General features: G+C 39.1%; 7 protein-coding genes and 2 pseudogenes across 19 annotated transcripts; 4 read left to right on the top strand and 5 right to left on the bottom strand.

The window, feature by feature from the left end:
- Nucleotides 1-1,075: 1,075 nt before the first annotated feature.
- LOC103701373 (protein NODULATION SIGNALING PATHWAY 2-like) lies at nt 1,076-2,422 on the bottom strand. Its single transcript, XM_008783412.4, has one exon. It carries the CDS (start codon nt 2,420-2,422, stop codon nt 1,076-1,078), a length of 1,347 nt encoding a protein of 448 aa, XP_008781634.4.
- A 582-nt stretch (nt 2,423-3,004) lies between these two features.
- Nucleotides 3,005-10,978, bottom strand: LOC103701374 (pentatricopeptide repeat-containing protein At5g66520 pseudogene; annotated as a pseudogene). 4 transcript variants are annotated; one of them, XR_016400375.1, is made up of 3 exons: nt 9,294-10,978; nt 4,336-5,676; nt 3,005-3,566 (listed from the first exon to the last, which is right to left on the bottom strand). The product of XR_016400375.1 is annotated as a pentatricopeptide repeat-containing protein At5g66520 pseudogene, transcript variant X2 (transcript). The 4 variants fall into 4 exon arrangements; XR_015977421.2 differs by having other exon boundaries at nt 4,419-5,676; XR_015977422.2 differs by having other exon boundaries at nt 5,547-5,676.
- A 4,229-nt stretch (nt 10,979-15,207) lies between these two features.
- EMB1075 (Pyridoxal phosphate (PLP)-dependent transferases superfamily protein) lies at nt 15,208-19,549 on the top strand. Of its 2 annotated transcripts, XM_008783170.6 has the most exons (6): nt 15,208-15,329; nt 15,507-15,881; nt 17,692-17,923; nt 18,236-18,429; nt 18,508-18,641; nt 18,836-19,549. In XM_008783170.6, the coding sequence occupies exons 2-6, from the start codon at nt 15,584-15,586 to the stop codon at nt 19,403-19,405; spliced, it is 1,428 nt and encodes a 475-aa protein (XP_008781392.3). In that variant the 5' UTR covers nt 15,208-15,329; nt 15,507-15,583; the 3' UTR covers nt 19,406-19,549. The 2 variants fall into 2 exon arrangements, with proteins under 2 accessions (XP_008781392.3, XP_089786409.1); XM_089930283.1 differs by lacking the exon at nt 15,208-15,329 and having other exon boundaries at nt 15,431-15,881.
- A 2,097-nt stretch (nt 19,550-21,646) lies between these two features.
- Nucleotides 21,647-27,128, bottom strand: LOC103701196 (transcription factor VIP1). The gene is made up of 4 exons (XM_008783171.6): nt 26,487-27,128; nt 25,568-25,700; nt 22,957-23,041; nt 21,647-22,067 (listed from the first exon to the last, which is right to left on the bottom strand). Exons 1-4 carry the CDS (start codon nt 27,029-27,031, stop codon nt 21,844-21,846), a joined length of 987 nt encoding a protein of 328 aa, XP_008781393.1. The 5' UTR covers nt 27,032-27,128; the 3' UTR covers nt 21,647-21,843.
- An 8,798-nt stretch (nt 27,129-35,926) lies between these two features.
- Nucleotides 35,927-36,933, top strand: LOC103701197 (vacuolar iron transporter homolog 4-like). Its single transcript, XM_008783172.6, has one exon. It carries the CDS (start codon nt 36,162-36,164, stop codon nt 36,777-36,779), a length of 618 nt encoding a protein of 205 aa, XP_008781394.1. The 5' UTR covers nt 35,927-36,161; the 3' UTR covers nt 36,780-36,933.
- A 1,598-nt stretch (nt 36,934-38,531) lies between these two features.
- Nucleotides 38,532-48,989, bottom strand: LOC103701198 (Autophagy-related protein 13). 6 transcript variants are annotated; one of them, XM_039133255.3, is made up of 4 exons: nt 48,672-48,972; nt 46,706-48,437; nt 46,402-46,574; nt 38,532-39,224 (listed from the first exon to the last, which is right to left on the bottom strand). In XM_039133255.3, the coding sequence occupies exons 2-4, from the start codon at nt 48,185-48,187 to the stop codon at nt 38,807-38,809; spliced, it is 2,073 nt and encodes a 690-aa protein (XP_038989183.3). In that variant the 5' UTR covers nt 48,188-48,437; nt 48,672-48,972; the 3' UTR covers nt 38,532-38,806. The 6 variants fall into 6 exon arrangements, 5 of the variants coding, with proteins under 5 accessions (XP_038989183.3, XP_026658071.4, XP_088576673.2 ...); XM_026802270.4 differs by having other exon boundaries at nt 46,706-48,252; XM_088720547.2 differs by having other exon boundaries at nt 46,706-48,219.
- Nucleotides 48,990-55,300: 6,311 nt separating this feature from the next.
- On the top strand, nt 55,301-56,366 carry LOC113462345 (RING-H2 finger protein ATL78 pseudogene; annotated as a pseudogene).
- Nucleotides 56,367-58,745: 2,379 nt separating this feature from the next.
- LOC103701200 (cytochrome b-c1 complex subunit 6-1, mitochondrial-like) lies at nt 58,746-62,690 on the bottom strand. 2 transcript variants are annotated; one of them, XM_008783176.5, is made up of 5 exons: nt 62,567-62,690; nt 62,332-62,376; nt 61,506-61,590; nt 59,242-59,331; nt 58,746-59,068 (listed from the first exon to the last, which is right to left on the bottom strand). In XM_008783176.5, coding segments are annotated over exons 2-5 (210 nt in total). In that variant the 5' UTR covers nt 62,334-62,376; nt 62,567-62,690; the 3' UTR covers nt 58,746-59,035. The 2 variants fall into 2 exon arrangements, with proteins under 2 accessions (XP_008781398.1, XP_038989182.1); XM_039133254.3 differs by lacking the exon at nt 62,567-62,690 and adding an exon at nt 62,466-62,537.
- Nucleotides 62,691-66,144: 3,454 nt separating this feature from the next.
- On the top strand, nt 66,145-69,175 carry LOC103701202 (actin-101-like). 2 transcript variants are annotated; one of them, XM_008783178.5, is made up of 5 exons: nt 66,145-66,386; nt 67,278-67,348; nt 67,439-67,832; nt 67,919-68,532; nt 68,714-69,175. In XM_008783178.5, the coding sequence occupies exons 2-5, from the start codon at nt 67,289-67,291 to the stop codon at nt 68,777-68,779; spliced, it is 1,134 nt and encodes a 377-aa protein (XP_008781400.1). In that variant the 5' UTR covers nt 66,145-66,386; nt 67,278-67,288; the 3' UTR covers nt 68,780-69,175. The 2 variants fall into 2 exon arrangements, with proteins under 2 accessions (XP_008781400.1, XP_008781401.1); XM_008783179.6 differs by having other exon boundaries at nt 66,228-66,386; nt 67,275-67,348.
- The last annotated feature ends 889 nt before the right edge of the window (nt 69,176-70,064 follow it).

Raw genomic sequence — 70,064 nt, 5'->3', positions numbered from 1 at the left:
TATCGAGTATCTATTGATCTATATGATTAATTATATCTTATATCATAGCATCTAACATCTTTTCCAATTTAAACTAATTTCTTTCAATCATCTTTTTTCACTTAAATATTTTTAAAATATTTTAGAAGTAATATTTTCTTAAAAATATTATTGTGGCAGAGATTAGATATCTTAGTTCCTTATGATCCCTGGCCAATATGATGTAGGCCAGGATTTCTTGGCACCAGCAACAGGACCTAAAAGGGCCCTTCCGTTGAATTAGACACAATTCCATGCACGTGCATGCGTGTGCGCGCGTGTGTGAGAGAGAAAGAGACTGCTTCAATTTAAATGATTGCATATACGAAGGATAAATCACAATCCATAACCAGAAAAAGTTTGAGTGGGATAGGATTTTCCATCCACTATGATGGCTATAGTTGGTTTCATAGATACTAAGTTCCCTTAGATTACATTCTCATTCACTGCAAAAAAGCTTTGAAATTATAAAACATGCAAAAATATATTGCCATTTTATTTTGAAAAAAAAATCAAAGAAATTAGAATAGCAGCCCTTTTTTGTCCTCCCTGCAACCTGGGTGATGCTGTTGAAAAATGACACCTTCTTTTATCTTTCTATGTAGAATTTGAACTCATGCTGGTCTTTATATCTATTAAAAAATATGAACACTGATGAGGGTGAAACCAAAGGCAGTCCAAGTCTACAGAGGGCTTGAATCATCCTTTGAACACAAAGCGACGTAGTTGGGCCATGTAACAGAACTAGGCTGAGTTCCATCTAGTCCATGCCTTCAAATTTTAGCCTGAGTTGACTCGTAAGAAACAAGAGCTTGAGCGCTGGCTGATCTCCAGATTGATATATATCCAACCTCTGGAAGCGATCTTGGATTGCACACCATCAACAAATTATAGCTAGGGAGCAAGAATCTTAGAAAATATTTTACAAATCGAAAGAAGAATTTGGCTCACCCTAACAAAAACAGACTAAAATCCAGGACCTAACACTTTCATCAAAATCCATGTCGAGGGTTGGGAACTGTTGTATCCCTACAACTTCAACCACCAAAGAAAGCCTTCATGCAGGGACCAAGATGGACACTGTGGTTAAAGGCCTTGACTTCCAAGAAAGAGCCAGCCTACCTTTCTCATGCTGCACCCCATACCCTCTACCAAAGAGCCCCACCAAAAACTTCGCCTGAGAAACATTACAAGAGCTCAGTGGAATGGTCCTGAAACCCTCCAACCCACTAAACCCTCCTCCCCACCCCTCCATCTCTTTTAAAAACTTCCCCACAGAGTCCACTATCCTAGGTCCCAACATCTCCCTCTCAACCAGCCTCAGCCCCATCCTATAGTCACCCACAAAACTACAATTTAATGAATCAAAGATAGCAGAGAAGTGGTGCAAAGCCTCACAAAAGAACTCCACGAAGGACTTAAAAGGACCCTTACCGAAGCTAAAGAGATCTTCCTCCACCAAAACCACCAGCTTTGGTCTTAGCTTCCTCGCACCACCAAGCAAGAAGTTCAGTGATTTAAAGCTCCTACTTGGCCTTTGTAGCTGATTGACCATGCAGTTTATTACGAGCGATCCTTCGCCGGCTTCGACTCGTTCCAAGTCCCCTTCCTTGTTGACCTGCAGACAGTCAAACCGAAGAGGGAGCCCGATGGAGTCCGCAAACTCCACCAACCTCCGCCCGGTCCGGTGGACCGCCTCCACATTGCCGGCCTCAACGAGTGCAGTGATCCAAAGCGACGTGCCGATTCTGCTTGCAAGGTCCACCATTAATGGAGGCCATTGAATCCCCTCCATCACGTCCAGGTCCACGATGCGGACCTCCCGGTCCCCCTCTGTTGCCTCGAGGATGGCCTGGTTGGCCGCGAAGTGCCCGAACTTCACGTATGGCGATAATTCCTGCAACATCTGGTACGCCGACATGCCGTCGGACGCCATGGAATGGACCGGGAAGACGTCGTTTGCACCGAGATCATTAGTCCTTGCCCGGAGCCCCTGCGCCAAGTAGTAGGCCAATTGATTAAGTGGATTGGCGTCCATCTCTCGGCCAAGAAGCAGCTGGTCGACCCTCGCAAGTGCTACGGAGGCCAGATGCCAGTTCTCAGTCTCGACAGCTTCGGCACTGGCCAGGAGTAGATCAGCCAAGCTGTTCTCCTCCATTAGCTCCCCTTGGATCGCAACCAAGATCTCCTGTTGAGATGAATATTCATGAGTCGAGCCTGAAGGAAGGGACTTTTGCAGGCCCATGAAGGTGTCATGAACCAATGGCTCCTCTCCACAGCTCATCCCAGGAAAGCCAGTATCCATGTGACCATCATCAGGAAAAACATCATGCATGATTAAAGGGAAGATGATGTCTTCATTGGCTTGTAGAGTACATTGGCCATAACTTGGCTCATACTCCATTGGTATTGAGAGGAGAGGAGCGTGGAGACTAGCCTCCATTAATGGCTTGTTTGTGGAGCTATGAATTCGAGATTATATACTACGACCAGTGTGGAATGAGAGAGAAATGGGCCCTAAAACCAAATGCTTTGCTGGCTTCCTTCACACTTTGGTTTCTTGCAAGATCTGACCTAGATTATTTCTTTGTTAATATCCAAACACGACTCAGATGATTCATTTGTCGACACCTGTCAGCAATAATTTTAAACAAATTATTCATTAGGGCCCAATAAAATATTTGTTTCTATTGTCCTCGCACTGATTAATGAGGGATACTTATGGTCATAGGTGATGTGTACTAAGGAAGGTATGTACGGCAGTTGGTAGCGGATTAGCTGCTCAACTGGAGTACAGAATAGAGAAAACTTGGGCTCCTGGTGTCGCAATTTAGAGCCAAATCACTCCATCAAGCCAACTTTTAGGTTGTGGTTTGATGATTTTGCTGTTCTGTACTTTGGGAAGAGCAGCTGATGTAGAACTGGCATATCCTCCTCATTTGTGTCACTGCTTACATTAGCCATCAAGTCATCAGGACAAAGCAAATACTGTACAAACTTCAAGTCAATTCTTATAACCTTGGTGCAGGCCTAACCCAACAATAATGAAAGAGTTGGCAGTGTGAATCACATAGGAACCTAAAAACATTTCCTACCAAAAAAAAGAGAAACCCCTCAAAAATCTGAATTATAAAATACACCCTCAAAGTGTGATATTAATACATAATAAAAATAAACCTTGGCATGGGAATATCAAAAATTGTCAAATAGCAATCAAATTTTTTATTTGATGATGACTCTCCCTGATGCATAATGGAAATAATATGCAAATTTTAAGATAAAGAATTTTACATACAAGTAATAGAACCTCTCAGCAATATAGATGGAGACATTCACAACGGATGCTCAAATTATTTTACCATCAAGTGGTAATAAGATATGTGACACGTCAGGTTGGGCACTTGCAGTAAGATGCACGAATTATATAAGTATCCATCATCGATCTCTTTCCAGCTAATAGATTCTCGGCTTTCGACTCTCTCTGGTCTTGCTTGCCAACTTGATCTTGAAGAGACCCCAACAAAGTAGTTATTATTATTTTTACTGGGCTGGAAAAGAGCAGAAGGACCTCATTAAGGATCAATTGGTAGTTATTTCGAAAAATTGTGAAGTACCTATTTATGAAGCTAAAATTTTCCAGGGTGCTATTAGTAGACAATTTTACTCTGCCTGTAGTGAGAGGAATGGCCTAATTCTACAGACACAAGTAGGAGGAGAAGCAAGTATTGAGCAGTTATGAATGATGCAATCGAGTTAGGATGAGCACATCAAAGTGGACAATGTTTTCTGTCGCCTACAATGAGGGTGGAGAAGAAAGTCCTAAAAAACTACAGTGGACCAAAGGGATCTTCTTCGTTTCCCAGCTCTTCTTGTTTTATTTTGAAACTTATTTGTTCGATTCTCCTAATAATGATGCCATTGGACAACGTGGATGGGTTGTTTGTCATAATAGAGATGGGAGCATCGGCAACTAATGGGTTGTAATTTGTAAATAACAACAATGACGTTACCAATCTTCTCAAAAACAATGACAGGAGCAAATATTTCTCCTATTACAAAGTATGGCTAATGACAGTAACAATCTTCTCAAAAACAATGCAGTAACAAGTATTTCTACTACTCAGAGTATGTCTAATGATAGTAACAATCGTCTCGAAAACAATGACAGCAACGAAATTTCTATTACTTCAAACAATATTTTGCTGGTATTTTAAGAATCTTATGCATAAACATTTTACTTTTTTCATAGAGAAAATTACAGAAGATTCTTAATTTACCAGAAGTTGTTCAGGTTAGCTATTGATGTGACACTAGTACCTCAGCCAAATAGAAGAATCTTGGTACCAAGGATAATTTCATGTAATAGGAGCCAAATGACAAAAGTGAGGCCAACATCATACTCTTTCGATCGTCCCCTTTGCACAATCGCCCAGTTTCTCGCATTGTGCACTCCGTCAATGAATATTAGTTGCAGAGCATAGATGAACCATACTCTAGTGAATTGTACCACCACTAGAGACACCAAAGGAGCTGAAGCCGGCAAAGATGAACCCTTGTTGTAAGGCTCTGCAAAAATTTATCAGCACGGACAGAGGCATGCAGCAGGAGCTATATGAGAACATACACAAGGTTTCTTTCTTCTCATTCCCTTAGTTCATATCCTAACACACCAACTCTCCCATTAAGGGACCAGATGAACCATCAACAAGTGCTTGATTTCCTTGAACCTAACCTAATTTGATTGACAAATGCAAATAAGATGGAATCATTTGGTGGCTGAGATACACCATTGTTACTGTGCCCTCAAAATAGTGGTATTGTGGATGGCCATCCATCACCAGGCAAGAAATGTGAATAGGACACAAGGTGGTTGTGGCTGGGGGAAAGCTACAGGCAGTGACCATGGTATCAGGCCCCCTCCCATAAGACAAGGTCTTTAGGCAGTTGGTCGCTCTCAGGGATGACCAGCTGTGGCCTGTGGGAACCTCTCTCAGCAGCCAACCAAAAGAGGTTGCTTTCAGTGCTACACCATCAAACCAATCCTGTCTCCTTATGTCTCAACTCCACCTACTCTCAAGAGAAGTGTGTCAGTGTTTGATATTAAATTGATGGTTTCAAGAGTTTTCTTCTATTGTAAGAGAGGAGCAGAAGACTTTAGGCTGATGATCTCCTTACTAGAAAGAGAAGTACCAGAGTACAAGTAGAGGATAAGGTAGAGAGTAAAAGGTTGAGACAGCATTGCCAAAACTTTTGCATAACCTGGTCTAACCGCACAAATTGCAAAATTCCATGGATAATTCTTGTCATTAGGCATTGTCATGATTACAGAACAGCTTCTCCCCTTGGAACAACATCTATATTCTCCTTGTGGAGCATGGAATATTATTATTACCTTCATCTTAAAGTTCTTCATTTTAGCAGTGATCCCTACTTCCACTCTAATCTAGATTCCTGAACTTGTTTAGCTATCCATTATTGAAAGATCATGATGCTGATAAAGAACGGTGGGTGGAGAAAAAACAACTTACTGCATACCGCCAACGGAGCAGTGGGCAACAGTAACTTAATTCAGACCCACAAGGAGTAGACCAGCTGATTTTAACTGCTGTTATTGCTGCCCCCAGCATGGTATACAAAGTGCTTGCTTGCATAGTGACCCTATTATGAAATAGATAAACACCATTAGAACATAATTAATAAATCAGCAATGAATATGAATATCCTAATAAGTTTCAAGTGGTGATATAATGCAGATTCTTTGTGCGCAGACTGGGTCTGTTAACCAAATCACTGGATCAGCATCCTTCCATCCCACATAACCTGACAAGCCTGGCTGTCAATTATAATTGACCAGCTATCCAGTTTCAAACAATCGTAAATGGCACGTAATGACATAAACAATCTGAGCTGGTCAAAAGGCAAGTTGACAATGACATGGACGGCCTAATCACAATACAACTTTAGTGTAAGTTCTGGTTAACTTGCTGCCATAGTCAAAATTCAGCATTCAAGAATATATCTACCATGGAGAATGATTCGAAAATGGAACCTACCAAAAGTTAAAATAATAATTCAGAAAACTGGGAGGTTGAAAAATTGAAATTATGAAATCATTGATACATCTGCACACTGCTTGATGCAAAAACTAATGTTAGATGAAATGATGATAAACAGTAACAGTAATATACCCCATCATTTCTCTTTCGCTTGTAAGTTTTTTTCTTGAACAAGTACAACAAACTTTTCTAGAATTTGTAACTGTGAATAGGTGGATTGCGTATAGGTTAGAGAATCATTTTTCCAACAAAAATGTTGTGAACAAACCAAGATTTTTCCAATATTTCAAATAAAATTGTCAGCATGCTTGCTATCCCAAAGTGTCAATTAAGATGCTCAATCATTCCATATATAATGTTCCAGTGCAGAAAGTTAAAAATTTAACTAACAATATCAGATGCCGGCTAACATGCATGTCTGTATCCACCAAACAAGAAGCATATGAGTTATTAGTTGATAAATAAATATATTTCAGTTGTTTTCATGATTTCATCAGAGACAACAAAGAATCAGGACTAAAATGATCAAAATTTAACCAGGCTTTGACTAACCTTAGTAACAAAAAACTCCAACAATAAAATGAGGAAAAGAGAAGCTTCAACAGCATGTAGACTCAAGCAGGGACAGTATGTAAAAGAGTCCTAGAGAACATGTTTCAAACTCTAAAGTCAACTATGCTAACTTGCAATATGATTGTCTCCTAACAGTTCTATTCTGCTCCGAGGCTTGTCCATAACCAATGTTGAATCTCAGCTAGACAGCTGTAGAGAGTTCCACACATCCAAAATTACTGGCAGTGGAAATGATAATTGAAAAGCTAAGCGCATATCTTGTCAAAAAAGGCATTGTTCCTTGCCGATGCAGAGTAGACCAAACAGCCAAGTACTTATCTCCCAAAAAAAATAGACAAGAATTTCATTACCATGAAAGGTTTAACCTGCATTAAAGTATGAGTGGAGAAACAAAAAGTATGATGTGATGCACTTTTATTAGCCAATAGTTGTTTCCTTACCCCCCCCCCCCCCCCCCCGAAAAAAAAAACCCCCACAAAAAAAAAAAAGACAGAAAAAAAAACTTGTTTGCATGAGAACACCATTTAATGGCTTGGAAAACGGATATAATTGGAAAATCTCCTTCTTGCAAGCACTATAAATTGTCAAAGGCATATTGGTTTAAAAAAAAAACACTTTCAAGTGACTTTTTCTTTTGCTGAAAAACATACACCACCAGTGCAGGAAGACAACTGATTGTAAAAATGATAGCCTACTGGCAAAAGGAAGATCTAGATGGATCTGAATTTTAGAAGGAAAATTAAAACTTGAGATATCACTACAAACAGCACAAACCAAGCTGCACTGCCAATTGCTAGCAGATATGTCATTGTTTAAAGGATCAGATATATTTGTACACACTCAAAGAGAATTATGCTCATGAAATGACTGGCAGATAGATAAATGTCCAACCACAACAATTTACATGAAATTTTAATCTCTTCTCTAGTGGCATGCAGATCTTTTTTTTTTACCCAATTAGAGGTAGTCTGATCTTGATTCTTTTGCAAAGCACTGTGCACTCAATAATCTTTAAAACTAAGTGACAGAATGCAGCTTTGATTACTCATTGAAACAATGCAGCTTCATGTAATCCTTTCACAATGGTACTCAAACTAGGTCTGCTGGTGTTGCACTCAGATATCAACGATAAGCTTTGAGCAGCTTATAAGAGCATCTTGAGGGTCTCATGTTGTTGCTATTGTTCCACCTGTGTGGCAGTGATGGCATCTTATCCAATACACTCTGAAAAACAAATACTACCAAAATTCCAATTATCTTGCAACAATTACACATTCTATGCAATTTTGATATGCACAAGAACTTCCCCTGTCTTCAGCCATGCCGTGTGGATATCTTAAGTAGTAACTAAAAGGATGTTAATGGGACAGGTTGGGCCTAGGCCTGGTGCAAGCCTGGAATCCCAGGCCCAACAAAGACCAGCCCACCCTGAAGCAGGCCAAAGCCAGAAACAAACAGGGCTATTTTTTCAGGTTGGGCCAGACTCCAACTCAATTTACATTCTAGTCTAAGCCTGGACCCTGCCCAACATTTTTCAGGTTCAGTCAGCTGTAGGGACTAAAATCCAAGACTGGAATTGATTTTTTCGGTTTGGCTTCTTTCGGCCTCTTAGGCTGGCCCAGCTCATTGACAAACCTAAGTACTGACAGAGAACAAACCTTACCTTATACATGTTCCTAAGGTCTATAACCTTTTCTGTAATTGGCACTACTATAAAATCTAGAGGAAGAACAGAAACAAAGGGAATTTTTAAACCACTACTTGCAAAGTTTAGGCTCATACAGTAGGAGAGCAACCCTCAAAAACTGCCCTAGCCTTTGAAAGAGTCTAAACAATAAGAGGGCCTTTTTCTTTAGATAATCTGAAGGGTCGGAAAATGTGAAGATCACAGAACATAACAGAATAATATCAGCATTTAGCACAAGAAACTAAATTCTGTTTGGACTCATCCTAACCAGGAAACAAGTTCTTTGACATGACAATTAGTTTGGATCATAAATCCTTTAGTCACAAACTACAAGCAGAGATTCAAAATCTAATGCAGTGCATGTGCAATGTCATCTTACAACAATACCACACTTGAAAATGATTACCACTTATTGTAGCTTACAACTAAGATCTAATTGAAATAACATGAAAGTGATTTATTAATCAGCAGGTATAAAACCAGATTTTTAAACTGGCCACATGAACTCGATGCCATATCTTAGATCACTCCAACCAATAAACCATGTGAACTAAAAATCCCATTCCAATTGCCAAGGACATATAATATACTCAATCTAACACACCAACCAACCCACAAAAGAGGAAAAAAAGAATCAAATCTTGCAACAGACCCATCAAATCTTTGAAAAAACATAAATAAAGATATCATTATATAATTAACGGGTATCTTATCAGAAAAAAAGTAAAAAGGGTAGGAATTGGCTTAGAATAAAGAGATGAGCTTCCAGTATGAGCAACGACCACAAGATAAACAGGTGCTGAAATTTAAGATAGGGTTTTTGGATAGATTGATTGATTCCATTTTATTTTTTTATTTTTTTTTTTTTGGGGGGGGGGGGGGGGATCATTTGTTTCAATTTTACATCCAACAAGAAAAATGTGGGATCTATACTTTCAATCACAACATAATTTCCTCACCTCCATTTTACTGTAAATTCTGAGATACCATTCTACTATACAATTTTTCCAACTTCTTGTACATTTCTTGAAGCATTAGGATGGGACTGAAGACCGGAATTAAACTCATGAACCACACTATCCACCTCAATAGAGCTACAACCTCGGGTTTTCTCCACTCCATGATCTCTCATCATGACTCTCACCTTCTCAACATCTTCCCACCTACCAAGCTCAGCATACATGTTAGAAAGTAGCACATAGTTCCCACCATTCCTCGGGTCAAGCTCCACAAGCCTCTTGAGTGCTTGTTCTGCCAGTTCAAGATTTTTGTGAACCTTACAAGCTCCTAACAGTGCTCCCCAGGCTATCTCATTGGGCTCCATTGGCATCGAGCAAATCAATTCATAAGCCTCATGCACGAGCCCTGCTCGCCCCAGTAAATCAACCATACATCCATAGTGATCCAAATTCAGCAAAATCCCATACTCCTTACTCAAGTACTCAAAATAGTACTGCCCCTTCTCCACAAGTCCTCCATGTCTACAAGCAGATAGAATGCAAGACAGAGTAACGGAATTGGGTTCGATTCCCATTCCTATCATTTCTTCAAAGACCAATAGGGCTTCCTCAACACATCCATTCGCAGAAAGTCCACCAATCAAAGCATTCCAAGAGGCCACACTCTTTTCAGTCATCGAGCGAAACATCTGACGAGCATTATCCAAGTCCCCACACTTGCCATACATGTCAACAAGCGCTGTGCCCACAAAGACGCTCATCTCGAGACCATGCCTAACCATAAGAGCATGGAGCCAGAGCCCCAAACTTCTCAACCCCAAGCTCGCACATGAAGAAATACTACTAACAATCGCAACTTCGCTCAGGGGAACCCCAGATAACTGCATCTCCCGGAAGAGAGACAAAGCTTCTTCAGGGCAACCATTCTGAATGAACCCCGAAATAATCGCTCCCCATGACACGAAATCTCTCTCAGGCATTGCCTCAAAGAGCAGCATTGCAAGCTCCATGTCCTCAACCTTAGCATACCCTGAAATCATCGAAGTATATGAAACCAAATCTCTCTCGTCCATGTCATCAAACACCTTCTGAGCCAGCTCGACAGCAAAACATTTGCAGTAAAAAGCAATCAATGAATTCCGAACATGAAGATTGGACTCAACACCAAGCTTTACGACCGAGCTATGGATAGCACATCCAGTGGAGAGGACTTCACAGGCTTTGAGGACAAAGGGGAAGGTATAGAAGTCAGGGGTGACTCCACTGCGAAGCATTTGTTTGTAGAGAGAGAGGGCTTCAAAGAAGAGGCCATCGTGGGCATAGGCCTTGAGGAGGGTATTCCACAGGAGGGCGTTGGGCCGGTCGGCGTGGTCGAGGAGGTGGCGGGCGTCGGTGAGGCGGCGGAAGCGGAGGAGGAGGGAGAGGAGCTTGGAGAGGTAGAAATTATTGCGGGCGGCGCCGGTCTTGACGAGGTGGGCGTGGATCTGGGGGAGGTGGGAGGGGTGGGTGGCCTTGGCGAGCAAGGAGATGGTGGGAGAGTTCGCGGGGTTTGGCGGGAGGGATTTGAATTGGCGCGAAGGAAGAGGAGAGGGAGGGAGAGAGAGATGAGGGAAGGGGTATGGTGCTCCGCTAGTCTCCATGGGCGGAGAATCAGACACATGCCTAGCCATTGGAGATCTTTTATATTTGTAGTTTTCAATATCTCTTCTCCGTACCTATCAAATGGCAGAAAGAAAGCTCTCTTTTTTCTTTTTTTTTTTTTTCCTAAACAAAAGGGGTAGGGGGAGGAAGGGACAAGCCCACCCCCGCATAGCAGCCCCCACTAGGCCCCCGCCCCGCCAGAAAAATGTTCGATGCGGGCAGAAATGGCCGTGTATTGGGCACCCCGACCGGTTTTACTCATACCCTCCCCACCCGTGGGCCCGGCTCAGCTACTCCTCTGAGCTCTGGCTCGAGTCCCACGTGTGAGTACGTCACACCCGGCACCACCCCGGCTACTAGCGGTTCAAGAGCGGTCCTACACCACAAGTCCAAGCAGTGGCCAAAGTAGTGAGCTCCGGTCCACAATTTAATCGTCGCCGCAGCGAAAAGAAAGCTCTATTCGGAAAAAAAAAAAAAAGTTATAAAAAATATGTCATATATAAAATTCCCCTTCTAATGTAAAATACTTCTAACACACGTTAACAATACTTTCCTAGTTAGGGTTTGGGACACATGGAACCTTCCATCTCATATCTTACCTCTTTCTTTTTTTTTGGGTGAAAAAATAGGAGAGGGGGAGAGGAGAATCTTACCCGTGTTAGCATCCCCTACTAGGCCCCCTTTCCACCAAGAAATGTTCGATACAAGCCGCAAATTTCCGCATACCTTCTCCAACCCATTTCCGTGCGTTTCGAACCTGGGCCATCTCGATGGAAGCTAACGCCCCGTTCCACCTATACTACCACTTTAGAAATAAACAAACCTCTTGAAATAGATAAGAAGAGAGGAGATAGATCGAAGGCAAAAGTGAAGGCCGCCTAGGTATGAATTCTCTCTCTTATGTTACTTCCATTCATCTGTATGACTGTATGTTTCTCTATTTTAATATTCAACAGAAAATATGACTATAACATCTATGACAACTTTGTCTCTGGTCTCTTGAGCCGAGTTGAGCACGACTTCGCCATGCAAAGTTTTACTTATGACTAGATCTCGTTGACCTAGCTACAATTATTGAATAGATACGTAGGTAGGCCACAGCTCTGGACAAATACCTCTTGCTCTAAGACATCTAGCAATGTGCGAGAGATTGTATTACTTGTTAAACGAGTTATGTATATTGCAAAACTAATGATTGGGTTGTATCTTTTATTACCGAGCACTCCAATGAAACATTGTGGACTAGTAGTGCAACCTTGTCACCCTCCTTTCAAAATATTTTATTTTTTTGACATCTTTGGATATATTCAACTAGATTTCTGTAATTCGTATGTTCTATCAAAAAAAAAAAAAACCGACTATTTGTACCCTTTTATATTTAATATCTCATATAATATATACAATTTTTTGTCTATGCCAAGGCTTTAGAGCCAAATGCAAGGTTACGAGAAATGTTTGAAAAAAGGTAGCTTCAATCCAAGAGCGTGAGCATGCATAGCGATGGTTGAAGGCAGCACGATTCTATTGTCGAAGTTTAGCTTTGGTATCAAGTGAAGAAGAAGAAGAAAGCAATATTGGCGAGCCTCCATGTGTCTATTGCTTCAAGGAAACAAGAAGAAGGAGATGGATCAAAGGTAAAAACAAAGAGAACAAGGCCTAGGCATTCTATGATCTCCTTCTTTCTCTATTTTAACTTTTTATTGCAGTCCCGCTATTTGATCCTTTATATCTCCTAATAGTCAATGGGCAATAAAACTGTCTGTATCCTTTTTTAAAAATATCTACCATGTCCTATATGATTCTAGTTTCCTGTACAATGATATCTTTAAGCTTTTCATTAAGGGCATGTTTGGACATAAAAGAGTTAATTATGCTTTTGGTCCTTCAAATTTAGATCAATGTTTTAATAAATTTCTAAATTTTAAAAAGCTCAAATTTAGTCTCTATTATTTCACAACTGTTTTGACATCATCTTTTCCTTCAACAACTACTACTTTTTTTTACTAGAAATTCATGCTAGCATTAGTCAATGATTACATGGCAAAAATCATTTAGATTAGTGATTATGTGGCCGATTGGCGATGATGTAATATATGGATGATGATATATTGAAAATTATATTTTGATGATGTGACATATAGGTTATGATGTGATATATGTCTAATGACATGGTGCGTGTTGCGAAATTCTCTAGCCAATAATGTTTAATTACTGAGTGCCGCATCATCATCCATGTGCTACAAATTATGTTTTTGGTCCTCTAAGTTTCACAAATATTTTTACATATTTCTTACAGTTTAAAAATTCATAACTAGATCCCTTGATTTTCAAGTGTGATTTAATGTAACCCTTCTGGTCTCGTGGTGAGGCAAGTGACGATTCTAAAATGGGGTGAGTTGCTGAATGCATTTAAAAAGTCAAAGATGGCCATGGTGTTCGGAATAGGAGGTTGGGGCTGGATCTAAAGATGGTCTTGAAGCAAATGAGATTCGAGGATCTGAAGATCGCCACCATGGTCGCGACGCTGACAATGGAGAAGTATGCGGGCTCAACGTTCTCAATCTCACTGTCATCAAGCTTATTATCGTTACCAAATTTCTTCTTGAGGAAGGTTGGGTCAGTGATCATGCACCATACAACTAGGGATCTCAAGCATTTGCTCTAACTAGAGTAAAATGGGAAAGCCAAGAGAGCAAATAAATTAAAAATATATATATATTTTTTTGTAATCCTCTTTTGCATTCGGTTCTCCTTTGGATCTCATCAGGCTATCTCCATTTGTATTTTAGAAAAATCAGAATCAAGGGATGGAATGAAAGGTTGAATGCACAACGTGTGATGGCATGTTATATATGAGTCATTGCATAGATTCTTTTTTCCTTGTATATATTTATACCTGTTCCGATGAAAGGTAGGAGAAAAAGGAGGAGAAGGCTAAGGATATATATATATATATATATATATATATATATATATATATATATATATATATATATATTATTTACCTCTTCATATTAGTTTTACATTAAATCACACTAGAGAATCAAACAGCCTAATTAGAGATTTTTAAGTTATAGGGACTATGTAAAACTATTTGTTTAAATTTAGAGGATCAAAAACATAATTTATAATATATAAGTGATGATGTAGCATATGGATGATGATATAGCGTATGGGATCTATGGGTGATGATGTAGCGTATGGATAATAATGTGACATTTAACGACTGGACACTTTTGGACAGAAATTTTATAGTATATACCATGTCATCACCTATATGCCACGTCATTGTCTATATATCATGTCATCACCAATTGGCTATATAATTATCTATTTAAATGATTTCTGTTGTTTAATCGGCCACGTAATCACTGATTAATGCAAGTAGAAATTTTCGATGGAAGAAGGTAGTCGGTCTTGAAAAAAAAAAAAAGACACTAAAATAGTCGCAAAATAATGAAACCAAATTTGAGATTTTTCAAGATTTATTAAAAAACTTACTTAAATTCGGAGGACCAAAAGCGTAATTAAATTTTAAAAAAATCAGTTCTGCAACGTGGCAGGAGGTGGTTGGCTTTGCATCGTCTCTGCAGTATTTGTGGAGTGAAGCGCGACTCCAGGTTGGTAAAAAACTCAGTTCTGAAACGTGGCCGGAGATTATTGGCCTTGCGTCGTGGTGAGATGGGATCACAAGAGTGCTGACCTGGGGCAGGGATTTTAGAGGCGGAGAGCGAATCGCGAAATACGGAATCCCCGACACTTGTAACCCGTGGGGCCCATGGGCTCACGATTGCCCTACCCTACACCTTTTCGCGAGAAAAACGAGCATGCCTTTCCTTTTCATACGAGACGTTCTTTAGACGAGTTCAATTTTAGTTCTTAACTCAGAAAAATCGACACGTGTAATGGGTTTGTGGCTTTTGCTCATACAACGTCTGAAAGATATTTTTTCACACAAAGAAATATGTCAATACTTCAATTAATGATACGAGCATTTAAGCATTCACACTCTTCAAATATCGCATGCGCTACAAATTGTTAACTTTTAATAAATATCTAAATGATATAATTAGAAACAACTCAAATACAAATACATCTATCATTTACGATAAATTTAAAATATTAAATTTTAATATAATATTTATATCTTGTATGCATTGTATGTACATGCTAAGTATTGATTTAATAATAAAAAATACAAACATATCTATTAAAAAACTTTTTAAAACAAAACAATTATTTTATAAAAGGCATTAAAATTTTTTTGATTTCCAAGATATTTTTCACTCAGGCGCTACCTTCTCTATATATTCCAAGCCCTCCTCCCTTTTTTCCCTCTCTTCTTGCCGCCTTCGCTCCCTCTCCGCTTCTCCGGGAAAGAGAGGAGATCCGTGGGTAACGTGACTTCCCCCTCTCTTCTCGCCCTCTTTTGTGCTCTCGTGGCCAAATTCTCCTCATATTCTCCATAGATTTATCATTGTTTGATGGATTTGCTCGATTTTTTCGGGGAATTTTAGTGCTGTCTTGTCGATTTTCTCTTTGTTCTTGACTGTTTCCACCTCCATGCCCTAGCGTTGGATTACGTCCGCCCGAGAAATCCGAGCGGAATCAGGGCATCTGCGTTCCATTTTTGACGGATCGAAGCAGTCATGGTGGGGAGCGTGGGGAAGGTATCCATGGATCTGCGGGAGAAGGCGGACCTGCTGCCGGAGGAGTTCGATCCGAAGGACATCTCGGCCCCCGTGGATTCTCAGCCGAATGGAGTCTTGGAGGGCATGGACGGGAAGAGCCGGGAGATCGTACTCGGGAGGAACGTGCACAAATTGTGCTTCGCCATTAACGAGCCCGAGGCGGACGACGAGGTCACCGGGGAGAGGGAGGCTTATATGGCCAGCGTCCTGGCGAGGTACAGGAAATCCCTCATTGAGAGGACCAAGCACCATTTAGGTATGATTAGCTTTTCTTTCTATCACATGCATTGCATTGTTCTATCCGTTTGAATTCTTTGTTGTTACTTTTGTTGTTTGCATGGTGGAGTGGGTTTTAATGGTCTTTTGAAGGTAGAACAAAAGATTTAGAGTTTTAAGCTCGTCTATTAAGGACCGACATAGTTCGTGACGCCCTGCTGAGAGAAGCCAGTCTATTGGTGCTGGTGTAGCACTTCATTGTTCGACGGACCTTGATCTAGAGCCGGCCCACAATTTTTGTGTGTGGTTGCCTCGGAATACAGGGCGCAACGGAACCAAGGTTCTTTGTTGGCATCTTGCGTAACAAGGGCAAGAGGAGTTTACGGCGTTCGCCTACTTTGATAGGCAGCGCATTGCAAGCAAATAGAGCAGCTAAAGGCTAATCCTGATATATGTGCTACCGATATTAGTTCTGCTTTCATCTTTAAAGCTGTTATCAAATTTGGCATGTCAGGTTTGCAAAATATGTTAAATTGGAAGATTTTGTGTTCCTATAAGCCATAAATTTTGTAGAATCTCCACCAAAGATTGCATTTTAGCTGCATCTTGTTTTCTCTGCTGACTGTTAAGCTACTTCCGCACGAATATGTTTTTGCATGGCGTATCTGTCTGTTTAATACAGGTTCATTTTCCTTCAAGCATCCAAAATTATGTTGCAAGTAATGCCAGATGTGGGTTTTCTCGTTCCAATTCCAAGGTCTTCTTCTCTACAGGGATTTGAGACAGTTTTCCATGTCGGTAGACAAAGCTTTCTTTTATTGTTTGCCCACCTCCAGGAAAAAAGATTTTTTTTTTTTTTGAAATTTTTTCACCTTATTTACCTCCGCAAAAGACATCCTGGTTTGGGATGTATGGTGCTGGATTAAGACTGTTGACTTCATAATTATGGTACTCTAGCCCCATTCATAGGAATCTTTTCCTCCTAGATGCCAAAATCTTCTCCGAATCTTTCAACCACTGTCTCTGTTGGGTTGGATACGGGGTCCTCCCAAATAAAACTCAGAAAGTATAAGAAGCAGTTCAACCACGCATTTGATTAGTCTAACCAAGTAACAAGTTCCATTATTATTCATTAGTGCCTTTTGGCATCATTCACTTTGTACCCCAGTAGCATGCTGAAGCATTGGTAGATTAGAACATGTTTACTTGACAAAATATCTTCTTTTCCTTGGATCAAACTTGCCACTATACTGAATGTGCTAATACACTCCACCTTCTTGTATTCTTTACATCACTGGCCTAGAGGTTCCATGCTTTGGGTCTTCTTCGATCAGTCGAGTGAATGATGATGGAAAAGAAGATACTCAAGCATCCTGCACTTCAATTATGCACAAAATACTGTAATAATAAGCTTCAAATTCTAGGGGATCGTCTTACTTTTTTACATATCTATCAATGCTTAGATCTTATCGCTACCCTTTTTTCTTTCGGACTCTAAAAAAGAATCTTTAAGTCATTGCATCATAACAATCACAATTTCAATATATGGTACCAGGCAATTATCAGTACATGTTATTTAGCTCATTCTCCACATCTATCATTTTGTTGGAAGGGCACTTTATATTTCTGCAATTGGCTGAACAGCATCTGGTATCAATTTCTTGCAATCCCAACTTGAGCTATTATCTTCTTTGATGAAACCAATCTTCTTGAACGCTATATTTGAAAATATATTTCATAAGGTTGATATCAATTCTCTTTCTAAAACATGTCAGTAGTGGAATGTAGAGATTGTTAATGTACACTTACCAACTTCTTTCACTTTATGGCTGATCATGGTTCTATTTTAGGTTACCCCTACAATTTGGACTTTGATTATGGTGCTCTGAGCCAGCTGCAACATTTTTCCATCAACAATCTTGGTGATCCTTTCATTGAAAGCAACTACGGCGTCCATTCCAGGCAGTTCGAAGTGGGAGTATTAGATTGGTTTGCTCGTCTGTGGGAGTTAGAAAGGAATGAATACTGGGGTTACATCACAAATTGTGGTACCGAAGGGAATCTACATGGTTTTCTTGTCGGGTTGGTAATCTTACATGGGTTTGATATTTAGGAAATGATTTAGTAACACAAATTACATGTGCACACCCTCCCACCCCTACTGGAAGGTGAAGCTTTCCAATAGCTGCAGCCTTTATGGTGTCGATACAGGAATGAGCAATTGGTAGGAAACACATAAGTTGTGTGACCTATCTGTGAGATTCCTGTATTACACTCACACAGTTCTTTATGTTTTTATAAAGGAATTATAGTTCTCTTCAGAAAGATGAAATTTAAAATAACCTGGCTATTTGGATTTTAACACTGCTATGCTTTTTGCAATTGGCTGTGCAGGCGGGAAGTTTTTCCAGATGGAATCTTGTATGCCTCAAGGGAGTCCCATTACTCAGTTTTTAAAGCAGCAAGGATGTATCGAATGGAATGCGTAAGGGTTGACACTCTGGTCTCTGGCGAGATTGATTGCAAGGATTTCAGAAACAAACTAATCCAAAACAAGGGAAAACCAGCCATTGTCAATGTCAACATTGGTAAAATACTATCTATATTTTCTTTTTCTAGTCTCCATGTCAGTTTTTTCTTGCCTTTCTAATTTGTATCATCTGCAGGAACAACGGTGAAGGGAGCAGTTGATGATCTTGATATGGTTATACAAACTCTTGAAGAAAGTGGGTTTAGAGATAGATTCTATATTCACTGTGATGGTGCTCTCTTTGGGCTTATGATGCCATTCGTTAAACGTGTATGTTTAACTTTTAACTCATGCCCATTTACTGATACCTAGACACTGCCAACCTTTGCATCATGGAAGATTTGCTATTTCTACCATTTTCTTCTTTTGGAATCATGTATTGCAACCATCCCTTAAATTTTAAAATACATGGTTGTCCTAATACTACAATTCCTGATATGGGTTATGTTTGTGATATTGGACAGGCGCCTAAAGTAACATTCAAAAAGCCTATAGGAAGCGTGAGCGTGTCTGGCCACAAATTTGTTGGATGTCCTATGCCTTGCGGTGTTCAGATAACCAGATTGGAGCACATCAAAGTCCTTTCAAGCAACGTCGAGTATCTTGCTTCCAGGGATGCCACCATCATGGGCAGCCGCAATGGTCATGCCCCAATCTTCCTCTGGTATACCCTGAACAGGAAAGGTTACAGGGGATTTCAGAAAGAAGTCCAGAAGTGCTTGAGGAATGCTCACTATCTCAAAGATCGTCTTAAAGCAGCAGGAGTCAGTGCAATGCTTAATGAGCTCAGCAGCACCGTGGTATTTGAGAGGCCGAAAGATGGTGAGTTTGTCCGCCGCTGGCAACTTGCTTGTGAGGGAAATATTGCTCATGTTGTGGTGATGCCCAACGTCACAGTTGAGAAGCTTGACACTTTCTTGAACGAACTGATTCAGAATCGTTCTAGCTGCTATGAGGATGGAAATATTCCTTTTCCCTGTATTGCAGCAGATATAGGTGATGAGAACTGTCTCTGTTCTCTGCATCAGAAATGATGCTTTGTTGTGTTAGAGGCTTCTTGTTTTGCCGTTTGATGCGGCTTCTTGTTTTGTTGTTTGATGCGGCGAACTCGTATGGCTTGTGGACCGTTGTAGCAGGAAATAACTTTTGGTAATCATAGAGGAACTATTCTTACTCTATTCCAGTATCAGTCTTTTGGTAAATTAGCATTAACAGGAGCTGGTAGAGGAATTCTCAATTTTTATTTCTCTAATTTATTTCTCTATGAATTGAGCAACATCATGCTGGCTATGGCTTCTGATATATGATAGCTCCAATTGTTTCCACGAATCACCTTGCATGCCATGAAAAGCATCAACTATGAAGTAATGCAACTATGAATCTCATGGAGAGTTCGATCCTGGCTCAGGAAATCGTGGTTGGGGAAAGTCATAGTAGCAAAAGCCTCGGATCGTGGGGATCGCCGGAATACTTCGTATCAACAGATAAGATACTCGGTATATCAATATTGATTAGATCCGAAATCTGACAGGGATTTTGTACAATGACACTGTACAAGAACTTTAAAAAGGGATGTAGCGCAGCTTGGTAGCGCGTTTGTTTTGGGTACAAAATGTCTGTGATATTTCTGCTTGGGACGCATTTTATTTGGCAGTTTTCTGGATGTTAAATACCATTGGATGGGTTACTTTTTATTGGCATTGGAAACACATCACATTATGGCAGGGTAACATTTTTTTTTTTCATTTTTGTACTTTTTCTTTCATAACATAAATATCAGAAAGAGAATTCTGGTGTGGAAAAGAATGGTTTGTGACGCTGAAATGTACCCCCGACACATAAGATCAAATCTGAAAAGGAGCATTAACTAACTTGAAGAAGCTCAAGTATCTCTTAGCAATAATTTCTCTTCGTCTTGGACAAATGCCATGAAAAGCATTAACTATGAGGAGCATTAACTAACTTGAAGAAGCTCAAGTATCTCTGAGCAATAATTTCTCCTCCTCTTCTTCTTCTTCTTTTTTGTACATCGGCGGCTTACGCACGATGAGTATAGATGCGACCAGCAAAATTAGAAAAAAAGAAGACTGCATAAAGGCTCTGGCGCAGACCCTAGGTCTGCCCAGGTGAAATCTTCATAGTGGTGAGCCGCGAAAGAAGCAACCCATTCTGCAGCATTGTTCGCCTTCCAGTAGACGTGCGTGGTCTGGTGGAAGTTGCACTTCTCCAGTAATCCGCAAATGTCGTAGAACAACGGTTAATCCTCTACTAAGCATCTCCGACCTCGGATCCACTCAATCACTGTGGCCGAGTCTTTTTCGAGAAAAAGGCGACCCGTAGCCAGTATCTGCCTAACATAAGAGATATCCTTCCATGTAGCTCTAAGCTCGGCACACACTACTGATGAGTCAAAGATCTGCCGACCCCCGCCGCCGCTAGTCTAATGGTGTAGTCCCTGATGGCGAATTCTACATCTTCCATTCTCAGCTACGACAATTCTAGACGCGTGAGCAAAATGAAAGCTCTTGATGTCCGTTCCTTGCCTCAAATGTCTAAATTGTGCGCAAGAGCAAAATGAAAGCTCTTGATGTCCGTTCCTTGCTTCAAATAAATTGTGTGCGTACACGACGACGTCTGGTATCAGGATTAAGGACATCTTCATTAAAGACGGGGATAGTTGTTGAACCAAGACCCTCATGAGAGTAGCAAGACGTCTGGTATCAGGACATCTTCATTAAAGACGGGGATAGTTGTTGAACCAAGACCGTCATGAGAGTAGCAAGGCATGCTTTCAGGACAACACTCAACTCAAAGGAACAGACCATAAGTGAACAGTGACGCTTAGAAGTTAGAACATACAACTAGCGTTTTTTTCCTCTGGAAAAAGCCTTCCCTGTGTCTCAGTGAATCTTATACCTTCAACCCTCCCTACTTTAAGCTTCTGCTGGCTCCCCGAAATTATTAACCATCCTAAAACACCTAAAGATAGGCAGCGAATACTTCACTAACGAAAACAACAGCAATACCAACTCTCCAGATCAAGGAGGCATCAATGTCTTCCACAAATAATGCTTCCCCTAAAATTAAGAGGGTCTTGGGAAGGAACATCGACATTCAAAATCAACAAATCAAGCCGCACAAAATGTGTTTCAAAGAAGAAAAAGATAAGAAAAATGCTTGCTATCTCTAATAGCAAGCACGACGATATTCCCCGTACCCACCCTTCATCTTGAGAAGGTAGGTATCTCCATATCCACCAATGTACAAAGTTACAGTAAGCACCGAAATATCAAACTGATTTTTTTAAAATATACTTCCAGTCAAGGATCTTGGATACAAATATTGTTATAATTAACATACAAAGAACAACAATTCCCTAGAAGACATGCATTAATATACAAGAACTATGCTTCACCTTAGCTGAATTTCATCCGGAGATAGCAGCAACTGTAGCTGGTGATCGATTATGCCCTCACATGAAGTCCATTTGGTCATTGAGAGATGGACTGCTCATTGATTGGCCATTTGAAGAACTCTGAGATGAAGATCGACGATGCTGAGCCTGATGTCCGCTTTGGTGATAGGGGGGCACATTCTGCTGAAGTCCCCAATTGAAGCGATTTCCGTTGATATTTGGAAGCTGTCCAGTTGCTATCTTAAGCCTTTGCACTTCCTCCCTCAGAGCCTCGTTCAGAGCTGTACAAGAACCAAAAAGCCATTCACAGTCAGTAACATAATTGTAACATGAACTCTCCATAATTCAATGTTGGTATCTTCAAGTAGCAGACAGTAAGTTGTTTTTCCATTAAGAGCACTTGGCCAAGAAACTGGACAACCCGTGAATCTGAGAACATTTTAAACAACATTACATTGTGAAAATATAACAATCTTCTGATTCTTTCACTTAAATTGTCAGCTCTAGAATATAATGATGCTAGGCAAGAAGAGTTAATACATGCCTTTTGCTAATAACTTGCACCACTAAAGCTTTTACCGATATGAGAAAGAAGTCATTTTTTTAAAAAAGAAAAGCAAGCAGAACTACTGCATTCAAGGTATTAAATACCAGCACCGAATTCCATAACTGTTTTCCACCAGAATGGTATGACGTTGGTTAGGTACCAATATGGTCGGCATCAAGATTGACAAAATCAAGATCAATGAAAAGCAGCTGGTACCAACTGGAGTGGTTAGTAGTATCGGTCCAACCGGTTTCAGCATCCCTAGGCCCATACTGGTGCCGGTTTTCCATCGGAAGTCAAAACGTTACTGTAGTGGTGGTGCTACCCCATTCCAATGGTGTTGAAACCTTGACTGCAAACTGTTAATATTGTCTGATTGGTTGATGAAACTAAAGATAATAGACAAGTTTGCGTGAAATGTAGCCTATCACCTAATTCCCCAGAATAATGAGTTTATAGGAAGAGTTAGTGTCACATTAAACTAAAGCTCTAATTATTTATCACAATAAGATGCTTGGTATTGTTTACCAACATTTTAAACCATGAAATTGAAGGAAACACAAACACCAAAAATTTAAGCTTAAATCAGAACAGAGGACTTTGTAAATGCATCAGAAACATACCATCACGAAGATGAGCCTGTTGCTCCATAGCCTGCAATCGCAACTTGAGTTCTCTGTTCTCTGTTGTCAAACCAGTAGTGTCTCTCTGGGATACAATAGAAAATGAAAATTAAGTCATTATACTAATGATGAGTTAAGAAGTAGTGCATATGTTAAGATATTAAGGTAAGCTTGGAGGTTAGTAAGAACCATAAGTGAAAAAGAAGATCCTACAGAAATTGGTCATCCATGAGGTAAAGTAAATTTTTTAGTTTTACCGTAATAGGAAAGTGGTCCTAATAATAAGTACCATGAATTAGCATAACCTTTTTTTTTTTTACCATTCTGCAGTACATCCTATTATATTTGGAAAAATATATAAGTGCAAGATTAGCCAAAAGTTGTCTGAATCAAAATGCCAATGACCTTGAAACTAAATAAAGTTAAAACTTTGAATTCTCTTTTTAAGTCAAGGCAAAACTTCTTCCCTAGATAGTATGTGGCATTATTGATAAATCACATTTAAACATAGGCATGATGATGAACCAGAAACTATCAACAGAATTCAGAAATTGGATTCATGACTCTTCAATGATAACCTATTCTCCCGTATTTCACTTTCGGTCATTACACATCATTACATTCTCAACTTACTATATTCAATTATCTTGGAGAAGCCTTCAAGAAGTGTTAAAATATATTTTACAATGAACCTGACACTGAGTACTTTATACCATTCAATCCACTTTCACTACATTCTTAAGTTACTATATAAATTATCTTGGGAAAATGATGCATATGCTCACATGCCATGTGAATGCCACATTCAAATTGTAAATTAAAAAGATAATTTGCTGTACCACTGGTGCATATTGCATACCATATTTCTGTCCTGATCTAAGACAAAACTAGGCATATCATATTAGTATCATATCAAAGATCCAATATACATCAATTTTAGCAACAAGCATACCATAACACATAGTATTAGCGTTTATTATACATGAACTACTTATGCAACTAAACCCTAATCTAAATATTTTATTAAGTAGTCCTGACATCATTTGGATATTACTTAGGTCATCCCAGCAGTTGACATTATGAAAATAGATGCTCCCTCATCCCAACAAACAAATATGATCACTAATTAAAATCTAAAAAAACAAATTTAAGGGCAAGAATGAAAACCTGTGAAAAGAAGATATACAAATATAATAAAAAGATTATAATAGATAAATTGATTCTGTGTGTTTTCTCTTCTTCATGTGAGCCCCACACTTTGGACTTGTTTAGCTGAACGTTTCAGTTTCAATCAGCTTAAAAATTCAGATTAGATTTCCTTATAATTTCTCAAGCAAAAAGCAGAATGATACAAGTCAATCAATTATTAAATTTCTCCAATTATCAAACCTTTCTAGAGAGAAATTGCGATAGTTCAGCTTCACTCTTGCTCTTTGGATCTATCAATAAAGGCACAATATAGAACTGGAAGTTGTCAAGGCATATATACCTATAACCGATACAATGATTTCTGGAAAAAAAAAATCTCTTGATCTGCTAATATCAAACTACTGATAAATGCCAGGGTGACCAACAATATAAGACCTTAGAGAAGGCATGTGGAGCACTACATAGAAAAGATAACCAACTCAAGCTTCAAAACTGGATCATGCAGAAACCCCCAGGAATAGCCTCAATTGTAATACCCAAAACCCCATATGATATCAACCCCACTACTAACCAATCCCAAAATTAATATTTGCAGTCCAGCAACAATTTTTGTAGAGACTAATAACACCATACAGTTACAACCAACATCTATCCATTAAAAAGAAGGGGAAAAGAGGATAGAAAGACTATTTGATGGTCCTGTATTTGTGTTTGCTTTTGAAATCATTTAAGGGTATGCTTTAAAAACCTTCATTACAATCTCATTAAACATAAAATAGAAAGAAACAAAGAACATTACAAGTGATGATTAAGTTGACACTTGACACTATGCAAATAGAAAACTTAAAAGTTTAGAGTAGGTGCTTCTACAAGAATGCAATTAAGCAGACCCCTAACACTAACACAAATAAAGGAACCAGATGTATGATAAAATATGCACTCTGGAAATTTCCACCAACGTATTGCAAAAAGGAGATCAAATGGCTAGCAAAACAAATTGGTGCTAGAAACCACAATCAAAAAGTACCAATAATTCCATACTAAACCAGGAATCAATGAAGAACCAGTTTCCATACAATTTACTTGAGCAATTATAGTACTACGTAATTTTAATGAATGCAATGATGACATTCACCTCTTAGCTAATAAATTTTTTTAAGGAAGGAAAAAAAAGGCACGGAGTTCAATAACCAATTCTTGAAGCCGTCTTGGCAAGGCCTGACATAGATACACTTGGCACTTGCAGTAGATACCAACATGATGAACTATGAATAAACAATTCAAAGCATAGAAAAATAATATCAGGTGCGGATATTGTAGCTGGCACCAACAATCCTTGATCAAATGTAGATTGAGGGGCAAACACATCATACAGGAAGGCAGCCTGATACTACTAAGTCAATCAAGGATTTGTTCAATGTTGAAATTAACAATAAACTGCTGCAGCCAATTTGACTCCTACCTGCAAAAGAGTAAGCTGTGCTGAGAGAGTGGTTGCCTCTGTCTGAAGTGTCTGAACCTTCCGCTCAAGTTCGCTGGTGTACCGAATCTTCCTCTCCTTTGACCTGGCAGCAGATTGCCTATTTGCAAGAATCCTGTAGACGATAATCTCTATCTCAGAAATATAGAATCAAAACACTCGTAGGAATGAGTGTATATAAAAATTGCATACGAGACTACAAATGTTTACATAAAGAAAGAACTTGAGTATTCTTTTTTCTTTTTTTTCTCTCGGTACACAACATACAAACAGCATTCTTTTCAACCTCAAAATTTTTTGTTCAAGGAACAGAAAGGAAGATTGAATCATCGATTGTGAGAATTAAACAAAACACATTAATCCAAATGAACAAAGATAGCGTATCTAAATTTAACAACACTCAGAAATCTCATGTCAAAGGAGAGAATATCGAAAAAAAATCACCGAAAAAATAGGACTTTTGGGAGGACGTATCGACAAAATTCACATAAAAAGGGGGATTCTGGCAATGCGAAAGGCCGTTGAATTTATGTACAAGTACCAGAACACCCGAAAACCCTTGCAAACGTTAGTGGAGGAAATTAATTATATATAAAAACATCTACAAAAATTAGTAAACAAAACCCCTCAAATACTCCATCAAGTAAAGCACACCAGGTAGAGCTTGATCTTACAGAAGCCCAAACGCAAACTTAATCCACAAAGTCTCCCAAATTAGATCTAAAATACAAGGACAGAGAGTATTAATTCGAAGTTAATCGAGAACTTCCGACTAATGAAACCCCAAACAATTCGAATTAGTCTAAATCCAATAATACGAATTCCCGAAAATTCCAATTTGACGAAATCTTATGGAACTCAAAGGGGGAAGAAAAGAAGGCAGAGGAAAAAAAATTCAAGCCTTTTTGCTCTTTTGGGGTCGATCAGGGCCAGATCAGCGAGCTTGTCTGTCGCCACTGCTTTCTTCGCGTGATCCGACGACGCCGGCGCCGAGTCCCTCTCGAACAGCGACGTAGCCCCGTCCATCGATCCGCTCCGCCGGTGGAGGCCTCTCCTGTCCTGCACCCCGCCGCCACTGCTGCTAGGAGGCGGCCCCTGTAACGCCAGCCCCTCGAAGAACGCGGCATCAACAGAGAGGCTCCTGAGGTGATTACCCCCTGCGGGCCTTCCCACCCTCCCCTGCTCCACCGCCGGCGGATCCGACCTCCCTGAGTCGACCGGCGGTGGGCCGCCACCTGCGGAGAGGCTGTCATCTGAAAGGGAGGGGAACTCGATGTCGGAGATGCCGAAGTCGGGGTCAGAGTCGAAGAGGAGGTCGTCGGGGAGGGGAAGGAACGTCTCGGAGTAGGCTCGCCGGTGGCCGGCGGCGGCACCGACGACGCCGCGAGGGTTGGGGGGGATCGAGCCGAAGCGGGGGTTGTGCGGAGGGTGGCCGGTCGGGTCCATCGTAAGGGTGCACGGAACGAGCGGCAGATTGGGGAGGAGGCGCTCTAGATGATGGAGCAGTGATGGTCCTTACGGGGGACTTATTTGGGGACGGCCGCATCGATACGAGTAAAAAAAGATTAAAGTGAGATCGAATCCACCGTTGGATCATCCACTGGTTGCTTTGAGAGATGTGCAGAGGATGAACGATGGAGTTTGCATCGCTTTGCGATCTGTGCAGTGGGTGATCTAAAACGATGGATTCCCTCTTCGCGCAATGGAGACAACCCCGATCCGAGGGAGAGAGGCGACGCGGAATGGTGAGAAGAATTAGTTTCTTTTTTTTTGTGGGGGGTGCTACAAGTGAACGAGACACTCGGTGTATCAGCACTAGATCAGGGAATCTGTCTCGTGCTGCTGACCGTCAGATTCGGGGTCAACCTTTTGATTGGAAATGGATGGCAGTGGATGAGGTATTGGAAAGGGGTACAGGGAAGGGGTGGGGGCCCCAGTTCTGGGAAAAAGTCGACGGTGAGAGAGGACACGTTTTAGTGGGACCGCCACTGGTCCCAAGAGTCTAAACAGAGTTCCACCCAACCCAAGTGTCGGCACGACAACCATCAAAAAAGAGAGGTGCGGAGGGCCACCAAGTTGCAGCGAAGTGCCACGTGTTTTGAGTGATTACGGCTCCATGATATTTATTATTTTTTAAATAAATTTTTTTATCACACTATACAAAGGGACAAATAATATTACAGGCTTGGGTGATATTCGATGCGGTTCATTACTTCAATAATTTTATTTAAAAAATATAAATTTATTTTTTAACTATTTTTTTGATTTTATGGGATGCATCCACGTTTATTATGTGTAAGTCACTGTTGTAAAAAAAATAGTTCCAACCAAGTGTCGGCATGATGCCCATGAAGGAAGCAAGATGTGGAGGCCCACCGAGTTGCAGCGAAGTGCCACGTGTTTTGAGAGGTTGTACTACTCCATAATATATGTAGTTTTTTAAATGAGTCCATTTTTTATTATACTACATATGTTTATAGAGAAAGAGACGCTGAGTCTGCATTCTATATAACTTATCGCTATAATAATTTTATTTAAAAAAATTATATATTTGTTTTATTTTTTTTTATTTTATGGACCGCACTTATGTCAAGTCATCGTTGTAGTAAAAAAAAAAAAAAGAAAAAAAGTGGCAGTGTTCTTAACATGACCATCATAGCGTATTACGGCCGTTAATCATCATGATATGTATGATTTAAATTTTTTTAATATCAAATAGCCACCGATAGTAAAAAAGAACGGCGTTAATTAGCCGTTATAATGAGATGCCTTGGAGGAAACAATGGGTGCTGCGTGACTTCGAATCTTTATATTCTAATGCTGAGAGACTGGGAGAAGAAACTATCGCCTTCACAGTGAGAACCATCGTGGCCGCCAATCACGATCGCTGGTTTTTTTATGATGATTGAATTAAGATACGTACTCGATTAATCAATGGAGCTAGCTGGCAACCGACGGTCATTACGGGCGCCATAATTTCGGCTACGAGAGTGGACCGGGACAAGTCACTGACGTAAGACTTGGACACATTTGATCCTCCGTACGATCTCGATCCGACGGGAGTTGGAACATGGCGTATCAACCTCGAAATTGACGGTCCCCGTCCTGGTACTTTAGTTTCGTCCGCACGCAAGGCTGTCTTCCGGGTAAGTTTTCTTACATGTTTCTATGCCCGATCCAAATCCGTTCGTCCGATTCGGTGATCTTTAGATGATCGTACGCAACAGATAGCTTGCAGCGTAACACGGGCTTTTGGATCAATCACATAAATTGCCATGAAGACGCGGTATTCTAACTATGTCATTAAATAAATTCTTCTCTATCCGTTGCGGGTCAAAAGCTTCTTCCTCTTCTTCAAACCTCAACTTATAATTTTTATATAGAAATCTCTCATCAACCAGTAAGGACCATTCACTTGCGACCTCTAGGTTGACGCATGCGCCACCGACGTCCAAATAACTCCGTCTACGTAAGAAAATATTGTCTTACTTCATACTTGGGTTGGATATATCTTCAATTCACAGTTGTTTACGTATTGCACAATAAAAAATAAATATCTTTATGAATATAATTTATTATTTTTTAGTTTTGTGTATGTATGTGTGTGTATATATATATATGTGAAATCATTTTATTTTTGCACGAATATTTTTTATTTGATTTTTTTCCTGATGATGTTAAACCCATTTTTTAAAATATATGCATAAAACTCTGCAAATATATCTCATGTATTACATGAATTTTGCTACACGAGAGAATAATCTGCAAGATATAAATGAATGCTATTGCAAGAGATAAGTTAGAAAAAAAATTCCGGCAATTAAGAGATAAAAGAGAGAAAATACGTACATTGGTAAAAGAACAACGATATTTTTATTTGTTTTTAAATTTAAAAAAGAGTTTGGGTTGTTAGGAATGTTGATTAGAGATAAGTAGAGATTTTTGTAAATATAATCTAATGTGCACCACATCTTCTACCATACTTACCATCATGCAAGTCTACTCCTCTTTCTCTAACCTTTTATTGTGGAGTAAATTACAGAAACTTTGATATTAGAATATCAGTAAATTATATTTATTTTTTAAAATTTATATTGTTGAACATTTTAATTTATAATTTAATAAATTATCAATCAAATTATTAATTTTAAATAGAATACAAATATAATATCAGAAGAAAATTTAAAAATAATCAGAAAAAAATGTGTACGTTCTTCTCTCGAAAGTAACCTCGACTTTTCACATCAGATCCATTAACATCATTAGTTTAATAGGATGTAAGTCTAAATTTTACTAATTATTAAATATAATTATAATAAACATAAACCTCAATTATGTAATAATTTGTTTCTTTTATTGTCCCTTTCCTCGCGTCTACTCGCTCCGTGTTTACCTGTCCGGCTGCGGAGTGCTCGGATAGATCCGAACCGTTGGATAAATGAAAACAGGTGGCTGGGCCCCGGTTGGGTCTCGTGGATATCATATTTCAATTCTGGGCCTTTTGGATTACGACTTTAATTGCACATAGACATTGACCAGAAAACGACACGAAAAGGACGCGAAGCAACGTGGAGCAAGATTTCAGTGACTAAAACAGCTAATCCACCGTCATTATTATTTGGGATTAGAAAATTATTCAGGATTAGAATAACAATGATGTGATGGTTGTCATTTCCATTTATTCAGTATAAAACAATAACTGTTGTAACGGTATTGTCCAAATTACAGTTCATTCATTTTTTTTTTTGGAAAAGAAAACGCAAGTAGAGGAGAAAGGAGTGTTTTAAAAATTGAATTAAAAAAAAAGACCATACAAATACAAATAATAGTCATCATTTTGAAACAGATCTTTGTATAATAAGATATCAGGCTAATAATGGTTGTTATTTAAATAGTCATTTGATATCACCGAGCGATTCGATTGGTAAAATCATTAGGACTGATGCCAATGACCCTGGGTTAAATCCCATCTTCACCATCATTCATGATCATGGTATATTTTTGTAAATGTTATAACCTTCACACATTAATTAATACTTATGCATATTCCATACTTTCGTGTGTGAGATTTCTGAGCAATGGTAGTCTCTAAAATACTTAAAGGTAAAATTGGCTCTTCTAGCTGTCAGAGCTGCTGCTAATAAAAATAATCCTCGAAAACATAGTGTGAATTTATGGACAATTATGTTATGAGCCCAAAGAATTTGACAGATCTAATTATGATTTAAGAAATTGATTCTAGTTGTTAAATAGCCTTTTCTCTTTATTAGGTTGGGACACCGACAGCTTGAGCATAATATTAGATTTAGCATAAGTTAGAGTCAGACTTCTCTTTTGACATGGGCTATATCCAAATGCACCATGAATTATTAATGGGTCCCAATTGTTGAATCATTAACTACAACCGCATTGGACATAACTCCCCAACCTCTACTTGCCAACCCTACATTTTTTCTTGCATGAAGCCTAATCTTGCACCCTTAGTAGGAGGGGAGGTGGCATGGTTTATAATATTATTGCAACCTTCCTTGTTGAAATAGGGCCAAACAATGGTTTTGGTTATCTTAAGCCAGCCTTAGGGTAGTTCATAGCTTGCAGACCAGTGCAAAATTTTATTTGGTGGATTCGGCCTGAGCTTACCTATCAAGTGCTCTCAAATAGCTTAGTTGTTAGAATTGGCATGTAGCTTTCTATCATCTAATTTCTGATTTTTATATATTTTAGTATATTACCTAATTTATTTATTTATTTTTGCTCTAGAGAAGTTAGTCAGCTAGCCCAGTAGAAACTACTCTCGTCATAATAAATAAAAGAGCCATGCATCCAATAACATAAATTAAATATTTATCTGGAAAAAAAAGAAATAAATTGAAATATTTTTTCCTAATTACATTAAGATGCGTACCCTCCTGATCATTGATTAGATAATTGGCTCAGTTATGGGCTTATTTAAGGCCTGCGGGCTGGAACCCGATTTAGGCCTCTTCCTCCATGGCTCCATATGCCCACATGACATGAATCTTTTGCAAATATATACGCCTTTACAGCCAACAAATTTTATTTATTCCTTCTGGTCCAAAAAATGCAAGCAAGCTTGGCATGTTAGTGTTAGAGAGAGAGAGAGAGAGAGAGAGAGAGAGAGATTGGATCAACTGAGAGTACATGTATCAATTAACATGACAAATGCTGTGGCATTAAAAGATAGTAGATCTTGAAAATTTTGCTAGTCCCATGTTTAAGCACTGCAATTTTTGTTAAGGATGCACATCAACCAATTTGAGCAGGGTCTAAGACCGTCTTGAGCTCAACCCATGCTCTCGAGGCAATCGTTCAAACTCGCGTTAACTCGACTTGGCCCAAGCTTGTTCAGCCTGGCCATCATAAGCTTTCGAAAAAAAATTTTATCAAGGATGAGCCATATATAGCCCACGACTGTGCTACGTTTGGGCCTTTCGATCAATGGCCTCAGCAAACATCAGCCTGCCCAAATTGATTTGGATTAGACTTTGTGCTCGCCTCCTCCTCCTCCTTCTTCTTTCTTTTTTGGTAAAATGGTAGCTCACACCGAACAGATGTAGAAGCAGCTTATAAAATAATAAAAAAAAATAGTGCATGGAAGAAAGGACCGTTATTCTTTCAAATAAAACATCCGGAGTGCAGCCTTCACTTTCATGGTTCTCATCAAAGGGGAGAGAAGGGTGAGCTAAGGAGAGCAAAGATAAAGGGGAGAGAAGGGTGAGCTAAGGAGAGTAAAGATAATTAATTAACTTAAACGCTGCCGGTTGCTATGGCTGTGCTATGTTGTCATTTTCAGACCGGCAGGTAGTCCGTTTCAATCAAATCATGGTAGGAGTCCGGATTAGACGTTGGCCATTGCATTTTGTCTGTATGGCCTTTAAGAGTTGTTTAAGATAGGGTTGAATCATATGCTTCTGCTCCTGATAAGTTTTAAGTTATTTTGATTTCAATGTACTTCTCGCAGCAAGCTAACTTTCATGTATCCAAAATCATTCAAATGATTTTCTTATCAAGAGAGGGTCTATTTGTCTCTTTCATGTAATGATATTTGTCTCTTGATGAAATTGAGTTTGTTGGGGGTGGAAGCATCCCTGGTAACACCTTACTTGCTTAGGGTTGAATGCTGCGTTCCTAATCCATCTTTTACAGTTTTAGTTAATGGTTCATCTTGTCCTTGCATCTAAACCTGAATCTTGATCATGCACTATCGGATTCCTTGTTCGACTATTTTCCTGATGCACGGTTAAGGATCTCCATTTGTGCCAAATGTCCCAAATCAAGCTTAGGATTCCTATATATAAAAATGTCTCATTAGAGCAGCGTATATGACAAAAGACCACATTAGTTGTACCGAAAGATATGCTCAAAAAAGATCAAATGCCAATTTCTTAAAATTCATACCACAATCTACGTTGATAAAATGAGATAGATTCATTTATATATTTTATATTTTTTTACAATTAATAATCACTTCTATAGGGACGAATACAAGATGACACTTAACTCAAGTATTTAGTATAAATTTTGAAGAATCTATACGACCGCATTAAGAAAAGTAATCCAATGCACGTTAATCCAAAAGGAATCTTCTTCAATATCATCACAATCAATATTTTCATGAGGGACTACTTTCATGACATTCTACATCAAGTTAACTTTTCAATACATCCAAAAGCACTCACAATGAAGGCCACATGAGAAAGCATTAATAAAGTTCCTCTTGAAATTCTTCTTAACTTCTTGAGTGGTGAGAGGCTAGGGTTCATATACTAAGGTCTAGGGATGACCGAAGGTATGATGTTGAAGGTACAGCAGGAAGAGGAGGTGCCGCAAGGCCTTTTGGTTACCTTTACTTAGTTTAAGTTTCTGCTGTACTACTTTGATCTCATACAGGATAGCAAATCTTATATAGGGTCCTTTGCATCATTTTCTGTCTCTATTGACCCACTATTTGAAGAATCCATCCGATTACTTTTCTATGGAGCTTGAGCTTCTTCTAGGAGTAATGCGGTTTTCCCTAGCTTTGGGTGTTGTATCGCACCCATCCTTTATTGACGCGGTTTGCATCTTCAACTTCTACCATGCTAATTAAGTTGGTCTCATTAGATCTTGGAATTTCAAAATTGCTTGAACAACTACTATTGTGAACAATCTATTAATTTCTGTGTCTTAGCTCCAATCTTTGATATCAATTGCTATAAGTTTAGGAATAGCTAAATAAAATAATATAACATAAAACCAGCATGGTGCACCAAAACTTAACGTGCTTCAACAAAAATTCAGGCTATGTCTACTAAAGGAGCAAGTGACCTGCTATAATAGAGTGCAAAGCTTTTACAAGTGTTCATCGAACGAAATCAATCCAGAAAAAGAAAATATAAGAAAGATCAATACAAGAAGAGAGCTTGCTGAGAAATTTAACATAGAAGTACGCCACTAAGAGAGCATGGAGATATCGAGACCATATAAAAATCAAAGAAAAAATAATATTCTTACCTTCTATCTCTCCTCCTGCCTCTCTTCTTTTCTCTCTGACTTTCTTCTCTTTCTGTGTTGAGATTACGTGGGAGGTTTAATATCATATGGAATAATTAGCTCCAGGTAGATGGATAGATATAGATGATTGGGCCTAAAACATAACAATTTACATCTTTAAGTTGAATTGGATTCCAACTTGCATATCAAGATCTTCTCCTAGTTAAATTTGAACCTCCTATCTCTCTACAATAAGTGGTATCGGAGCTAATCGTAATCAAACTCTGGAAGTTATAGAGGTGCTCAAATTAGTACTCTTAACTTGCCAAGAATGATAATATGCAAACTCCTAGAGTCAAGTCATGATGGCTGTGAAGTATGGAATGGGTGTGGTAAATTGACTCGATGAAGTGAGATTGATGTTGGGTTTGAGAGCGAGTCCAGAAATTGTTCTTCGAATAGTGAACTACCGAGTGAAGTATAGTAAGACTCCTGAAGAGTCGGCTTTTGGATTAGAGACTTAAAGAGTGGGAGCAAATGGTGCAAGAGGAATTGGACATGGAGCTTGATTGGAGCGTAGTAGTGGATTGGACTCGAGGGAAAGTTACATTTGCTCACAAGCGATGGGAGAGAATGTCGAAGATTACGTGTGAGGTTTAATCTCAAATGGAAAAATTACTAGTGGGAGGTAGATGGATCAATACAGGTAATTGGGTTTGAAACTTAGCGGCTTAAGTTTTAAAATTGAATAAGATTCCAACTTATGTATCCAAATCATCTCCTTATAGTCTCAAACTTCCTATTTCTTCCTCACATTATCTAGATATCACCCTTGCAGTCATGCAACTGTTGGGAGAAACTGTTACATGTCAAATTTGGTATGGAGCATTCATGGCCACTCAGATGAGATAAGGATAGGTAACCCATGAGGAAGAACTAGGCCCAGAAAAGGAGGAACCAGGGGTACCCACCATGGTTGAATGCTTGAGCACTAACCCAATGGGGGGGGCAGGACAAAAGCAGCCATGATTGGAAAACACCCAATCCCGAGTTGATAAATTTTTGTGGGTGGCGGTCGCGTGGAATGCATACTCCCTTCCCATTTACTAACGCAATCTATCTGTTCATGCATTATCTTGACAAGGTGCTCATCTATTCAGCAATCCATGAACACTTATATGATAGGCATATAAGCAATTCAAAATTAGAAAAAAGATAAAAAGAAGGAAAAGATTAGAATCCACGTTCTTTAGGCTCGGAATCCGTATATAAATTCTTTTGTTGTTTTGCCCAAAAGATGTTGACCAACTTTCTACCGGATCATTAATTTGGTTGTGGTGGAGGTAAAGGAACTAAAATCAATAACTTTATTGATATCAATTTTAGGGGGCCACACATATGTTAAAGCCAAAACTTTAATGTTTTGAGCAGAAAATTAGAAAGTGAACAATGACTTGGTCACTACTCAAACAATGTTTACTTGATTTGCTTCGCCATTAGTGTTCTGCTCTCGCTATTGGTATGTGATGTGCCTTGATCGTGCTAGAATTGTTCAGAAAGGAGTTGCTATTTAGTGCAATTCCATAGCTGCAAGCATGAAGCCATATTCATGAACCACCATTTCTTAACTTCTTCACTAGATTTTTCTTGAATAAAAACACGTAAAGATATGGGTTTTTAGGAGTCTTTAGGAGTTTAGAGTATCTATGTGTTTGTTAAAGGGGTGGATTTTCAGAGTTTTCAAATATCTACTAATTATGCGCTAAGTGAAAAAGGAAAAGATAGAAAATAGACAACCCATTAGCTCATCCACCACATATTATAGTGGCATTTTCCTCAAGAAAAAAAAGAAAGAAAAGGAAAGAAAAAATTTAAGCAAAGGATTTGATCCTAACTTGCACTATATCTTCCTTCAGTGGCTCCACCACGGCTTGTAAACAGTGTCCACCAACCATTATATAACAGCTATGCTGGCCGTGTGTCTGCCACACTCTCTCACCTTCTCTCCTTCCTTCTTGCTCCCATTCTTCTTCGATCGTTCTTACACCCCCATTCTTCTTCCTTCTTACCCTCATATCTCTTCATGGCCTGCAACGACACCAGGCTGACAATTGATGGCGTCGAGAGCTCCGAACCAAAGGGCGAGGACTCCGACAACTCGCAGAGGGGACAATGGCTTCGAGCTGCCATCCTTGGGGCAAACGACGGGCTGGTCTCCACCTCCTCGTTGATGATGGGAGTGGGAGCTGTGAAGGCCGACGCAAAGGCGATGCTGCTTTCGGGCTTTGCAGGCCTGGTGGCCGGGGCATGCAGCATGGCCATCGGAGAATTCGTGTCGGTGTATTCCCAGTTGGACATCGAGGTGGCCCAGATGAAGAGGGAGCAAAGGATCAAGGGTGGAGGAGAGGTGCACCAGGATGGGCTGCCAAGCCCGGTGCAGGCGGCGGTGGCCTCGGCCTTGGCATTCTCGGCGGGGGCGATGGTGCCACTGCTGGCAGCTGGGTTTATAAGCAGCTATAAGGTGAGGTTGGAGGTCGTGGCGTCGGCGGCAACTGTGGCATTGGTGGTGTTTGGGTCTGTCGGGGCGCTGCTTGGCCGGGCTCCGGTGGCGAAGTCTGCAGCGAGAGTGTTGGTAGGAGGGTGGATGGCCATGGCTGTCACCTTTGCAGTCATGAAGGTCTTCGGTTCCACTGCGCTGTAAAAGACCATTAATGGACCTCTCTCTCTCTCTCACCCCACTCCACGGTCAACACCATGCAAGTAGATATGTTTCTGTAAGCGCGTGGAAAGGAAGGACCAAAAGGTATTTATGTTTTCTGCATGCGATAACAGAATGAAAGCTCCTTCAGTCCAAATATATGCGTCCAATTCGGTTCGCTGGATATGTGTAAACATGCACGATTATTTTAACGGGGAGCGGGAGGAGGATATATATATATATATATATATATATATATATATATATATATATAACGTAGAGCCGGATATGATGAATATAGTCGTTCTGCTTGTCTGGAAAAACTAGAAGACAGAGGCAGAGGTTTCACTTTTCGGATTCAATCATTTGAGCCTGGGTTTAATTTACATGACTGTCACCTTATGGAGTGGAAGATAGGTGTGCACCACAGACCCAAAGTGGAATACAATTTTCACTGTTAAACACCTCCTCACTTCATGTCACCAACATCCAAAGGTTGTGCAGCTTATTCATCATGGCCGTCTTTCTCAAAATTTACAAAAAAAGAAAAGAAAAAAAATGATAAAATAATAAAATCATCACCAAATATTTCCTTCGATGGTATTATCTGTTGCTACTTAGGCTAGATGTTGAAAGTTCGATTTTGGTTGGAATCAGACATTGAAGGAGTGGGGTTGAGTATAAGGTGAAGATTGGCCCCTCCTAATTTTTGAAAAAATAATAGAAAAAAGAAAAGCAAATCTAGTAGCCCTGCCCTCTTATTTAGTGGCTTGGTCATAAGGTGGATGTTGGCCCCTCCAAATTTCAGGACATAAAAAAGAAAACAAACAAACAAACAAAAAAGCACATCTCAACAGCTATGTTCTCTAACTTAGCCTAGGCTATACCAGGTTCAACAGGTTGAAAAGTAATAGTGGCTCTTAGGCCTAACTGGGCTCTTACTTAGCCCATTCTCTTGGAATTTGCCCGTTATGCGGAACCTAAATTTAAAATACAGGGGTTGGGTTTGAGACCCAGTTTGAGGCTCAATGGATCAGAGTTCGTCAAAGAGGATCAACCATATTGGACCAATTGCGGGACATAACAGGCATAACCATGAATTTGAACAGCCTGAGTGCATGCGTCCTTAACGAGATTTCAGCTCTCTTTATATGGTAATGTCATATTTTCTGAGAGAAAAAGCAATATTTCTCAAGAATTTGACTGTGATGTCATAAAAGCTAACTCAAAAAACCCAGGTTTGAAAGCACACAAATTGATGTTGGTTAGTGGGCATTTCTTGTATGCAGAACTCTGCAAAAGAAATAGCCCGAGTGCTCCTAACGTTACAGAAAATGATTTATAAATGGGCAAGCTATAATTTCCTATATGTAACATTTGCCCAACCAACAGCTGCTATTACAGCGACAATCTCATAAACCCTAAGACTGCAAATGGATCGGATCGGATCATGAGGATCCTGATCCAATCCATTTTTTCGTTCGGATCCAGATCCGTGTCGGGTCAAGTCGGATTTTGACCCGACGGGTCATTCAGATCGGGTCGGATCCGGATCTATGTATTTTTATATTCAAAGTTCTACTATATAAGTAAAAAACTGATCCCAAAAGAATAGGTCAGATCGGGCCCGGATCCAGGTCAAAATTGGGTGGACCCAACCCGACCCCTTGACATCAGTAACTTCAATGCAACTTCATATGTCACATAACAACCCAAAATAACTAAAAATAACAGTATATCAAATGTGCCAAGTCATAGCTATAAAATGCACAACCAAGCAACTGACTTTAAATTACATTTGTCAGCACAAGAACATACATAACTTCGCATAGGAAGTTGACAATGCAATAAGCAAACCTATCATGAACTATGGGTTAAATATACATGTCAATTCTACTATATTTGCATTTTCATAAGCTACTTTAAAAAAACAGTGCTAAAAACACCTCAAGTTGTATATACTAGGATTCAACTTCCTTAGCAAAATGAAATACTGTACATATGTGCATGAAGGAATCAGGATGGTTAGTTTATGAAGAATCTCCACCTGCAGGCTTGTCTTCACAGTTGTCATCCGACGATTGAGATCCACCTTGTCTAAGTAACAATTCTTTTATCTCCTTGTAACTACTCAGCACCGCTAATGCATCTGCTGTAGTCCTTGGCTTAGGGAGCCCAGGAGCTGTAATTCTTGAACTTGAAACAGGGCTCTCAGATTTCTCCACTTCAGCTTCCATGTCTTTGTTATGCTGGATCCTGGGGTTCCAAGATTCATCCCTGAAGACTTGAGAAGACCTGACTGAGTTGGAAAGACCTTGCTGCAGAGGTGGGGCAGTCTTGAGCATTCGCACAAGTGCACCAACGACAGCATCTGGAGATCTTTGGACTGGTACCAGGGCTCTGGTTTCCAAATTCTCGCTGACTTGAGTGCCTGCAGAAAGTTCCACCCTAGAAGAGGAAATTTTGAAAGCTTCAGATTATGCATGTAGAGATTGATTGTTTGTACATGGAATTTATAGGTTACCTTTGAGTGTAAAATTTGTGCAGTAATTTACATCAAAATCTGAAGTTTTCACACCAAAACTTCAATAACAAAACCATTGATTGAGAAGAGAATCTTCTCGTCAAAATAACCACCCAAAAAGGCAATAGTACCTGGCAGTTTTTTTTTGGGGGGGTGGGGTAGAGGCGCAGGGAATACCATTCATCCCTTTCTACCTTATACAAGAAATATACTTGCAATTTGGGAGTCAAAGCCAGAGGCAACAGAGATCCTGGAATACGTAACATTTGAGGGGCAAAAAAATCTTATACATGTATAGAAAATAGTTGTTCAATATTACTACTACAAACTTCATAATGCATTATCAATATTAGCATCCTTCTTCACGCTTTACATAAAAATCAGATGAGCTTTATATAATAATCAAACGAGTTATCAAGTGGTTCTCATAGGACAAGTTGAACAAAGACATACAAATTGATATTTATATCTTCTAACATATCAAAATTTATGCTAGGAGGGTCAACACATGAAGTAATGTTCCTTCTCAGCCAAGACACTATGAGATGAGAAAAATGACACTGATATTTTTTTTTGTCTTCAGCATTTTAACTTGTTTTTTGCATCAGAAGAGCTAATTTGGTGCATGCTCCAAAGCAAGGCTTCTCCAGTAAGCTCATTGTTAGTAGGAGGCGTAGGTGAAAAGAGAAAAAAACTGCAAGACAGGCAATATTTCAGTTTTCAAAGGACCTTATCAAATTGGTTAAACCAATTCAGCAGACAAATTCAATTTCCACAACCAAAACCCTCAACTTATCCTACTGTACAGGCGCATGTCTAAATCTTTCTGCACAACACAATCTTACTTAGGGCTGCTTCCTTTATCAGTATGTTTTTGACAAATCCTTTCTCCCAGGCCTCTATCCTCGTCTTTTTATTAAGACCTCCGCTCCTCTCTCCTCACCTTAATTTTCAGATCTTTCAATACTCCTTTAACCTGTGTTGCACATGCCTTAACATCTCAATTGGTACTCTAGTTACCAATCTTACTTAGGGCTGCTTCCTTTATCAGTATGTTTTTGACAAATCCTTTCTCCCAGGCCTCTATCCTCGTCTTTTTATTAAGACCTCCGCTCCTCTCTCCTCACCTTAATTTTCAGATCTTTCAATACTCCTTTAACCTGTGTTGCACATGCCTTAACATCTCAATTGGTACTCTAGTTACCAATCTTATATTTGTGCAACCACTTCCCTTGAGAGAAATATCTTCAACACTATCATTCCTCCCCACATATTTCTGTCTCAGCATTTTGATTTGCAACAGTCAAACTATTTGCATCTATCATCTCTATTGCTTAATATTCTAATTCATAGGAACAATCGTGGTCCTAATGTTATTTGAAAAGATCTGTTTTGCCTCCTAAAGGTGGTTATAGAATTTATGGAAAGAGATAATTATGTCAAAATATATATGTGGACGGTGGTCTGGTACTCCACATTCATGGTACACGTGATACAAACTATTTCAATTATATCACTTCAAATATATGAAAAATAAAAATAATGAATCTGGTAAAACTAAATCTCCAATGATAATGCTGTAATGTTTTGGAGTGTTCTACAATTGCCATGTGCATCCAAGATTGCAAGAAAGTTTTATAATATGTTTCCAGATGAGCTGTTTTATGGATTGAATGTTGGGTAGTAACTAAGGTACATGCATGTAAGGATACTGCAAATCAGGTTGTTAAGGATGGATACTCGATGAAATCCAGAAGCATGAAACTAGAAACATGAGAAATAAAAACAAACTGAGAAGTCACTTAAATCGAGGATAGTGAAGAAAAATTGCTAGAGACATGGTTTGTTCCCCCAATGAAAGCAAGATGCAGATTGATCTTGAACTGTGTTTAAGCTTCCATTGTCCAATCAGATCCTTAAATTGCCCATTCACATCATCTTTGGTCATCCCCTTCTTGTTTAACACAGCCCTCAATCTTCACCGAGTTGTCCATGCAACAGACACGAAACTCCATTGTAAATGACATACAATTTAAGCCGGTTCACCACTTACCAATTGGTGCAACTCCTTCTTTCCCTTGAATGAAGTAATTTCCCACTCTATGCTTCATAGCTACCAATCATATCAGTACTCTCAGATTCATTGTGCTCACCTCATGATACGATTTCGTAATGGCTGGTATCCAGAAACATATATAACCATGGCCCTTGTTAACTTAATGATGTCCAATCAAAATTCCCTCAATTAAAGGCGTGCATCCATCACATAAAACTGCAAAAGCACCACTCCAATTCATCAACCGACATCTGATTCTATCAAAGCCCTTGTTAATGTAACAATTTCTCTTCCAATTATCCTCAAGTCCCAAAGGCATGCATCCATCACATAAAAGCACAAAAACACCTCTCCACTACCTTCCTTAAGCTATGATTCTATCAATTATGTCTACATCCATCTCTCCATTTCTCTGTATAATATACTTAAGATAAACAGAAGAGATCATAATGTTGTTTCTAAAGTCGAAGAAACCAGTAGCAGGCACCGAACCGATACCCCGACAGCACGAGCCGGTATAGCTCGTGCCGAGCCTGTACCGACGAGGCGACAAGCAAAGGCACGGTACCGTGGGAGAGAGGAAGAGAGAGAGAGAGGGGAGAGAGGGAGGGAGACGGATGTCGGCGGAGGGTGGCGGAGGCTGCAGGTGAACCCCTGTTTTGTTTGAAACAAGAAAACCGGCAGCGGCCTCCTCCGGCCCTCCCGACCTCTCCCTCTCTCTTCCTCCCCCACTCGCTCTCTCTTTCCTTCTTCTTCTCCGGCTCCAGCAACGAGTCTCGTTTCCATTGCCGGAGCCATACCGATGCGGCTCGGATCAGCCGGAGCCGCCCAGTTCGGAACAGTTCCACCGACTTTAGTTGTTCCGCTTAGCTAATGGACAGAGACTGGTTTCATAGAGGGCCATGCTATTGCATGCAAACAACAAATTCTAAAATTGAAGAAGGGTCTTCAATAAGATGTCCATCAACAAAGAAGAGTATTGGTAAGTGGATACAGAATCCTCTGCGGTGCGCATTTTGCAATATAAAATGCAGTACAACGCTCGATGGCCGCCATCAGAAAATGGACAGCTATCAACAATGATGTGTCTTGCAAGGCACTTAAGGCCACCCTGTTTGATAGCCATCCATTTCCATGATTGGACGATGTGGCGGCTATCAAGTGCTATACAACACCCTACGATGCAAACCATTCAACGTAGAGGATCCGCACTTTGGTAAGTGCCCTCCCCCAAAAAAAACTTGAAGATACCTAATCCCTGTCATGTGGGGACTTGTGAATATTGGATAACAAAAAGATTCAGATATGCAAAATAAATTTAATAAATAGGATAATATTCACATAGATGCATGGTAGACTTGGAAGGTCAAAGTTATGTGGGTACATTAAAGAAAAAGGACCGTCCACAATCCACATGGTATGCTCATGCACAACTAGGTCAGGGAGGCTTGGGCAAGGTCTCAAACCTGTGAACAGTCAGCTAGGATGAAGTTTAACATGACCAGGGAAAAAGTCACAAAAAGATGTCTGCGAGACATTATTGAATCAGATTAATCCATGTGTGATGAATGGACAGTAACAACTCAGAAAGCCAACCAGTCATATAACAAGGAAAATTACTCACCAGCAATGATTCATATGTATTATTAAGTATGAATATGTTTTCTTGAACTATCATGTCATATTGTTGTAGGTGTTCCTTCTCAAGTTCTAATAAAATGATGCATAACGATGATGCAACATTGCTCCAAGCATTTGCTTTATTTTTTCCCAAAATTGTTGGTGAGGAATGCTGTATCTAAGTGCAGTTTGAGCACCCTGCTGTTTTTATGTAAATCATTTGTGAAGGAGCTCAAACGGTTAATTGGAGGACTCCATAGTTATGACTACTAGAAGCACATAATTAGAAAAAACATACTCAGAAAAGAAAAGAGAGCAGGAAAAGCATCAGCAATTAATTACTGCTTTGGTACTAACAAGTTCCCCTGACTTGGTGGGTCTCAGCATTATCATATCAAAAATAATGTGCCAGAAAGAATATCACAAACCAGACATACCCATCCAAAGATAAACATTAGCCTTATCTGTCCGTCGTCTAGAACAGAAAGAGAACATATGAATAACGTGCTTAACTGGAGCCACTAGGAATAATGATTAATTATATCAAAAGAAACCTGTATCGGAAGTCACATAATGTGAAATATAAACAGGTGTCTCTTATATGGAGGTCCAAAGTTCATATAGTATCAATTAATGTACCACTGATACGGAGACATGGATTAATCATGCAACATTGGAAAATATGATGCAAAACCCAACAGCAAAACAATCAGTTCACAGAAAACAAATGCACACATAAAAGAAATTAGCAATTAAATCTGACCTTTTCAAGCCATAAGAAATCACTATCAAAACTAACTATATAAAAACACTTAAGATACATTAGCAGAAAACATCAGAAAAATGATGGATAGCCAAAACAGGGCCAGTGATCACAAGAGAGTATAGAAAGTAGGAGTACAACAAAGTATTATAATTCTCTTTTTTTACCAGTGAATCTGTAGGAAAAGTTGTGTAAAATAATGCATTAAACGATAAATATGGCTCCATGACTTGTTCCAAAGGTTCAAGGCCCGAGCTGTGAATTTTGGACGCACAAAGACCATCTCAATTTATATGGGTATCTTCTTGATAATGTTCATTAAATATGCATCCGTGAATATATAAATTTGGTCCCACTTCATAGCACAGAATGAAAAAGCACAGGCCTGACATTGTTCAGGTTTAACAAAACTTCTAGTAAAGAAAAGATCGAGGCTCTGGAATCCACCAGAAATCAGAGAAAAGAAAATATTATTAAATCTCTATCTCAACTAGTACAGCATAAGGTATATTTATAGCAGCCTCTACCTACTCTTCTTACAAGAAAACCCTATCTGACTTGATTATAAGTAAACTACTATAGAAGGATAAATAAATAAATAAATAAATAAAAGACGACCTTATTTGACTAAAACTTTGACTTAATTACCAAACTAAAGCATGCAAAATAAACAACTAAAAGGAGACCTGGAGTCTAACAGTTTCAGATACACCTGCTTCTCAAGGACTTCATCCCTGTTCTGCATCACTTAAGCAAATATAAAACTACAAAAGAGAGCAAATTTTGCAGACCCAACTAAAAAGGCCCATGTACAACAAAAGGTTATCACCATTTTCACCCTGTAGTGGCCGCAAGAAGTCCATCGTTACATTGACTAACCAATGCATTTCTCTATGACTATTCCCGATTCTGTATAACCTCCTTATTCATCATACCGTGAAATAAGGTTCACCAAACCAGTATGCACCACCCCGTACCAAACAAACCATACTGTACCAGTACCAAACCGAGACTCGGTACATGCGCGTATCGAGTATCAGTACGCTAGACAAACCTTAATACCTAGTGTATCAACATGGTACCAATACAAGGTCTAGCACCGAGATGGCGAACCTTGCCTTGAAAGGAGGACAAAATCATGCACTCGATTGTTGAATAATACACATAGAGGTACAGATTATAAATTACATAACTCTAAGCTGGAAAAAGCTATTATAATGTTGAAAATCACTTTTAGATAAGCAAGGGTCTTGAACTTGGCCTCAACTATTCATCCTTTCCTCTTTCTTCTACACCAACCACAAAACTGAATGAAAGAAAAGAAACTGATGCAATCTAGCCCTATCATTCCACCAATCAACAATGATGACCAAATTTGATTAAATAATGACTGCACAAGGTCTAGCGATGATGATGATCATGATATGTAAAACAAGATTCAAGGTTGTCCACTTTCACATCAACATTTTAATCAAGCAAATTTTTCTCAACTTCGTGGATTCAGTGTTAAGACTCCACAAGTCTTACCACAAATCAGTTCAGGTCTAAAAAAACGAAATATTTTCCCATGCTTTGAGGTATAGACAATCACATGGGCTTATGCTTAAACTATCCTAGACCAAGCCAAGTTTGGACTTTAAAGTTTCTGTTTAGCATTATGAACACCACAGTAAAGAGGTTAATGTGTATGATTTTTTTAACTCATGACAACTGCCAAATAATTCACTTGCACCAAGCATCTACATCTTAAAGCTGATTGCAGTAATATGGATAATTTGGTCATCAAAATACATAATTAACATCCTTGGGGCTTTGACTAGTAAACATTCAAACTAATAAACATTAGCAGTCAGGATTTCCAAAGAGTACATTGGTAGCCCTACTATGGTGGATCATAGTGCAGTGTTTGAATCACATGCAAGTCAAGCTAATGGAATGACCTAAGCTAGTAGAGGGAATTATATGGTATCTTATGACCACATACTAATCATGATCATGAGGCCTATGTTTAAGAAAACTGCCAAACAACTGGTCCTGACCAACCATGTGCAGTTTAATCTAGCTGAGAGGCCACAGATTGAATAAAATGGTGTCCTTTCACAAGCATAAAATGTATATAACATACACCTGCACTTGCATTTATAAAGAGAACAAAACCTTGCCATAATGCACAGCATGATGGATGCAACAAATACTTCCACAACGTATGATTTAATTTTAGATTTTCCAAATAAAAAATAAAACCATTTGCAGACTTAAAGCTTCATCGCACAGATGTTTAGTATGATAAGTGGAAGAAATAAAACATTTTCGATAACTGAAGTTTCCAAGCAGCAGGTTGCAGCATCTAGAAAAGCTGAAGTTGGATCACTGATATGCAAAGATACAGGTTTGCCAACCCACATGCATGAAACTAGCATATTATCCGTCGAGTGAAGAACCAAAGCAAGAAAACAGCCTCTTATGTCAGGAAGAATAATTACATATCCTATAAAATCAACTGCATCATAGCTATGCAGAAACAAAACGAAAATCTAGTCTAGCTTGATAATCATAATGTTTAAACCAATGTATAGTAAATTAGAACACATTTTTGCATCACGTTTAAAACATCAAACGATAGGTCACACTAGCAACAAAAAATCCCATAATGGAACAATACCTGTTGCATGACTCTGTTGTATCTTCATCATCAGCAAATGGATAAGCAAACTCAGAATCATCAAACTCATCCAGGAGAGACAACCTACTACAACTTCTAGAAGAAGGGATGCATGCCGAACTGCACTTGAGTCCAGGTGAGGTTCCAACTTCATCTTTCCCAAAAGAAAATGCCTACAATACAAACACCAGAACTTCGCTTGAGAGTCAAAATTAAGATTGCAATTTTGCTTCCATTTAAATATTTAATAGTTTTAAAATTTAAATCCAAATTTCCTGGGCTAAGGTGAAATATAAGATATTACCTTTGCCAATGATATGCCAGTCTGAAAGTCCTCTGACCTCAATGGATCCTTCTTAGTTTGTAGCTTACTTTCAAGGGAAGAAGTCTGAGATGCAGAGGCAGTGGTATTTTGAGCTCTGAGTAGATCAGTTTGAGAAGAACACCTAGGCCTTCTAGGCTTGGGAGAAGATGGAGGCAGGGCCTGATCAGGTAAGCCAGTATTTCTCCCATGCCTACGTGAAGGAATACTGACTGGAGAACTCTCAGAGCGTAGGAGAGAATTTGGCAAATGGCCCCCATGGGTTGGTGTAGAAGGGGAAGATGTAGGTGAAAATGGAGATGATGATAAGTAATCTTCAAAACTTGTGTCTTTCTTACAAGCTGCTGAAGCATTGCGTGGGATTGAGATTGCTGACGGAGGCTGATCATGCAGGTGTCGAGGAGGGAGGCGTGCATTCGGGTTATAATGCATAGCTTGAGAATCGGAGTATGTAGGTGATGGAGAGGGAGATCCTGAAGGCAAGCCTCCATGGTCATTGCTCCAACTATGTCGCCTGGTGACCGAAGCAAGTTGAGGTGCCAGTCCTGCTGAAGGGAGTGACTGGAATCTCTTGAGAGGATCAGTTGTTGGACTACCAACATAATCCATTATAAACTGTGTAGACAAGGGTGTAGAAGGCTCTGAACTCACATCTTCCAATATTGGGAGGTATGAGACACACAGACACAACCTGCCACATGGAGTGTCAATGGGCACAAAACTAAATTGGTTCATCTCAGCATCCTCTGCCCGAGTAAAGGGCTCCACAAAAGAAGTGATTCTGTGGGAAAGGCTAAGCGGGCGGATTCGGCCTGAGGAATTGAGTTCACAGAAAAGTTTGTAAGCAGGTAACAGCCTAACAAACACATACAAAGACCGAAGCATTATGATCGTTCTCTTGTATGTTTTCTTGTACCAAGCCGGGATTTCAGAAGAGCGATGAGACACACCGCTACTTTTCCTACTACCCAAGTACATTTCCTTTCCCAAGCTTCTATTATTTCGACTCTCGTACTGTACAATCCATCTCTCTACGATCTTCTCGCTTCTAGTTTGAAGCTCATCCTGCCTGGGAATCATTGGAAACCTATCCTTCCCCGAGACATTCTGCAGTAGGCACCCACCAGGAGACAGAAAAGTCGCATCCATGGCAGAGGATCGACGGACCAAGAGCACATCAACAACCAATGGGTCAAGATTGCTCTGCCGCCCAAGGTCAAAATTCTCAAGCGCCGCTGGGCAGTCCCGTAAAGCCAAATTGAACCACTTATCCCTTGGCCGGCTGCTCGATGATGAGGAAGAGGAGGAAGGTGAGGAGGTAAAATGATCCACACTATAATTACGTGAGGAGACGTAAGGAGACCTCGACTCAAGTATGATGTGGAGGCTCTTGGCAAAAAATTCGGTGATCACTTGCTCGATTATTGGAGGTTCAGAGTAGGAATTGCATGAAGACGAAGCCATATCGTACCAGAGACTCAAAAACAGCTTCGAATCTATGAATTCTATAAATTTCAAATTCGATCCTTCTGGACACAAGTAATACGATCATCACAACTTGAAGTAGAACACAAAGTCGATACCTTTCAATTAATTCTCGAGTTCTTGCAGCGATGAATCAAGAGAAAAGAGTGATTGCATGGATTTTTCAAGATTACCAGCTTAAAAAACTAGGGTTTTAGAAGAAACCACACTCGTGATTCCACTGTAGAAGCTAGAATCCCCCAAAAAACGAAGAAACAACTCAAATCAAACCCAATGAACATAAAAAAAGAACAGAGTACGCGAATTTGATGATGCGATTAAACAAAAATCAAAGAATACACGCTCAAGAACCTTGAAATTACCAAAAAAAATCCAAAAAAGGCGGATTCAGGAGCTTAATGGCAACAAACTGGAGAAAATTTCCGTGGCCTCGATGGGAAGAAGATCGAGAGAAAGGGACTACCTCGAGGAATTCTATGCAGTTTGGTGGTTGAAATCTCGGAGCCGTTGGAATCTAGGGTTTTACAGATTGATTGCCCCCTTTTTCCCACAATTGGGAAACCCTAGGTCGATGGATTTGGGCGCAGGAGAGCTCCAACGATGCCGGTCTGCCACGGGCTATTCATGGGAATTACGGATGGGCCCCGGCGATTCGGCGGAGGAGGCAGAGAAGGTGGATCAGAAAGACCGGAGCTGGAAGTTGCAACGCTTCGCCTCGCCTGGGATGCCACATATTAAATGTACCATGCTACTCCATGCCAAAGAGTTTATTAATGTCGACATGATGAACTAATTTATAAATTACACTTTCATTATAACATCTAGTATGTTAATCTTTTTTTCAATTTTTCCTTTAAAAAGTATTTTTTAACTTGTGAAGTATGTATGTATGCATGAGATTCTAGTATAAATATACTTTGGTTTGAAGCATGAAAAACTGGACGAAAAATGTTGATTGTTGGTATGAAAGACTTTTATTTAAAAAATAAAATTGGCGTGTATCCAAACATCCTTGAAAAGATTCTAAACTAGGGTTTTTTAGAAAATACCAAGGGCAAAATTGTTAGTTTGGTCATCGAAGCCCTTTATGTACTAAATCAAGTTTAGACCCTTTGCATGAACATTCTTAGTGAATGCAGCACTGGAGCCCTTCATATATGGTACAAATTCTTTCTGTATACAAATATATATATATATATATATATATATATATATATAAATATTTGTTGTATTTTTGTATTTTATTTTCTACTTCAATTCTTTATTATGATTTGAAGTTTATTGGGTTATAGGTGAATATCCTCCATTGTCATCGTCATTTAGACATTTCGTCCATTAAGATAGAGTCAGTATAGAGGAGGATTAGGAATATCATAGAGCGAATGCAACTAGAAATGCTAACATCTTTGCCGATCAATTTGGCTCAGCCAAAAACTAGCACAACCCAACAAGCAACAGGCTAGCCATAGCCAAAATTCATAGTCTTTCTTGGGAACATAACTATTAATAATTGTCATCATCTTATTATTCACTAATCATTATCCCTTCATTCCTTTGTTTATTATTACTTATTATTTATAAGTACCTCAAAGATAAGTAGGTAATTAAGCTTTCATATAAGGATGCATAGATGATTTTTCCTTTATTTCGACGTTTTCCATGTAAAGTTGACGCTGCATAAATCAGTTTCTTCTTTTTTTTTCAATGACAATGCAATTGCAAAATTTTGCAATATCTATCTATATGAGAGATGCAACTCAAGAATTGATAATTAATTATACACTTAGGGACCTATCAATACTTTCCTCTACAATTTTTTGTTGGCTTTGTAGACAATTGTTGTACAAATGACAGGGTTGCAGAGTGAAGCAAGAACCTAAAATTTATAGTAGTTCAGAAACTGAGACAACATATGGAAGAACTCCAAGATATGCCACTCTTCTTCATGGAAAGAGAGTACAAATTCATAAGCCAGCAGCTTTCTCCAGATGCATGTAGGAATGGCAACTTGAGTGAAAATGTTCTAGAGTTGGCTTGATGTCTGCACATACGTAAACCTTGCAGTCCTAGCTTCTTCATTAACTTCTAGAGGAGGCCCATTGTTATATGTGTTCTTTTTCTTTTTATGACAGACAAGATGACTGCTAGATCTGATGGTGCAAGAAGAGTTCTGAAATTGAGAGTTTGAAATTTTGTAAAACAAAAGGAAGCAACCATACTACATTTGGCGAATTTCTGAGGCTTCTTGTAACTTTCGCCATTCTATCAACTTTCCTAGCATTAACTATTAATGATAAGCTTTTCTCTAACCACAAGACAGTAACCTGCATAGTTTCTGATATATTTTTTTGTTGTAGATCATCATAACCTAAAGTCAAGGTCGAACCATCGGAAAGTGGTGGAAGTTAAATTTGAAGAGTTGTCCAACAAATTTGTAAATCTGAGTACATTCCATTTTGAAACAGAATCTGCTTAGATTTCAGATAATGATAGTCATGTATAGACATAGATATAGATACTGAAACATAACAACCCTTATTTCATTAATTTGAAGCTTGCTTAAGCCTTTGAAATAACAAGGTTCTCAACTTATATATCTATAACTCCATCCTGGTTTTTGTTGATCTTCTTTCTCTTCTATGATCCTTCAACCCCTATTTGGCACTTCCTCATCAAATATATTGTTTTGGCCTATACTGTACATGTGCAAACAATAGTTCTCTCTCAATCCTCTGCATGTCCCACTTTTTAAGTTCTAAGCTTCAGATGATGACATTAATTTGAACTGAATCCCTGGAGTTTTGTTGGACATCCAGCTTGTTGGATCAGAATATTGGCTGTACAGAGGAAACACTATATTTATAAAGCTGGTCTTATAATGGTACAATAAAATTTTCTGGAATTCCTAAGGCATTTGATACCTTCACCACACTGTGATAGCATCTTAACTTCATTTTGCTCAGATGACCTAAAGATGCAGAATATTGATATTATTTATGCAGAAAATAATATCAATGAAGGTGATAAATGGTGCTCAAGTATGCTAACATGCTATCAGGAGACTCTACAATTAAGATAAAACAACAAATTAGTTAGATATTTGGATAACCACAGTTGACATCATGGATTAGTTAGATAAAACAACAAAAGATGATTAAAATAGCAGGACCTGGTTAACAAATTTCCATGTTCGCTGGTAAAATGAATCTTGTCCTAGGCGTTCAATTTGTGCTAATTATAAATTTTCAGCTTTAAAGACTCCGTTGCTCAACCAAAAGAATCAAGTTAAATGTCAAAACTGGTGTGAACAAAAGGCTACTGACATCCAGTTAAATGTTACAACTGATGAAAAAGTTCTTACATGGATAATGAAATCATTCTTCAAAAAGGAATTCTGAGACTATATTAACTCGAACAGATTTACATGATAATTTGTGATTTTCTTGGCATCAGCATGAAGGAACTCTATTGTATTTCAAATACTTTACATTTGTTCTGTTTCTCTACATTCATCTTTTATACTACCAGATTTTAAATGCTTGGAAGTCTGATAGTGTTCTGTTCTTATCTTCTACAATCCCGGATTTCTTTGAAACTTGGGACTGGTAGCTGACTCTGGACGTATCAAGGGCGTGACAGCCATGTTCTAATATTCATGACATATTTGGCGATTGCATTCTTTTTTGTGTGTGTAGATTGGAATAGCAGTCATATATCTTCTCTACCATCTTAAAATGATGGTGGAATTGCATGCTCGCAACTATATAAATCCCTGACATACATCCATTTATAATTCATTTGATATTTCTGGAATTTCTTCTGTCCTAAAATTCGAGATTTTTGGAGTTATCAAATATCTTTTTGTCAGATCACTCAGTATAAATGCTTAATATGTTTGAACTTTTAAAGCAAGCAAGCATTCAGCCAACAGCAAAGGATTATGAGCTCACTTCTTGCATCCAGTTCTTCGATATTCCTATGATGAAAAGAACAAAATGATGTTTATAATTCGTCTTCATGGTTTCATTAATATTGATATCCCCCAAATGAGGTTTAACTCCTCCTCCAACGAAACAATAAGAACAACTTTTGTCAATCTACCAACTCTTGTTTCTGACTTGACCAAATAGTGGAATTTGCTAGAGTAGTGAAGGATGTGCGAGCATTTAGCTAGGTTGCCGGATGTCAAAAACAACTGAAGACTCTGAATATTAAAATCTCTCTCTCTCTCTCTCTCTCTCTCTCTCTCTCTCTATATATATATATATATATATATATATATATATATATATATGAAGCAAAATCTTAATGAAGATCTTCAAAATCTAAATCCAAAAGGCCTTAAAGATATTTTGAGAGAACGCATACTTGCATGCCACAAGTTTCCCACTAAAGAGCAAAATTGATCCAAGCCTACAAATTTACCACAAGTTGGGAGAAATATGTGTCAATCCCCATCCATAATTAAATTTCTAGAGGGAAGCACCAGCTAGCTCCCACTTGCGTATTTTATTTACGATTTCTATGATTGTGATCTCTCCAGCAAACCATCTCCAGCGAAGTGGATAGACTTGAAGTGTCTTCAGATAATTCTATCTGTGAGAGTTTTGTGCTTTTGTTTTGTTCTTTAGTTTGCTTTATACTGAACGAGCTGTTGAGTCGCCGTTGCTGCAATTTGGAGCTACACTGGAGCCCACACCACAATCTCTATGCATAATCTAAGTTTCGTGGGGTTGTAAACTATATAACATAGGTCAGTTAGGATAAGATTTCCGGAGATACGTGCCTCCCACGGAGATGTCTATTTTGCAGGGAAATAATATTTCCAACCGAGCTCCACATTAGGGGACTCTGAATGCAATTTAACCGATATGAAGTTCATTAGATGGTGCAAGATTGCCGTCTCATTATCAAATTATATACTGGTGCCATACTAGCATAGTGTCAATACAGAAATTTTTTGGTATACCGAATATCCGTACGCCACTCATACCGGATACTGGTCCCGAATCGAAACGGTATGGTATGTTCTCTACCGTCCGGTTCGGATTGATACGATATAACATAACTTGGTAATATGGTGAAGATCGGCAGGCATGTCACATTCACAAAACTAGTAAAATAGAGAAGCCTTTGCTAAACATGGAGTTAGAAGGTTTAGGATGCAGTTCTCTGCAGTAGAATTTGCATATTCGTAACCATAAATACTAAGCTTTGCTCTAATTATTCTGCGTGGGTTTTATAAGTTCTTATTCACCCAACATTTTTAGATAAGATTCTTTTGTTTGGTAACTTCTAATTATGTTATTTTAGATGTTCCCCTTCTCTTTCTGCATTCTTAAACGAAAATGGAAGTTTTCATGAGCTCCTCTCTCTCTCTCTCTCTCTCTCTCTCTCTCATACAAAATTAAATTATCCCAATTTTAAGAAATTTTGCAAATATAAATGTTTATAGAGCATTGATCTTAATGCTGTGTCGTGCATCAGCAATGATGCTGCATTTTTCTGACGCTAAAAACTATTAATCTCTTGATCCTAGCTAGGTTCCCTTGATGCTAAAAACTAAGAACTTAGATGACATAAAATCGAATTAATTCATGCCCAAAGCCTAGGCCCTTCGATCAAAATCAGTGTTGAGCTTAGATCCATCGAATGCATGGGCGGCAACCACGACAAATCGATGAACAAGGGAAGTAGGTAAAGAGCCGAAGGATAGTTGGATGAGTTCAGTATCTATATTTATATTTATATCTATCTACATATATCTCTCGTCTCTCACTCTCCATATATATATATATATATATATATAGTTTGAATTACTCTGGCCAGCTCCTAGAGCTGAAGGATAGTTGGATGAGTTCAGTATCTATCTATTTATCTATCTACCTATATATATATAGTTTCAAATTCTCTTGACATAAATTCGTAGCCACTGATCAACTCAAATTATGTTCAACCAAATCCAACCTGACAAGCCTCCATCAATAATGAAAGTATCCATTGTTGCGATAAAAAGAGTTCAGAAAAAGATGGAAGCATCCATTTTGTGATAAAAAGAGTTCAGGAAAAGATGGAACATCTAGAGCTTGATGCTGGGACCCATGGTGAGAATATCGCTGAGGTTTGACGTCGCGCACTCGGCCGAAAGGTCGCGCGCGCGCCCGTTGGAAGCAGCACTCCAACACGCCAAAGCCTTCCACACCCAGCTATCCAATCATATGATGACAGGTGTATAGTCATGGCTTTCCCTGGGATTTTCGTGACACGTGGCACTGTTTGCTGCGTTAAAAGTGGGGAGGGCTGTAAACAACCATGATGGCCGCTGCAGTGCGTTTAAGAATATGTGCGCTTTCTTTAGCTTTAGTGCAGGGTTGATCTCTTTGGATATTCGGCAAATAAGTTTTATAACGTAAAATATCTTGTACTCAGATACACTGTGCCCGAGTCTTGTTTATTCTTTTTACAAAGTCACCTTACGGATTCAAAGGACCCAGAGGTGGATCCAGTTTGCTGGAATTATGCACGCCAAGTATTTGTAAGTTTGAATATATAAACAATTATCTTTACACAATTATACTTTATCTAGATAACGGAGACAAGATTCGATAGCTATAATTATAATTATGCATGCATATAAAGAGATACACAAAGGAGAAAGAATTAATTAGCTTCCGTTTTCCTAGGATCACAATCATAAAAGAAGAAAAAAAAGGAGAAAGAATGATAACTCTTGCCTCATAGACATGCTACCATATTGTAAAACTTCCTCATTACTGTATTTTTTGAATTATCTATTAACATCATGCAAGCTGACAAAGATGGAAAATAGGAAAAGTTTGTCTAGTGGACAAGACCTATGATATTTTTTGTGTTTGTGTGTACTAATCATGAATCATATACGACAATGCAAAGGATAACCTTCTCTATGGCTTCTATACTACAATAATATCGAAGATTTTTTCTTTAAAAAGTTCATAAAAAAACTTATCACAACACCAATAAAACCTCTCATCAGCCTCCACAAAGGTTTTTTGTGCTTAAAAATTCATAAAACTACACCAAGAAGTTAGTGCTGCTCTCCATCCTGGTATAATTTTGATGCTTCCATCTCAAGGTACAAGTTACCCATCCACTATAAATTAACTATTCCAAAAGCTAAGCCACTTTTTTCAATCCTCTCTCTCTCTCTCTCTCTATATATATATATATATATATATACACCCCATTTGAACAAGGCCACCAGAACTGTCCTCCAAGCTACCTCTCTTTGGCTAAAACGCCACAACCATGTCTTCTACTTCCTCCGCTTCCCCAGCCATCATCCAATCTCAGATCATAGACATCTATCATAGAAGACTTCTGCTGATCCACACACCCCTCGATAAACAGCCCATTCAACTAAGACCACCTTTGACCGGTCCGGCTGGTTCTGAGCCGGATTCCAGCATGCCGGGAGGTAGCGTCGATGCCAACATCGTCCTGATCCTCGCCGTCCTCCTATGTGCTTTAATTGGCGTGCTGGGACTCAAGTCTGTCATCCGGTGTGCACTCCGGTGCTCGGTCGAGCCCGAGGCGAACCCGATGATGGCCCGGTTCACTCAGATCGGGATCAGGAGGAAGGCACTCCGGGCTCTGCCCACCCTGGTCTACTCGGCCGCTCCCGGGCTCCATCGAGCTAACCCAGAGTGCGCCATCTGTCTCTCGGATTTCATGCCTGGGGATCGGGTTCGCGTCCTACCCAAGTGCGATCATGGGTTCCATGCCAGGTGCATCGATCGGTGGCTCATGACTCGGTCATCGTGCCCGACCTGCCGGCGATGTTTGTTTGGTTCGAGCCCAAAGACCTCCGATTGCGCCGAGGTGAACCACCCAGGTCCGGTGCCAGTTCAGCCAATTCTGGTACCGTTGGAACCAGAAGGTTTAATTGCTCGCTATGAATCATAGCAAGGGAATTATAAGTTAGGGTCTAAATTTTTTTGAGCAAATCAGTGCTGTTAAATACTAGAATTTACTTCAGTGTTCCAAACGTATGTAAATTGTATATGTTCATCAAAAGAGTATATGTAAAGAGAGAAGTGTGGTGTTAGATGATTTGCAACTTGGGCTCTTATTTTCCTACATTATGTTGTTCTTTTAATCCAATTGTCTTTTAAATGTACCTAAAGATTTTGAGGTGGAGAAAACGAGGAGGTGCAGTTTGGCTACAGTGGAAATAACCACAGCTAGTAGCATGGTTGCTCCACTGGTACTACTCGTCCATCACAAATCTTTCTGCCTAACGTCTTCCAGTGCATCCAATACCCCAACAAAGGCAGCATCATAGGTATTAAAGTTACTGGCCCCCCACAAAGCCTCACAACGTAATGTAGCACTAGTAGCAGCAGTGGAGATATTTAGCTGAATTCTAGCTATACAAATAAAGGGTGGCAACGAAGAAATTAACTGGGGTCTTCTTAGCCAATGAAGTTAGAGATGAATGAGACTCCGAAGTGAAGCCCACTAAGCACCTTGGAGTATCTAGTCCAAAGGTGGCACCTTGAAAAAGATTTGTCTGAATCTCTTCCGCCAAAGCATAGCTTAAGTAGATTCTGTCAATCTCTCCCATGGATCAGTCTCCACTTTTTCTGTAGTGGATGCCACTTGTTATAGCAGTCGGGGATGACGAGAGAAAGGCCGTCAACCAACCTTCAGAGACTTGAGTGGAAGAATGACTCAACGTCGGCGTTCTCATAAGCTAATGCTATTTTGATTTTTCTCTCTCTTTTTTTTTCCTTTCTTTTCATGTCTTTTTTTTAAAAGTAAAAAGGAGTTTAATCCAACATGTAAGAGTGAATGGCCATTTTCAAATTAATAACTTAACGCATACCCGTGCCTCTGTGATTCGATGGCTGAAAGAAGAGAATACGAGGAGACTAATTCATCAGTAATGTAGCCAGTCCTTGAGTTTATAGTGCTACACAACATGAAATGGCCTGTCAACCAATTACTCTCTACAAGGGGCTTTGCTTGTTGGACTAGAAAAATGTCAGAATTAGGAGCATCAAAGGGTCAAGTATGATGCATGGAGTGAAATGTTGCAACTAATATTGCTTCTCAAAACAAATTACACTGATTCACGTAGAGCAACAAATTCAAATATCGCTTATCCAAAAAGCATGATACCTTACATTTGGTGAACGAGAAGGCTCCATTGGGATAGCTCAAGCAACAGCTTGGGGGGTTGCACAAATTTCGATGTGACGGTCAAGAGATAAAATTCACCTCTTCGATAAACAGCTTAAGGGATTGATTATTGATTAAATATGGGAACCTTCGATGGCGAAGGCTGATTAGGTCACCTCATTTGCTGCTCATTATTCTGAAGGATCTCTCTAGAGTCTAGACTAGCAATTCTCTATTCCTTCTGCTTTGTGTAGCTTTCTTGCTAGTAATAAATTTGGTTGTGCTCATGCGAGAGCGGTGTTAGCAGCCAATATATCAAAAAAAAAAAAACCCCTAACCTCTAATTGAAACCATGAAGCAGCACCATGGAAGAGCTGAAGTAGGAATGACAAGGAAAGGGTTTTGAAAGGAAGCAAACCATGTGTTCACTGAACTACCACACATCATGCTACGGCCACCAGGTGAAAGAATGCATGAATTCCAATCTATCATCATGCTAAGGCCATAAGGTGAAAAAATGCTACATCAGATCCACCATGGGTCTAAAGTGAAATAAGCTTTGCTAGATTCATTTCATCTTAGGATGAAACTATTAGAAGAATTCAGTTCACCTTAGATTAGATCTATGGTGGACCTGATGCACCTAATAATTTCTCCACAGAGCATGACATGCTTTTTACTCCAAACAACCCATACTGGCAGGATAAGGTTTCATCACTATCCTGCATGCCATGTAGGTGAGACAAGGGTTTAGCATTACAGTGATGTCCCATGCAACTATGTGGTGAGGTGGGATGAGTAACCTTTGTGCAGGCCTCCAACTGGTATTCTAGCAAATGTAAATTTTGCTAGTCATCTTTCAATTGCTGCAGGACATATAATGCATGACCAACTGCTGGTCTTGCAAGTAATCTTCAGACTAGTTTCCAATAAGAATCTTACATGCACACTTCCAGCAACATTGCTTAATTATTCAAACAAAGTACAATTAGTAAATGTGATTGCAAGCATGTCTAGATCAGCATCACAGTAAATTAAAACATAGATACCGAATTAGCAAGCTAGAATATTGAACCTTCCACTATTAGGCGCCTTTGATTTGGGCTGTAACACTCCACAATCATCTAAGAAGCTGACTTCTCTCTCTTTTTTTCTTTTCTTTTCTTTTTTTTCTGCTTGAAGAGGGAATGGAAGTAAAAGTGGATGAAGAGTGAAGGTGCTGATGCTGACACAATCCAACAACCACTCTGAATATTTATCTCATGCAAAATCAACAATTTCTACTCACATCTGTTTTATGGATCCTGCATTCACAGGATCTAATTAAGTTTCAAATAGAAAAGCTTGTAAGAAGACTGAGGATTTCTGAAGCAGATAGCATAACATCCCTCCCTTAATAAACAAAATTATCGGGGTTTTTGTGCTGCCGAGAATGATTTTCTAAGGTCAGCATAACACATTAATTCATATTTCCACCGCAATCATAGTGCCACCAATAACAGTGACAATTGACAAGTAAGCAGTTTAATATGGAGATCATCATTAGCGGTAACAACTGAGTAACAATAGTTCAGGCATGTGGTGGCTAGAACATGAATTTATTGGAGGTTAATGAATAAAGAAGCAGCACAAAAAACATCGTCCACCAAATGCAGCATCCCTTGATCACTTTAGCTTATCAAAAAGCTTCTCTGCTACCTGCATCACCCACAAATATTCAACATAAAGCACTCTCTCTATATAAATTAAAATGCATAATGAAGTTAGCACATTGCATTTTGTTGTGTCAGGCATTTCTTTTTGCAATCCTAGAAGATTCACTAAATATTATAATAGGTGAAAAATAGAAAATAAAGAGGAGATTTACTTACACATTTATCAATGCATTTCCAATAGTCAAAATATTGGCCAGTGCAGTGCTTGTGCCCTGTTTCATCGTCCTTGATTCTCTTGACACACTCCTGTACATCATAAGAGGAATTAAAACCATAATTCTAGACAAAATTGCGTTAAATTGAAAATAAGCAAAGGGAAAAAGATTAACGACTGCATAAATCTTAAAAAAAAGTTGATGATGAACCTCACAAATCAAATTTAAGCACGAGTTGCTGAAATCATAAAAGTTTTAGACTACAACATGGGCATATGTCCAACAGGCTTTCAAGGGAGGAGCAAGGGAGGAGCACTGGAATTGTCTGACAAGGTTTCCTTCATGTATGGTGGGTAAGTTGATCGGTGGTCTTGGGTTACAAGTCTTTGTGAAAATAAAAATTGGACTTGTCATTTTTTAAACAATGATGCAAGTGCAGATTATAAAAATGGAAATGATTAAATTTGTAAGTATATTCTTAGTACAAATAGCATGCAAGCATAAAGAGATTATAGTATTCATAATCTTTCATCAAGCAAGTAATCTATCTACCACAATATTAAATCGTCTAAATTCTTAGACACACACCAGAAAATACATCCAGTTTTTAGTCAAATAAATAACATCAACTTTCAAAGGAACAAATCCATTTGCATTGTTTTCATTTTAATATCACAGTTCAGTTAATAAAGAATTTTTTTAGATTAATAACTATCATCAAGTTTTCTGTCATTTCAGTACGGATGCAGTAAAAGAACATAAAAAAATTAAGCTAGAATCTACAAAAGAAGAAATGACTGGTCATGAAGCATCTCAAAAGTATGAGAATAGTGAAACTCCCAGCAAGAGGAAATCAAGGTAGACTGATGCTGGAAGAAGCTGAAGGCTTTCATGATCAAGGACACTACTAGCACATGCAATAAAATTTATAAGCATTTTGGTTGGGATTGGTGGACATAGATTTGATGGAACAATGATGTCGAGAAAAATGCGCAGGCACAGACAAAAAGAAGCTCAAAAGGAAAATTATGGCTGCAAAATATAGAGCCAGCATAAGCTACCTTCCTTGAAAATAAAAGAAATCTAAGAAACAATTTGACTGAGTCCCAACTGATACCTAAACCACCTATAATACACATCAACAACTAGAACAGCATGAGATCATGTCATACAACATTTCCTAAATAAAGATAGCAGGGCTTGATCCTGTCTTACATTGAAAATAGGGTTCTAAAGACGAGAGCTTTTTTATTGATTAAAACAAAAGACAAGGAACAGCAGTCACGATTTTTGTCCTGACTAAACACAATTGGAACAGGATTCGAGTCATGCAATATGATGGATTTATGTCATCATGTATTTTGAAGATATCAGCAATTCTATACAGTGTGCAACATGACAAGCAGTTGTTACATGATTGATTTAATGATCACATAGCAAGGGTGTTCGATGGACCCAAAAATCCATTTACTTGACCAGTGGAAAATTACTTGATCCAAGTCAATGATCTAGTATCATTGATGGTAAAGTCTAGTTGAAACCCTTAACATTTGATGTTATGAGTGAGAAAGAAAAGAAAAAGCCAAAGGACAATCACAAGTACATTATTTTCTATTGTGTATTTTAATTATGATTTGGTACTTGAAGGTCCAAATTATCAGCTATACTCAGCAATCATTTGAGCGGCATGGCAGCAGCCATCAGATAGAACATCTCACTGCCGATTGACAGTTACTAGTCAAGGCAGCTCTGAGATTGCCTGGTAGTCGTTAAGTAGAAAACTTGGGGTGTGGAAGCAGTTTCACATATGTGAAATTACAACCACACTTCTTGATTGTAATGAGCTTTATAAGTATGGCAGCATTGCAAAGTACCAGATCACTTTATTAGGAATAAAGTTGCATAAATGAAACAGTTAGGATCAAAACTAAGTGGATCTTACATCCAGCGACCTTGACCATGTCTTTGGGTGCTAGTCCTTCTTAATTGGCATATTGTGTTCACTTTCTGATATTATTTATGTCAAAGTAACTTGTTTAATAAGTTCAAGGAATTATGACAATGAAGAATAAAGATGCTCTCAAATGCACTCATCAGAAGATTATTTCAATGCATCTACATATGTATTGTATATAGTCGGAACTAAGGAATAGCAGCACTAAGATTGAGCTCTAACAAATGCATAAACAAGACCGACTGAAACAACTGAGAGGAGAAACTATCTCGTACTCATAGATAGCTATTTAAGAAAATAATATGCATTACCCGATATTCATATAAAGCTTTTACACATCTAGGCTGGCAACGTTCCTCAAGATATTTCTTTGGATCAACAAGCTCGTCATCCGCCCTGAACATACAAAAGAAAAAAAAAACATATCAATATGAAGCACAAAAAGAAGTAGCCATACATGCATTGGCGCTGAATGACCATACGATAGATAACAATTCTTATCACAGCTATATGAAGTTACCTCTATGAATTCAGTTACAGAGGTTAACTGCTACCTTAGGTTGCCTTCAAAGAAAAGGAACAATAATTTGCCAGGAATGAGATGTTTGCAGTCATCTAATTATAACTTGGTTGGTCAAAAGCCGTAGCCAGTTTAAAGCAATGTCTAATGGTTGCTGAAGGAAGCAATAAGTTCATTGAAGTAAAACAGCACGAAATCAACTACAGAACGTGAACGTACAATAATCAATCCCCTCTAATCCTCTATGCTTGAGTCAACCTAGAAAAAGTTCTCATGGCATCGAATAATTCCTTTCAGATTTCTGCAACAACATAAGATCCTCGTTGTCAGTTCTCATGTCCTAGGTGTACATTAGATTCTCTTGTACTCAATCTCTAACCGCAATATATCGGAATCGAGAAATCGCATCCTATGATAACTACTGCATTCATTATAATTGACTTTTATTTGATCCAAGTTCAACTGGCTATTCTAATTTCTAACCATGACTATAGATTCAAGAAGATGACAAGAAAAATATTTGCAAGGAAAAATTTAAAAAATATCAATCAATAATGGAAAATACGCGGGGAAACTTTATTTAAAAAAAAAACAGTGAGCCAGATTTATACACTCACATGGAGAACAAACTCGAGAACTGGATATTGTTTCAGCGATTCCTCCTGAAAAATCAAGCAAAAAAATCGCTTACTTTACAGATTAAAAGTCAAAATCTATGATAATTTCGCAAAAAAAAACACTCGATCTAAACAAATCTTTGATCGCCGGAATCGGGATCAGCGGGAAGAAAGGATGGAGCCATTGGGATCGTGGATCGGGTTGATGGGATCCATCGATTCGTGGAATGCTTACCTTTCTGGCTGGATCTTTAGAAGGTGGCGGGCTCTGGGCGCGGACTTTTTGGACGGCTCCAGGGCTTCGGGGAGGGGAGGGGAGGGGAGGGGAAGAACCCTAGGTGAGGCGAATGACTTTTTTTCCCGTTTGGGCGTTCCAATTTGGTGGCGTTCCATCTGGACCGTCCAATCCGTGGGTTCAGAGACTGGGAGGATACTGTTCGGCCTGGTGAGTGCGAAGTGATCGGGGCCGACTTATTAGGCCCACTTGGGAGAGCGGTGGGCAGCCATAAGTTTTCAGAAGTAGAATTGTTATAAAAAGCTGTTTCTATTTAGTAACTATATTTCTAAACTGTTGCACCAGTTTAATATATATTTGATAAATAAAATAAGAAAGTACTTTTGGTATAACAAAATGGTCATAAAGGACATTACATAGTATTATACAATAGAGCATAATAAAATATAATATATAATAATACATAAATATATGATATAATATAATATTCTGTAATATAATATAATATTACTATAATATAATGATATAATATTGTATATAATAGCATAATAATTTAATATAATATTAAATTATTTAACATAACACATTAATGTATTATGATATTATATCTATAATATAATACAATAATAAGAATATATAATATTATAATTATTAGCGTAAATTAATTTTTCATAATATAATAATTTTTTAGCTAGGTGATAAAATTGGTTAAACAATTATTAAAGAAATATTTTGTGTAATTATTATATTTTATTATGGGTATTTTGGTAAAAAACAGCTTTCCGACCGGGCCTAAAAGTGTTTTTTTAGAAAGCTCCAAAATGGTGCTTCTTCCAAAAAGCTATTTTTAGCTTTCGAAAAAAGTTAAAATAGCTTTTCAAAATTTTTACCAAACACCACTATTTCATCTAAAAGTACTTTTGGAGGACTTTTTAGTCCTTCAAAAACTCTCCCAACGGAGCCTTAGCTTACCTTTCTGATAATATAGCCCTGATTGACCGAACATGCACCATTCGATCGCATAATAGCCACTACAAAATTTATATAAATAAAATTAGAGATGCTTTAACATCTCAGCAATGGTTAAAATCATTTAAAAAAAAATTAATTTTTTTGTGCAAAAGATACAACCCACATCTATTGACTAGATTATTGAGTTTGGACTGTATCTGTAGCACAAAAGAATGATAGATGTTCTTTCACGACATCAATTATTAGATCGCATCTTGCACAACATTTCAATATCTTTCTACCATCCATCTATATAGATTTAGAAACTCTCGTTGCATTGCATAGCTCAATGTTTGATATTGAAAAAGGAGATGAATCATTCTTTCGTGCACAACCCGAACGCCTGGATTAATAGATGTTCTTTCACGACATCAATTATTGGATCGCATCTTGCACAGCATTCCAATATCTTTCTTCCATCCATCTATATGGATTTAGAAACTCTCGTTGCATTGCATGGCCCAATGTTTGATATTGGAAAAGAAGATGAATCGTGCACAACCCGAACACCTAGATTGATTGCCGATAGTTTTGGAAGAAATTTTTTTTTGCTCGTGATTCAAAATTTTATAATTCAGGGGTAAGAAAAAAATCATTTGATTGAATACCCAGATTAGCTAGTCCTTCTGGGCCCAAACTTCAATTGCAAGGAGATGTATTGCACAGGATCTCATTTAATCATATTGTGTGAAAGATTCAAAGGATGCATGATGAACTCCGAACCTTTATCACTGCATAAAAGTACCACGAGAATAGCTGCACTTCGTGAGTATCACGGGCATTGCAGCCCAGCTTTGATTAAATTAAGTACGGAAGACCGAGGAGAGCGGATTAATTAAAAGGCAAAACATGGGAACATCCCATGAGATGCTTTTGCGCTCCAGCCTTCCAAGTTCCCCACCCACCAACGCAGAGATGATGATTCCAACTCTTTCGAGACCCAGATCAGTACGCCATCATGCGCTTTGGGCGCAAGTGAGAGAGCACGTGGTCCCACCCAACCATTAAGAGCCGAGATTCGCTGAACCCATACTGACCGGTAATCGGTATGCATCGGTACTGAGTCAAACCGGACGGAACCATCTGGCTTTATCCTATTCTAGCCGATTTCGGCTGGTTCTGGCTAGAGCTAATTCTAAGACCGAATCGATCCGGTTGGAAATTGGCTCGGCCCAATTCAGACTAAACTGATCAGTACGGGTTGGTTCAGCTTTTCTCGTTAAGAACGCAACCAGCTGTGTTTTGTCATAGATTATCTGAAAGTGTGAAGGATGATGTACAATCCGTACTTTTATATGCCATATTCTATGTCCATTTGACATTATATTCCTTTCTGTGTTTTGTTAGATAGACTTTTTCTGTATAGGATGATGCAGGAGTCATACATTTATCTGGGATCTCCGCCATATAAGCTCCATCTGGTTCCCATTTGGGAAGGCCTCTAAAACTTTGGCCTAATTGAATATTTTTAGACTATTTTAATAGAATTTAGATGATATGGACTGATTATATGTAGGCTCATCATGGAATGAATGTTAATAGGTCTAGGATCTAGCATGCACCTACAAGTATTGCGCCTTTGCAATCACTTACTTTTTGTTTATATGAAGATTAACTTGTTCCATTGCGTACAACGAGTTTCACATGATGACTTCCCAGCCAACAATATCATTTACACCTTGGTTATAGATGGGATTGAAAAAATATTAATACCCGATCAAATACTTATAAGCAAACCTCAAAAATCAAATGCATGCGGGAGATAATCACGCTACCAACAACAACAATAACAACAAAGGTTTTTCATCCAAAACAAAAGCTAACCCTGAATTACTGCTCGTATAACCTAGAAGATGCTCTAGGGCATCTAGCTGCATATCAGGGTTTAAACGAGCCGAGTAATAAGTTGCTGAAGGTCGACTTAGAAAATAGGCCGACCTAAACTCAAATCACGCATAAGAAAACATGATCAGGCTCTGAATTTTTTTTTTTCTACTCATAAATGCGCGGAGCTTAGAAATTGGTCTGAACTCGGCTTACTTTCTACCAAATCGAGTTGATATCTAATTAAGCTTGAGCTGTTTAGATCATTCTCAACCCTGTGCACATGTGGAATTCTTTCAGTTCGATTAACATTGACTCTGTAACTCAGCAATCAACTACCTGGACATGCATGGAATCAGTTTTTGAATTTGCTCTCTATCACTTGGCTGAGAAAGCTTCTTGCAAGTGCATGACTCGTATAGCTCATTTTTAGTATGGTAAATTACTTAAAAAATAAACTTATTTATTTGACAACCAGGAACAAGTTGGGAGTGGGCCGAGTGGCCGGGTCCGGGCACCAGGCCCGTGGCAGGCTGGGCTCTGCCAGCGATTTAGGGGCTGTTGACCGGTTGGCGTGACCGCACGCCTTCCCTTGGGCCCACCGCACGTTCCCCCCGGCCCACCCCCAGGCTGACGTGCAAGGAAATCCAACGGCCAATATCCTCACGATCCCCATCCGACGGCCTTCCTTCCCAAAAGCCTATCCGCGCCAGCTAACCCACACTCTCTCCACTCTTTTTTATGGCGGCGCCGATGATTTCCCCCAATTTTAGTGGAAGAAAATTTTAGCGTATTTTCGTTCGAAATTTTCGCCTCGCCGGCCGGCTCTATATAAAAGCCATCGCCTCTCTTTCCTCTTTCGTATCGCCATTCCTTCGGCGGAGAGAGAGAGACCGAGAGCTCGCTGTGTCCCTCGGCCCTCGAAGCGGAGGCAGCGGAGAGAAGTCCCGTGCCTGAATCGCGACCATTTTTCTTTGGAACAAAGGTCAGTCGATCTCTTCTCTTCTATCCCGATATCTCCATTTGATGGAGAATAGCTTCGATCTGAGAGGCTATGCAGCTTTTTCTAGAGCTTCGTAATGGATCACTGGAATAATGGTGAATCGATCGAGTTCTTGTTGTGATTTTGGAATCTGTGGTTCTTTTGGATCGAGAGATCGGAGATCGAGCTCCAATTCAAAAGGATGTTAGGTTGTTAGTTAGGACTTTCTTTGATTTTAGTAATTTTCTTGGATCTGCAATCTAGATCGAGTGAACTGGAAGCAAAATCTAGAGAAATGCTGATGATCCATTGATTTAGGATGCCTTTTTATGCGAAGATCTGGGGGATTTAGTGGTTTTCTCGACGGATCTTTGAAAGTTGTTCTTTTATTTTTTGAATACTGTGTTCGTTGGTAGGTTTTTTGAGGATTTTAATCACCCTGCTTTTGATGATTTTTTTTTTTTGACAAATTTCTGGTTATTTGAGTCGGTATGGTCCCGCTACATTGTTTTGATTGGGATGAATTGATCTGTTATTTCCTGTAACATGGATGTGGCTAGATGTCCTGAAGACTTACTTTTTTGGAGGCTATATTGATCGCCCGTATATTCTTAATTTCTATGGTCTCTTGGTCCCCGCAGTAAATTAGATCATTGGTGCGGCATTTTAAGTTGCAACTGGCAAGTAATTTGAAATATTTTACATTTAACCTCAGAATAAGACTAGCAAGCACCATTTCTAATCAGGCACATTTAGGTTCTCCCTATATTCAGTTAAGCGAATGTTTACAAGTGATTGCAGCAAAAATGAGTTTTTTATGCCTCAATTTAACAATGAGATCGTAGGTATATATCCATTAGTTACAATGGTATTTGCGCAATGCTTGTTTAGCAGATATTTAGAAGATGGCTGATGCCGAGGATATCCAGCCTCTTGTCTGTGACAATGGCACTGGAATGGTCAAGGTCAGGCAATTAGTCCCATCTCTATATTATTCCCATAGAATTGTTATCAGCTGCCTGGGTACATAGTCATGTACATTATTCATCATGCAGGCTGGTTTTGCTGGAGATGATGCTCCCAGGGCAGTTTTTCCTAGCATTGTAGGCCGACCTCGACATACTGGTGTTATGGTTGGGATGGGCCAGAAAGATGCCTATGTAGGTGATGAGGCCCAGTCAAAAAGAGGTATCCTCACCTTGAAATACCCGATTGAGCATGGCATTGTTAGCAACTGGGATGACATGGAAAAGATCTGGCATCACACCTTCTACAATGAGCTCCGTGTTGCCCCTGAGGAGCACCCTGTGCTGCTCACTGAAGCTCCTCTCAACCCAAAGGCAAACAGAGAGAAAATGACCCAGATAATGTTTGAAACCTTCAATGTGCCTGCCATGTATGTGGCCATCCAGGCTGTTCTATCCCTCTATGCCAGCGGCCGTACAACTGGTAAGTGTAATTAGTCGCGCGAATGAATTCTTCTGCCTTGAATGTTCTTGTCTACCCAAGTTGGTTTAAACTCTTTTTGTTTTCAGGTATTGTGCTGGATTCTGGTGATGGTGTGAGTCACACTGTCCCAATTTATGAAGGATACGCCCTCCCTCATGCCATCCTTCGTTTGGATCTTGCTGGCCGTGATCTCACCGATGCCTTGATGAAGATCCTTACTGAGAGAGGTTATTCCTTCACTACCACTGCGGAACGGGAAATTGTCAGGGACATGAAGGAGAAGCTTGCCTATGTTGCTCTTGACTATGAGCAGGAGCTGGAGACAGCTAAGAGCAGCTCCTCTGTGGAAAAGAGTTACGAGCTGCCTGATGGGCAGGTGATTACTATTGGTGCGGAGAGATTCAGGTGCCCAGAGGTCCTCTTCCAGCCATCCCTGATTGGTATGGAAGCTGCTGGAATCCACGAGACCACTTACAACTCCATCATGAAGTGTGATGTGGATATCAGAAAGGATCTGTATGGCAACATTGTTCTCAGTGGTGGTTCGACAATGTTCCCCGGCATTGCCGATCGTATGAGCAAGGAAATCACAGCCCTTGCCCCAAGTAGCATGAAGATTAAGGTGGTTGCCCCACCTGAGAGGAAGTACAGTGTCTGGATTGGAGGTTCTATCCTCGCTTCCCTTAGCACTTTCCAGCAGGTAAATACCAATGCCTCCCCCACATGGAATTTCTGCATTGTTATAAAGCAAACAGATTGCCATTTCATCAGATGTTTGGGTCCTTTTCATCTATATGTCTTTGTTTGTACACTAAAATTGTCATGCAAAGCTGCTTCCAACTTATGTTGCGCTAATTTGTCTGTTAATTATGGAACAACAGATGTGGATATCTAAGGGAGAGTATGATGAATCTGGTCCTTCGATCGTTCACCGGAAATGCTTCTAAATTTCCAGGATTGGCCGGTTGTCTCTTCTCTCTTCAGGGCGGTTTTTGAGTTGAGTCATGTAAACCTTTCTAGTTGCGATTGCTGCTGTCTTTCTTGAGGATCTGTTAAATTTGCTTCGGTCATGTGTACTTTGGACACCATCAATATATTCGGGGGATGCTATAAGATCACTACTTCATTCTCATTTCGTTTCAGCCATCTAGGATGTTATGGTTTGGTAGTACTAGCAGAGTATTTAATTATTGGACTTGATTTTTGGTTGTTAGATGTAGCAGCTTGTTGTACCCTTCTATTTAATTTTACTTGCATGTTAATAATATTGTATGCTGAAATTTGGTGCTTTCGGATTTGAGGCAGTGAATTTATATTATACATCTACAAATAAATTTGTGATAGCTTGGATAATTTGTACATGAATGGCAAGATATATGATGATTGAACCCTATTTTTGCCAATGATCCTGTCTGAAACCCGTCTTCCTACCCTACTTGAAGGTACTCTTCATTAATTTCGAACATATTGGAATGTCGATCATTAACATAACCGCTGATGTTTCGAAATAATTGTGGAATGTGTCAATGATGCAGCATATTTCAGAGCATGTTGCTGTTGCTTTATGATGTCGCAGGCTGTTTTTTTTTTGGCTCCCTCGCTCATCTGACCTAGTGAATGAGGAGTAAAGAAACCATTTGGCAGCACATCTTCGGTAATGAAAGGCATGGATTGCTTACTCTGGAATTATGGACCACAAGGGCATCCATTTGGCCTTACATTTTTGATAAGCAAAGGTATGGATTGTTTTGTCTAGAATTATGGACCACAAGGGTATTCGTATTCTTTGTTTGGGAATCTATTTGATTGCTCCTTGTGTGGTCGTGGTGTGTCTGCTTTCGAGCAAGGAAAATGTTGTGTTCTCTTTAGCGGACCCTAACCCGGATTTCTTGAACTACCAGTGGCAAAATAAATGTTGAAGACCTTCGTGAACCACCTACACCGTGTTTGCCGTACAAAAACCCGGATGTGTCAAGCTGTACTCTTCATGTAGAATTATCAAGAAAATGCTTGGCCAGGTATTCATAATGCCTGCTTGCTTGAGATGCAAGCACGTAACGTATCTGATTTGGGATTCGCGGAAAGAAAAAAAAAAACTCAACGGAAAAAAAAATATTTGGCTAGAAGTTTATAACTTTTACCATGAAAATAAAAAATTTATATTTAATGAAAAAAAATAAAAATCTAATTCTCACCAAATAAAAATTAGAGTATTTTTTAAAAGAAATCCTC

The sequence above is a fragment of the Phoenix dactylifera genome, chromosome 4 (genome assembly GCF_051530095.1).
Source record: "Phoenix dactylifera cultivar Ajwa chromosome 4, Ajwa_hap1_PhDact_Kaust_v1.1, whole genome shotgun sequence".
In the NCBI taxonomy this organism is placed as follows: Eukaryota; Viridiplantae; Streptophyta; class Magnoliopsida; order Arecales; family Arecaceae; genus Phoenix; species Phoenix dactylifera.
Note: the sequence above shows the minus strand (reverse complement) of the source record. Positions and strands in the feature narration are given on the sequence as shown.

Excerpts from the sequence above, each read along its gene's own strand:
- LOC103701196 (XM_008783171.6), bottom strand. The coding sequence starts at position 27,031 with ATGGACCCGACCGGCCACCCTCCGCACAACCCCCGCTTCGGCTCGATC. Across the intron at positions 23,042-25,567 it reads CACAGCTTACTCTTTTGCAG|AGAGACACTACTGGTTTGAC; the intron begins GTAGGAGTCAAA and ends ATTGTATCCCAG. Across the intron at positions 22,068-22,956 it reads ACAGGCTCATCTTCGTGATG|CTCTGAACGAGGCTCTGAGG; the intron begins GTATGTTTCTGA and ends GTTCTTGTACAG.
- LOC103701200 (XM_008783176.5), bottom strand. Across the intron at positions 59,332-61,505 it reads AAGCTTTATATGAATATCGG|GAGTGTGTCAAGAGAATCAA; the intron begins GTAATGCATATT and ends TATGATGTACAG. Across the intron at positions 59,069-59,241 it reads GGAAATGCATTGATAAATGT|GTAGCAGAGAAGCTTTTTGA; the intron begins GTAAGTAAATCT and ends TGGGTGATGCAG.
- LOC103701197 (XM_008783172.6), top strand. The coding sequence starts at position 36,162 with ATGGCCTGCAACGACACCAGGCTGACAATTGATGGCGTCGAGAGCTCC.
- LOC103701198 (XM_008783173.6), bottom strand. The coding sequence starts at position 48,187 with ATGGCTTCGTCTTCATGCAATTCCTACTCTGAACCTCCAATAATCGAG. Across the intron at positions 46,575-46,705 it reads CTGGCATATCATTGGCAAAG|GCATTTTCTTTTGGGAAAGA; the intron begins GTAATATCTTAT and ends TTTGTATTGTAG. Across the intron at positions 39,225-46,401 it reads ACAACAGAGTCATGCAACAG|GGTGGAACTTTCTGCAGGCA; the intron begins GTATTGTTCCAT and ends TTCCTCTTCTAG.
- EMB1075 (XM_008783170.6), top strand. The coding sequence starts at position 15,584 with ATGGTGGGGAGCGTGGGGAAGGTATCCATGGATCTGCGGGAGAAGGCG. Across the intron at positions 15,882-17,691 it reads GAGGACCAAGCACCATTTAG|GTTACCCCTACAATTTGGAC; the intron begins GTATGATTAGCT and ends GTTCTATTTTAG. Across the intron at positions 18,430-18,507 it reads CATTGTCAATGTCAACATTG|GAACAACGGTGAAGGGAGCA; the intron begins GTAAAATACTAT and ends TATCATCTGCAG.
- LOC103701202 (XM_008783178.5), top strand. The coding sequence starts at position 67,289 with ATGGCTGATGCCGAGGATATCCAGCCTCTTGTCTGTGACAATGGCACT. Across the intron at positions 67,833-67,918 it reads TGCCAGCGGCCGTACAACTG|GTATTGTGCTGGATTCTGGT; the intron begins GTAAGTGTAATT and ends TTTTGTTTTCAG. Across the intron at positions 68,533-68,713 it reads CCCTTAGCACTTTCCAGCAG|ATGTGGATATCTAAGGGAGA; the intron begins GTAAATACCAAT and ends ATGGAACAACAG.
- LOC103701373 (XM_008783412.4), bottom strand. The coding sequence starts at position 2,422 with ATGGAGTATGAGCCAAGTTATGGCCAATGTACTCTACAAGCCAATGAA.